The sequence below is a fragment of the Triturus cristatus genome, chromosome 1_1 (assembly GCF_964204655.1).
Source record: "Triturus cristatus chromosome 1_1, aTriCri1.1, whole genome shotgun sequence".
Classification (NCBI taxonomy): Eukaryota; Metazoa; Chordata; class Amphibia; order Caudata; family Salamandridae; genus Triturus; species Triturus cristatus.
The window spans coordinates 695543885-695615973 of NC_140579.1; the positions used below are offsets into that span (position 1 = coordinate 695543885).

General features: G+C 47.8%; 1 protein-coding gene across 1 annotated transcript; it reads left to right on the forward strand.

Moving 5' to 3' along the window:
- The first annotated feature begins 41604 nt into the window (after nucleotides 1-41604).
- On the forward strand, nucleotides 41605-53312 carry LOC146870891 (olfactory receptor 5AR1-like). Its single transcript, XM_085645147.1, has 2 exons — nucleotides 41605-41637; nucleotides 52368-53312. Exons 1-2 carry the CDS (start codon nucleotides 41605-41607, stop codon nucleotides 53310-53312), a joined length of 978 nt encoding a protein of 325 aa, XP_085501273.1.
- The last annotated feature ends 18777 nt before the right edge of the window (nucleotides 53313-72089 follow it).

Sequence of the window (72089 nt, forward strand, 5' to 3'; positions counted from 1 at the left end):
CCTAAACCCTGAAACACCAGCCTCAGCACGACCCCCTACACTGCCCGAAAACCACTGCTCTGCCCTAAACTCTGAAACACCAGCCCCAGCACAACCCACTACACTGCCTGAACACCACTGCACTGCCCTAAACCCTGAAACACCAGCCCCAGCATGACCCCCTTCACTGCCCTAACACCACTGCACTGCCCTAAACTCTGAAACTCCACCCCCCTGCACAACCCACTACACTGCCCGAACACCACTGCACAGACCTAAGCCCTGAAACACCAGCCCCACCACGACCCCCTACACTACCCGAACACCACTTCACTGCCCTAAACCCTGAAAAACCACCCCCAGCACAACCCCCTACACTACCCGAACACCACTGCACTGCCCTAAACCCTGAAACACCACCCCCGTGCTACCCCCTACACTGCCCGAACACCACTGCACTGCCCTAAACCCTGAAACACCACCCCCAGTACATCCTCTACACTGCCCGAACACCACTGCTCTGCCCTAAACCCTGAAACAACAGCCCCAGGATGACCTCCTACACTGCCCGAACACCACTGCACTGCTCTAAACCCTAAAACACCTGCCCCAAGACGACCCCCTACACTGCCCAAACACCACTGCACTGCCCTAATACCAGCACAACCCCCTACACTGCCCAAAAACCACTGCACTGTCCTAAACCCTGAAACACAAGCCCAGTACGATTCCCTACACTGCCTGAACACCACTGCACTGCCCTAAACCCTCAAAAACCAGCCCTAGCATGATCCCCTGCACTGCCCAAACACCACTGCACTGTCCTATACCCTAAAACACCAACCCCAGCACCACCCCTCACACTGCCCAAACACCAGTGCACTGCCCTAAACCCTGAATTACCAGCCCCAGCATGACCCCCTACACTGCCCAAACACCACTGCACTGCCCTAAACCCTGAAACTCCACCCCCCTGCACAACCCCCAACACTGCCTGACCACCACTGCACTGCCCTAAACCCTGAAACCCCACCCCAGCAAGAACCCCCACACTGCCCGAACACCACTGCACTGCCCTAAGCCCTGAAACACCACCCCCAGCATGACCCTATACACTGCCCAAACACAACTGCTCTGCCCTAAACCCTAAAACACCACCCCCACACATCCCCTACATTGCCTGAACACCACTGCTCTGGCCTTAATCCTATAACACCATCCCCAGCATGACCCCCAACACTGCCCGACCACCACTGCTCTGCCCTAAACCCTGAAACACCAGCCCCAGAATGACCCCCTACACTGCCCGAACACCACTGCACTGCCCTAATCTCTGAAACTCCACCCCCCTGCACGACCCACTACATTGCCAGAACACCACTGCACTGCCCTAAGCCCTGAAACACCACCCCCTGCACGACCCCCAACACTGCCCGAACACCACTGCACTGCCCTAACCCCTGAAAAACCACCCCAGCAAGAACTCCTACACTGCCCGAACAACACTGCACTGCCCTAAGCCCTGAAACACCACCCCCAGCAAGACCCCCTACACTGCCCGAACACCACTGCACTGCCCTAAACCCTGAAACACCACCCCCAGCAAGACCCCCTACACTGCCCGAACACCACTGCCTAAACCCTGAAACACCACCCCCAGCAAGATCCCCAACACTGCCCGAACATCACTGCACTGCCCTAAACCCTGAAACACCACCCCCTGCTCAACCCCCTACACTGCCCGAACACCACTGCACTGCCCTAAACCCTGAAACACCACCCCCAGCACAGTACCCTACACTGCCCAAACACCACTGCTCTGCCCTAAACCCTAAAACACCACCCCGCACATCCCCCTACATTGCCCGAACACCACTGCTTTGCCCTAAACCCTATAACACCATCCCCAGCATGACCCCCAACACTGCTCGAACACCACTGCTCTGCCCTAAACCCTGAAACACCACCCACAGCACAACCCACTACACTGCCTGAACACCACTGCACTGCCCTAAACCCTGAAACACCACCTCCTGCAAGATCCCCAACACTGCCCGAACAACACTGCACTGCCCTAAACCTTGAACCACTAGCCAGAACAACCTCCTACACTGTCCGAACACCACTGCACTGCCATATACCCTGAAACACCAGACCCAGCATGACCCCCTACACTGCCCGAACACCACTGCACTGCCCTAAACCGTGAAACACGAGCCCCAGTACGACCCCTACACTGCCCGAACACCACTGCACTGTCCTAAACCCTGAAACACCACCCCCTGCACAACCCCCTGCACTGCCCGAACACCACTGCACTGCCTTAAACCCTGAAACACCAGGCCCAGCACGACCCAATACACTGCCCGAACACAACTGCACTGCCCTAAATCCTGAAACACCAGCCCCAGCATGACCCCCTACACTGCCCGAACATCACTGCACTGCCCTTAGCCTTGAAACACTAGCCAGCACAACCCCCTACACTGCCCGAACACCACTGCACTGCCCTAAACCCTGAAACACCAGCCCCAGCACGACCCCCTACACTGACCGAACACCACTGCACTGTCCTAAACCCTGAAACACCAGCCTCAGCACGACCCCCTACATTGCCCGAAAACCACTGCTCTGCCCTAAACTCTGAAACACCAGCCCCAGCACAACCCACTACACTGCCTGAACACCACTGCACTGCCCTAAACCCTGAAACACCAGCCCCAGCATGACCCCCTTCACTGCCCTAACACCACTGCACTGCCCTAAACTCTGAAACTCCACCCCCCTGCACGACCCACTACACTGCCCGAACACCACTGCACAGACCTAAGCCCTGAAACACCAGCCCCACCACGACCCCTACACTACCCGAACACCACTTCACTGCCCTAAACCCTGAAAAACCACCCCCAGCACAACCCCCTACACTACCCGAACACCACTGCACTGCCCTAATCCCTGAAACACCACCCCCGTGCTACCCCCTACACTGCCCGAACACCACTGCACTGCCCTAAACCCTGAAACACCACCCCCAGTACATCCTCTACACTGCCCGAACACCACTGCTCTGCCCTAAACCCTGAAACAACAGCCCCAGGATGACCTCCTACACTGCCCTAACACCACTGCACTGCTCTAAACCCTAAAACACCTGCCCCAAGACGACCCCCTACACTGCCCAAACACCACTGCACTGCCCTAATACCAGCACAACCCCTACACTGCCCAAAAACCACTGCACTGTCCTAAACCCTGAAACACAAGCCCAGTACGATTCCCTACACTGCCTGAACACCACTGCACTGCCCTAAACCCTCAAAAACCAGCCCTAGCATGATCCCCTGCACTGCCCAAACACCACTGCACTGTCCTAAACCCTGAAACACCAGCCTCAGCACGACCTCCTACACTTTCCGAAAACCACTGCACTGCCCTAAACCCTGAAACACCAGCCTTAGCACGACCCCCTACACTGCCCGAACACCACTGCACTGCCCTAAACTCTGAAACACCACCCCCTGCACGACCCCCAACACTGCCCGAACACCGCTGCACTGCCCTAAATTCTGAAACACCACCCCAGCAAGAACCCCTACACTGCCCGAACAACACTGCACTGCCCTAAGCCCTGAAAGACCACCCCCAGTGAGACCCCCTACAATGCCCGAACGCCACTGCCCTAAACCCTGAAACACCACCCCCAGCAAGACCCCCTACACTGCAGGAACACCACTACACTGCCCTAAACCCTGAAACACCACCCCCAGCAAGAAACCCTACACTGCCAGAACACCACTGCCTAAACCCTGAAACACCACCCCCAGCAAGATCCCCAACACTGCCCGAACACCACTGCACTGCCCTAAACCCTGAAACACCACCCCCTGCACAACCTCCTACACTGCCCGAACACCACTGCACTGCCCTAAACCCTGAAACACCACCCCCAGCACGACCCCCTACACTGCCCAAACACCACTGCTCTGCCCTAAACCCTAAAACACCACCCCCGCACATCCCCCTACATTGCCCGAACACCACTGCTTTGCCCTAAACCCTATAACACCATCCCCAGCATGACCCCCAACACTGCCCGAACACCACTACTCTGCCCTAAACCCTGAAACACCATCCCCAGTACAACACCTACACTGCCCGAACACCACTGCACTGCCCTAAACCATGAAACACCACCCACAGCACGACCCACTACACTGCCTGAACACCACTGCACTGTCCTAAACCCTGAAACACCACCCCCTGCACAACCCCCTGCACTGCCCGAACAGCACTGCACTGCCCTAAACCCTGAAACACCAGGCCCAGCACGACCCAATACACTGCCCGAACACAACTGCACTGCCCTAAATCCTGAAACACCAGCCCCAGCATGACCCCCTACACTGCCCGAACATCACTGCACTGCCCTTAGCCTTGAAACACTAGCCAGCACAACCCCCTACACTGCCCGAACACCACTGCACTGCCCTAAACCCTGAAACACCAGCCCCAGCACGACCCCCTAAACTGACCGAACACCACTGCACTGTCCTAAACCCTGAAACACCAGCCTCAGCACGACCCCCTACACTGCCCGAAAACCACTGCTCTGCCCTAAACTCTGAAACACCAGCCCCAGCACAACCCACTACACTGCCTGAACACCACTGCACTGCCCTAAACCCTGAAACACCAGCCCCAGCATGACCACCTTCACTGCCCTAACACCACTGCACTGCCCTAAACTCTGAAACTCCACCCCCCTGCATGACCCACTACACTGCCCGAACACCACTGCACAGACCTAAGCCCTGAAACACCAGCCCCACCACGACCCCCTACACTACCCGAACACCACTTCACTGCCCTAAACCCTGAAAAACCACCCCCAGCACAACCCCCTACACTACCCGAACACCACTGCACTGCCCTAAACCCTGAAACACCACCCCCGTGCTACCCCCTACACTGCCCGAACACCACTGCACTGCCCTAAACCCTGAAACACCACCCCCAGTACATCCTCTACACTGCCCGAACACCACTGCTCTGCCCTAAACCCTGAAACAACAGCCCCAGGATGACCTCCTACACTGCCCGAACACCACTGCACTGCTCTAAACCCTAAAACACCTGCCCCAAGACGACCCCCTACACTGCCCAAACACCACTGCACTGCCCTAATACCAGCACAACCCCCTACACTGCCCAAAAACCACTGCACTGTCCTAAACCCTGAAACACAAGCCCAGTACGATTCCCTACACTGCCTGAACACCACTGCACTGCCCTAAACCCTCAAAAACCAGCCCTAGCATGATCCCCTGCACTGCCCAAACACCACTGCACTGTCCTATACCCTAAAACACCAACCCCAGCACCACCCCTCACACTGCCCAAACACCAGTGCACTGCCCTAAACCCTGAATTACCAGCCCCAGCATGACCCCCTACACTGCCCAAACACCACTGCACTGCCCTAAACCCTGAAACTCCACCCCCCTGCACAACCCCCAACACTGCCTGACCACCACTGCACTGCCCTAAACCCTGAAACCCCACCCCAGCAAGAACCCCCACACTGCCCGAACACCACTGCACTGCCCTAAGCCCTGAAACACCACCCCCAGCATGACCCTATACACTGCCCAAACACAACTGCTCTGCCCTAAACCCTAAAACACCACCCCCACACATCCCCTACATTGCCTGAACACCACTGCTCTGGCCTTAATCCTATAACACCATCCCCAGCATGACCCCCAACACTGCCCGACCACCACTGCTCTGCCCTAAACCCTGAAACACCAGCCCCAGAATGACCCCCTACACTGCCCGAACACCACTGCACTGCCCTAATCTCTGAAACTCCACCCCCCTGCACGACTCACTACATTGCCAGAACACCACTGCACTGCCCTAAGCCCTGAAACACCACCCCCTGCACGACCCCCAACACTGCCCGAACACCACTGCACTGCCCTAACCCCTGAAAAACCACCCCAGCAAGAACTCCTACACTGCCCGAACAACACTGCACTGCCCTAAGCCCTGAAACACCACCCCCAGCAAGACCCCCTACACTGCCCGAACACCACTGCACTGCCCTAAACCCTGAAACACCACCCCCAGCAAGACCCCCTACACTGCCCGAACACCACTGCCTAAACCCTGAAACACCACCCCCAGCAAGATCCCCAACACTGCCCGAACATCACTGCACTGCCCTAAACCCTGAAACACCACCCCCTGCTCAACCCCCTACACTGCCCGAACACCACTGCACTGCCCTAAACCCTGAAACACCACCCCCAGCACAGTACCCTACACTGCCCAAACACCACTGCTCTGCCCTAAACCCTAAAACACCACCCCGCACATCCCCCTACATTGCCCGAACACCACTGCTTTGCCCTAAACCCTATAACACCATCCCCAGCATGACCCCCAACACTGCTCGAACACCACTGCTCTGCCCTAAACCCTGAAACACCACCCCCAGCACAACATCTACACTGCCAGAACACCACTGCACTGCCCTAAACCCTGAAACACCACCCACAGCACAACCCACTACACTGCCTGAACACCACTGCACTGCCCTAAACCCTGAAACACCACCTCCTGCAAGATCCCCAACACTGCCCGAACAACACTGCACTGCCCTAAACCTTGAACCACTAGCCAGAACAACCCCCTACACTGTCCGAACACCACTGCACTGCCATATACCCTGAAACACCAGACCCAGCATGACCCCCTACACTGCCCGAACACCACTGCACTGCCCTAAACCGTGAAACACGAGCCCCAGTACGACCCCTACACTGCCCGAACACCACTGCACTGTCCTAAACCTTGAAACACCAGCCTCAGTACGACCCCCTACACTGTCTGAAAACCACTGCACTGCCCTAAACTCTGAAACACCAGCCCTAGCACAACCCCCTACACTGCCCGAACACCACTGCACTGCCCTAAACTCTGAAACACCACCCCCTGCACGACCCCCAACACTGCCCGAACACCACTGCATTGCCCTAAACCCTGAAACACCACCCCAGCAAGAACCCCTACACTGCCCGAACAACATTGCACTGCCCTAAGCCCTGAAACACCACCCCCAGCGAGACCGCCTACAATGCCCGAACGCCACTGCCCTAAACCCTGAAACACCACCCCCAGCAAGACCCCCTACACTGCAGGAACACCACTGCACTGCCCTAAACCCTGAAACACCACCCCCAGCAAGAAACCCTACACTGCCCGAACACCACTGCCTAAACCCTGAAACACCACCCCCAGCAAGATCCCCAACACTGCCCGAACACCACTGCACTGCCCTAAACCCTGAAACACCACCCCCTGCACAAATCCCTACACTGCCCGAACACCACTGCACTACCCTAAACCCTGAAACACCACCCCCAGCACGACCCCCTACACTGCCCAAACACCACTGCTCTGCCCTAAACCCTAAAACACCACCCCCGCTCATCCCCCTACACTGCCCGAACACCACTGCTTTGCCCTAAACCCTATAACACCATCCCCAGCATGACCCCCAACACTGCCCGAACACCACTACTCTGCCCTAAACCCTGAAACACCAACCCCAGCACAACACCTACACTGCCCGAACACCACTGCACTGCTCTAAACCCTAAAACACCACCCACAGCACGACCCACTACACTGCCTGAACACCACTGCATTGCCCTAAACCCTGAAACACCACCCCCCGCAAGATCCCCAACACTGCCCGAACACCACTGCACTGCCCTAAACCCTGAAACACCACCCCATGCACAACCCCCTGCACTGCCCGAACACCACTGCACTGCCCTAAACCCTGAATCACCACACCCTGCACAACCCCCTACACTGCCCAAACACTACTGCACTGCCCTAAACCCTGAAACACCACCCCCAGCATGACCCCCTACACTGCCCAAACACAACTGTTCTGCCCTAAACCCTAAAACACCACCCCCGCTCATCCCCCTACACTGCCCGAACACCACTGCTTTGCCCTAAACCCTATAACACCATCCCCAGCATGACCCCCAACACTGCCCGAACACCACTACTCTGCCCTAAACCCTGAAACACCAACCCCAGCACAACACCTACACTGCCCGAACACCACTGCACTGCTCTAAACCCTAAAACACCACCCACAGCACGACCCACTACACTGCCTGAACACCACTGCATTGCCCTAAACCCTGAAACACCACCCCCCGCAAGATCCCCAACACTGCCCGAACACCACTGCACTGCCCTAAACCCTGAAACACCACCCCATGCACAACCCCCTGCACTGCCCGAACACCACTGCACTGCCCTAAACCCTGAATCACCACACCCTGCACAACCCCCTACACTGCCCAAACACTACTGCACTGCCCTAAACCCTGAAACACCACCCCCAGCATGACCCCCTACACTGCCCAAACACCACTGCTCTGCCCTAAACCCTAAAACACCACCCCACACATCCCCCTACATTGCCCGAACACCACTGCTTTGCCCTAAACCCTACAACACCATCCCCAGCATGACCCCCAACACTGCCCGAACACCACTGCTCTGCCCTAAACCCTGAAAAACCACCCCAGCACGACACCTACTCTGCCCGAACACCACTGCACTGCGCTAAACCCTGAAACACCACCGACAGCATGACCCACTACACTGCCTGAACACCACTGCACTGCCCTAAACCCTGAAACACCACCCTCTGCATGACCCCCTACACTGCCCGAACACCACTGCACTGCCCTAGACCCTGAAACACCACCCCCAGTATGTCCTCTACGCTGCCCGAACACCACTGCTCTGCCCTAAACCCTGAAACAAGACCGGGTATTGACAGGTTGAGAACCTGTATGCAACTGAGCACTGTTCACAAAGTGTCCTTCCTGACACTGATTTGTATGAAACTTTTGTTTTTAATTTTCAGCGTTAAATCATAGTTTACTTTGCACTTTTATACGTGGTTATCAAGTGTGGTAGTTTTCAAACATATAACAGTTTGTCCCAATACAAATTAATGTCATTTGTACAAGAATAACGTTGTTACACTCAATTATAACTTTGATACAATCAATTATGCACATGTTACCAAATAATATATGTAAGACATATTGCATTAACATAAGAATTTATACACAGCAGAAAGATTTTGTAAATGCCCAATGCATTTCGGAACCAGCCGGTTCCTTCGTCAGGGGCCAATCTGAAAAATAAACCGAACCATATTTCTAATTAGGATCATGTGGTGGGGGCTCAGTCTCAATAACTCTGATACAAGACAGACGTGTTTAACAACAAGTTACCTGTTTGGCTGTGTGATTGGATGTTCACTGGGTGTGAAAAACGTATGTGTCTAAAAGAATAAAAGGGTAGACCGGATTGTATTAGTGCAAGTGATCAAAACTGAGGTCCTGATGCAATAGAGCGGAAATGGGTGTCAAGTTCCAAATGAAAAAGGTCTGTTCATACCTTGTGTAAGGTCATCAGCTGTGAAGCTGTAGAGAGAATGACAATACCATATGTAAACTGATAACGAGTCAAATGAACACAACTCTACGTGCATACTGTGTAGAGAAACACGCAAGGGAATTTGCCTTTATAAGGGTTTGTTCGTACCTTAATGGCGGTATTCGGCTGAGAAACTGTTGGAAAAATAATAATGCCGCATATGAGTTTACAATCAAAAATTAGCGTGCATAGTATTCGAGTGTGCACGCACAAAGACATTGCCGTTAGAGTTTAGAACTAATATCTTACCTTCGTAGATTCGATGGTAGACTGCATATAGGTAAGAGAGAGAAAAGAGAAGACCGAATATAGTAAGTACGTAAGCGGGGATGTTAACACGCTGCAACAACGGTCTAGAGGTTCTGAAAATGCATCGTGGAAGTCTCACCTGAGAATGTTTCGTGAAAAGAAAAACAGACGTCTCGGGAATGCCAGTGAACGCGTTGAAAACGCCTGGGTGGCATGCATTTATATAGGTGGAGCTTAATCAGAGACTAGCACCGGAAGTCACCGGTACTGACAACGGACTCGGTGTACTCAGGTAAAATCCAAGAAGCTGGTGTTCTAAAGGTTTGTACGGGGGCCATGTTGGAACGGAGGCATAACGTGGTGAAAAAAGCAACAATGTGGGGAAAATTGTGAGCAACGCAGACTGTCAAAACTAAAATCAGTCCCCAGATAATAAAAGATACGAATGGAAAATTCGGCCAAGATGGAAAAAGGCGCATGAAATGAAATATGCATAGATGTACTAGAATCCGAAGGGATAGATCTTACGGACTCATAGACTCATGACACAAATCTAAACAAGAGAATAGTGTGCGATGGAGATTGCACGCGGGTGATGAGGTGCGCATCAGACTGCGTTTGGAAAATGTAATCAATGTCTACAGCTGCTACGTGGTGTTTGAGATGTTCTGTGAGGTGATGTGACACAAAATTGAAGGAATGTGGTTGCAAAGTTTAAAAGCGAATCTAGCAAATGTAATGTTCAACCTTAAGGAATGTTAATTGGTTCAGGGAATGTTTTGCGATCAGAGAAAACATGACATATCCATCCGGTCATTGAGACCGGTCGGGGCCAGAGTGTGCAGATTTTTAATCCAGAAGACTTCCCTTTGGAGAAGTCTGAGGTGATTATTGGTGCCTTGTTGTAACTCCACATGTTCAATGATCTGGAATCTTAATTGAGATATGGAGTGGTTAGCTTCAAGCCAGTGGGTTGCCAGAGGAGAATTTTTGCTTTGAGTTCTAATACGGCTTTTGTGTTCTGTTAGACGTATTTTCATTTTGCGTTCAGTTTTTCCAATATATAATTTGCCACAGGGGCATTTGATCCCATAAATGATATTGGAAGTATTGCAATCACTTGTGTGTCGTAATACAATGTCCTTACCAGTGGTGGGATGTTTTAGAATGTTACCTACAATGATGTTATTGCAGTGTTGGCAGTTGTGGCATTTCATGGTGCCTTTCTGGATTCGAGCAGGTTGAGATTGTGGCTTAGTGGACGATAGTATTTCACGGAGGTTTTGACCTCTGGTGTATGCATGCATTGGTGGTTCACTGAAGATGTTGTTAAATTCAGCTTCATTTGTTAGTAGTTCCCAACGTTTATTAATGATCTTCTTGATAGTTGTGGAGCAGGTAGAGTATCTGGATATGAAGACCAACTTCTTTTTGTTGTCACGACTTGATGGTATCAGTAAGTCTTCCCGTGTTTTGGTCAATGCTCGTTGTGCACAAGAGTCAATGATGGTTGAAGGATACCCACGCTCATGGTATTTTTCTTTTTGTTCATCAATCTTCATCATGCTATCGCCCGTGTTAGAGCAGATCCTTTTAATACGGATGAACTGAGAGTAAGGTAAGTTGTGGATAAGGTTGCTGGGATGAAAACTTGAGAAATGTAGGGCATTGTTGCGGTCAGTAGGTTTAGTGTAGATCGTGGTCGAGAGCCCTGGACCATCAAGGTTTTTATTGATAGTGACATCAAGAAATTGGATGGTTTGTGTTTCAATCCTGTACGTGAATTGTATCCTAGGATTATGAGAATTCAAAGTCATTATCATTTCTTCCAAGAGTTGTTGGGAGTTAGTCCATACCAAAAAGATGTCATCAATGTATCGGTTGTAGGTGTAAATATTTGTCCACCATTGTGGTGTGTCCATGATGTGTTCTTGTTCAAACATTGCCATGAAAATATTGGCATAGGAAGGAGCTCCTGGAAAGCCCATAGAAGTTCCCGAAAGTTGGGAATAAAATTGTTCATTCCATTTGAAATAACTGTGGTGAAGACAAAAGTGTAACAGTTGCAAGATGAACACCTTCTCTGTGTTAATGTCTTCACGTTGGAGTAAGGCCCATTCTACTGCCTCCAAACCCAAGGAGTGAGGGATAGAGGTGTAGAGAGCCACCACATCAATGGTACACAGTAGCCAAGTAGGTTGAATGTTGAGTTGAATTTGCTGGAGTTTCTTGAGAAACTCAGTCGTATCCTTGGTGTATGACCACCAGTTTTGTACAAATCTCTGTAAATGATAATCCAAGTATTTACCTACGGCATCAAAAATTGAACCGCATCCAGAGACAATGGGTCTGAAGGGAGGTTGGTGAAGATTTTTGTGTATCTTTGGTAACATATAAAGATGTGGTCTGCGGGGATTTGGTGTGGTAAGGTACTGTTTGGTTTGTTCATCGATCCATCCAAGATCGTGGGCTTTTTGCAATATTCCTTGCAAGATGATTTCCAGTTGAGATGTAGGGTCAGTTTGTAGGAGTAAGTATGTGGATTCATCATTCACGTGGATGTTAACCTGTGTTGAGTAGAATTCAGTGTCCATAATGACTATTGCTCCCCCTTTGTCCGCGGGTTGAATGATGATGTCCGGATTTCTGGCAAGGGTTCTCAATGTGATCCTTTCATTGTTAGTTAAGTTCCAGTGTGTTTTGGGACGTAATCTTAGGTTATTGATGTCTTTCTTAATGAGAATCTCGAAAGTATCCAACATCTTGTGTGACACAGGCGCTTGAAACGTGCTTCGTGGTTTGAATTGCGTAACCTGGTTGGTAGGTGGAATTAAATCAGAGATTACTACATTCGAGAAGTAGTGGCGTAGACGTAGCGTCCGCATAAATTTGTATATTGCGACGTCAATGTCCAGTTGGTTAGCATGAGAGGTTGGAACAAAGGACAAGCCTTTGTTTAGGACAGCTTTTTGGTGAGGTGTGATGTCGACAGAAGAGATGTTTATAATCAGGGAATGTTCTTCCCGCTGCGTAGGGATTTGCCTCCCCTTTCCTCGATTGATCTTGTGGCTGCGTTTTGAGTTTCTGGTTGTAATACTGGAGGTATTCCCTGGTCCGGGACCTGGGATAAAAAAGACACCGTGTTGGTTCTAACTGCTTGTTCCGTGGTGTCCTTGGTTGGTGTTGCTAAGTTAGATGAGGTCGCGGACTGTACAGGTACTCTGGACGTAGAGATGTCTTTGTCAGAGACCAAGCTTTCCTCAGATGAATGGGTTGTTTGCTTGCGAGGTTCAAATCTCTTTCGTGCGTATATTTCGGCCCAGGTGTAAACCTCATTTAACTTGTAGTCAATGGTGTCTCTTTTATACTTCCTGAGTTTGCCTTCTTGTAGTTCTCGACTGTATTTGTCTAATTTGATGTTGAGCCCTTCAAGATTTATTTTCCAGGTGTCTTGTTCTAACCTGTTTTGGAGTTCATTTTTCAATGTGTAGATTTCTTGTTCCAGGTCTTTTATGGTTTTGGAAAGTTCCTCAATGATTAGCAAGATCAAATCCAAAGAGCACTTATTCAGGATTGAGAACCATTTGTCCATGAAAGTGGGATTTAGGTGAAAGCGGAATAACATTGGTCTGATGGAGAGCCTTAATCCTCTGGGAATCCGTTTGGCCTTATGATATTGTACGAGCGTGGAAGCGTGAAGTTGTTGGTTTAACTGACGTCTGGTTAGATATTCGAGTTGTTTGAGTTGTTGCGAGATCGAGCCACTGTGTGTGTCCATATTTCTTACTTCCTGTATTAAAGAATAAATTTCCGATGCTTGATCTGTAGTGTAGACCAACGTAGTGGCTCTGTTTTCTGTGATGTTCGTGATTGAATCGAATGACATTTTCAGATTAGATTGGGTGCTTTCTCCTCGGTGGACAAATAGGTCTGGTAAAACAGCTTTTGTGTGGGGAGAGCACTCCTTAGTTATGAAGAGATAGACAATGATTATCAATCTTAAGAAGACAGTGGTGCATCAGTTCTGTAGGAGTTTGTCCTCTCCTACTGTAAACAAGACCGGGTATTGACAGGTTGAGAACCTGTATGCAACTGAGCACTGTTCACAAAGTGTCCTTCCTGACACTGATTTGTATGAAACTTTTGTTTTTAATTTTCAGCGTTAAATCATAGTTTACTTTGCACTTTTATACGTGGTTATCAAGTGTGGTAGTTTTCAACCCCCTGCATGACCCCCTACACTGCCCAAACACCACTGCACTGCCCTAAACTCTGAAACAACAACCCCTACACTACCCCCTACACTGCCTGAACACCACTGCACTGCCCTAAACCCTGAAACACCACCCCCTGCATGACCCCCTACACTACCCGAACAGCACTGCACTGCCCTAAACCCTGAAAAACAACCCCCAGCACAACCCCCTACACTGCCCGAACACCACTGCACTGCCCTAAACCCTAAAACACTACCCCCAGCATGACCCCCTACACTGCCCAAACACCACTGATCTGCGCTAAAACACCACCCCCGCACCTCCCCCTACATTGCCCGAACACCACTGCTTTGCCCTAAACCCTATAACACCATCTCCACCATGACCCCAACACTGCCCAAACAGCACTGCTCTGCCCTAAACCCTGAAACACCACCCCCACCACGACACCTACACTGCCCGAACACCACTGCACTGCCCTAAACCCTGAAACACCACCCACAGCAAGACCCACTACACTGCCTGAACACCACTGCACTGCCCTATACCCTTATACACCAGACCCAGCACAGCACCCCATACTGCCCGAACACCACTGCACTGCCCTAAGCCCTGAAACACCAGTCCCAGCACGACCCCCTATACTGTCCGAACACCACTGCACTGCCCTAAACCATGAAATACCACTCCCAGCACGACCCCCTACACTGCCCGAATACCACTGCACTGCCCTAAACCCTGAAACACCACACCTTGCATGACCCCCTACACTGCCCGAATACCACTGCACTGCCCTAAACCCTGAAACACCACCCCCTGCGCTACACCCTTACTATGCCTGAACACTACTGCACTGCCCTAAACCCTGAAACAAGATTCCCAGTACGTCCTCTACGCTGCCCGAACACCACTGCCTTGCCCTAAACCCTGAAACAACAGCCCCAGAACGGCCTCCTACACTGCCCGAACACCATTGCAATGCCCTAAACCCTGAAACACCTGCCCCAGGACGACCCCCTACACTGCCCGTACACCACTGCACTGCCCTAAAACCTGAAACACAAGCCCAGCACGATCCCCTACACTGCCCGAACACCACTGCACTGCCTTAAACCCTCAAAAACCAGCCCTAGCATGACCCCCTGCACTGCCCGAACACCACTGCACTGCCCTACACCCTAAAACACCAACCCCAGCACCACCCCCCACTCTGCCCAAACACCAGTGCACTGCCCTAAACCCTGAAACACAAGCCCAGCACAACCCCCTACACTGCCCGAACACCACTGCACTGCCCTAAACCCTGAAACTCCTCCCCCCTGCATGACCCCCAACACTGCCTGAACACCACTGCACTGCCCTAAACCCTGAAACACCACCCCAGCAAGAACCCCCACACTGCCTGAACAACACTGCACTGCACTAATCCCTAAAACAACACCCCCAGCATGACCCCCTACAATGCCCGAACACCACTGCCCTAAAACCCGGAAACACCACCCCCAGCAAGACCCCCTTCACTGCCCGAACACCACTGCCTAAACCCTGAAACACCACCCCAGCAAGATCCCCAACACTGCCCCAACAGCACTGCACTAAACCCTGAAACACCACCCCCTGCATGACCCCCTACACTGCCCGAACACCACTGCACTGCCCTAAACCCTGAAACACCACACCCTGCACAACCCCCTACACTGCCTGCACACCACTGCACTGCCCTAAACCCTGAAACACCACCCCCAGCATGACCCCCTACACTGCCCAAACACCACTGCTCTGCCCTAAACCCTAAAACACCACCCCGCACATCCCCCTACATTGCCCGAACACCACTGCTCTGGCCTAAACCCTATAACACCATCCCCAGCGTGACCCCCAATACTGCCCGAGCACCACTGCTCTGCCCTAAACTCTGAAACACTACCCCCAGCATGACCCCCTACACTGCCCGAACACCACTGCACTGTCCTATACCCTGAAACACAATCCCCAGCATGACCCCTACACTGCCCGAACACCACTGCACTGCCCTATACCCTGAAACACCAGCCCCAGCACGACCCCCATACTGACCGAACACCACTGCACTAGCCTAAACCCTGAAAAACCAGCCCCAGCACGACCCCCTACACTGCCTGAACACCACTGCACTGCCCTAAACTCTGAAACTCCACCCCGCTGCACGACCCACTACACTGCCTGAACACCACTGCACTGCCCTAAGCCCTCAAACACCAGCCCCAGCACGACCCCCTACACTGCCCGAACACCACTGCACTGCCCTAAACCGTGAAACTCCACCCCCAGCACGACACCCTACACTGCCCGAACACCACTGCGCTGCCCTAAACCGTGAAACACCACCCCCTGCACGACCCCCTACACTGCCCGAACACCACTGCACTGCCCTAAACCCTGAAACACCACCCCCTGCATGACCCCCTACACTGCCCGAACAACACTGCACTGTCCTAAAACCTGAAAACCACCCCCAGCACAACCCCCTACACTGCCGGAACACCACTGCACTGCCCTAAACCCTAAAACACCACCCCCAGCACGACCTCTATACTGCCCAAACACCACTGCGCTGCCCTAAACCCTGAAACACCACCCCCTGCACAACCACCTTCACTGCCCAAACACCACTGCACTGCCCTAAATCCTGATACACCACCCCCAGCACGACCCCTACACTGCCCAAACACCACTGCTCTGCCTAAACCCTAAAACACCACTCCCGCACATCCCCCTACATTGCCCGAACACCACTGCTTTGCCCTAAACCCTATAACACCATCCCCAGCATGACCCCCAACACAGCCCGAACACCACTGCTCTACCCTAAACCCTGAAACACTACCCCCAGCACGACACCTACACTGCCCAAACACTACTGCACTGCCCTAAACCCTGAAACACCACCCACAGCACGACCCCCTACACTGCCTGAACACCACTGCTCTGCTCTGCCCTAAACCCTGAAACACCAGCCCCAGCATGAACCCCTACACTGCCCTAACACCACTGCACTGCCCTAAACTCTGAAACTCCACTGCCCTGCACGACCCACCACACTGCCCGAACACCACTGCAGTGCCCTAAGCCCTGAAACAGCCCTAGCACAACCCCATACACTGCCCGAACACCACTGCACTGCCCTAAACCCTGAAATACCACCCTGAGCACGACCCCCTACACTGCCCGAACACCACTGCACTGCCCTAACCCCTGAAACACCACCCCCTGCATGACCCCCTACACTGCCCGAACACAACTGCACTGCCCTAAACCCTGAAACACCACCCCCTGTGCTACCCCCTACACTGCCCGAACACCACTGCACTGCCCTAAACCCTGAAACACCACCCCCAGTACATCCTCTACGCTGCCCGAACACCACTGCTCTGCCCTAAACCGTGAAACAACAGCACCAGGACGACCTCCTACACTGCCCGAACACCACTGCACTACCCTAAACCCTGAAACACCTGCTCCAGGACGACCCCCTGCACTGCCCGAACACCACTGCACCGCCCTATATTCTAAAACACCAACCCCAGCACCCATCATTGTGTGAAAGTCTGTATTAGTCTCTCTTTTGGTGTGTAAGCAACTGCATGGGTTGCTGAATAGCTTCATGAGTATCTATATGGGTTATTGATTTGTTGTCTGAGTATCTGTATACGTCCCTGAGTGTCTGTATGGGTGGGTGGGGAGGTGTATGACTCTGTGGATAGATGTCTGAGTGGGTGATTCACTGGTTGTATGGATTCAAAAGCGTATCTGGGAAGGGCTCTATGGATGAGTTACTGTGTGTATGGGTATGTTGGTAAGTGAATGTCTCACTGGTATATGTGTGACTAACTACATATATTTTAAGGCACTATATGTGAGTGTTGGAGTATATAAATGACTATACATGATAGTAAGTTATTTGAAGAGTTCGTGTATAAATGAGTGTCTGCTTGTATCAGTAATTGTATAAGACAGTAAATATGTGTTAGTATCTCTATAAATATGTGATATGTTGTGTCTATAAATAACGGACTCGGTGTGTATAACTGTATACATGAGTAAATGGATATGTGATTGATTCTTTGCATTACTGACTAGGTGTGTGACTAACTCTATGGGTGAGCGGCGGAGTGTGACTGCATGTATAGATTTATGAGTGCATATTATACTACTGTATTGATGAGTAACTACATGTATAAGTGACTGAATGTGTGTGTAGTCCTAGGAAACAGTGAGTGGTATGTAGTATATGGCATTGTTGTGTGAATAGTTTCAAAAATTGTAGTCTGCATTTTAGAATGGGTGTATCAAAGTTTATATTAGGGCATCAGTATGTGCATTAGATTATCACGTGGATGATGTAATCAGTGATGTCATCAATGATGTAATTTGAGATGTCATCAGTGATGTCATCAGTGATATCACTGACCATGTCATGAGTGATGTAATATGTGACGTCATCAGCAGTGCATTGCGGGCGCGCGAGTTATAGTTAGCTCAACTAACTATAACAGGCGAATTTCTCTGGTTTTATATGAGTTAAATGTCCAATTAACTATAACGTCCCTGAAACCTATGTATTTTTTTGTGAATTTCAAAGGTTTTTTAAATGCTAATTCCTAACTATAACGTCTGTAAAACCTATGGTTTTTTCAGTGAATTTCAAAGGTTTTTTAAATGTTAATTTAATATTTTAATGTTTATAAAACCTATATTTTTCTTTTTTTTTTGTAATATTTTGGAACTCTATTATACTTCTTTTTTTACTTTAAAAATTAAGTAATGTTTTATATCTTCCCAAAAAACATATGTATATCTTTTTTTTTTTGTTGAGAAAACTGCACTCCCATACTGGTAGTGTACCAAGCTCCATCACCACGCAAATCCTATCCGCTATATTGCTAAACTCGTAAAGGAAGTGCATTTCGTATCCGACGGATTCGTGGCACCGCGTCCCGCATAACATCATATACGCATGAGTTCGTGCCAGCTGCTACACAGGTATCCGACGGGTACGCAGTACCAAGCCACGTGTTACGTCATGTATGTATGGGGTTGCGTCCACTGCGTGTTGCATATGCAACGAGTGCATGCTGCAAGGCCCTGCGTTACGTCATATACATATGGTGTCGCGCCGGGTATGCCATTCCCTCGTTTTTTTTTAATGTCTCAAAACTATATATAAATAACTTTAAACTGTATATGAGAGCAAGAGATAATCTAAAATATTTTAAGTATTTATATATTTCTAACTGTAATAAACTTATATTATGATAAATATATTTTCTCAAAATCTTGTCGGGTGCGGCCTCCTTGCGCCCTCGATGCGCGATTGCCATGTGACCTTAAAAAAAAGCATTTGATTAGTTCATAACATTTCCCTTTGTAACAGTTTGAGGACCCCACCCATTTTAGTCATTCTCTCTACAGCGTTTGATGAGACACACCCCTTCTGCTTAGAGAGCTTTTTTGAAAAGTTTTTTTGCTGTGTACACATATCTTCTACTACACACAACATGCAACGATCATCTTGATCAATATTCATGGTCTGTATATTAGCCTTCCACGTGTGATCGCCATGCATCTCAAACGTTACATCAAAAATCAAATGTGTGTTACATGATGCCCCTGGTGTGTGTGTGTGCACATTATTGTGCTGCCCTTCGGCCTGGGTATTGCTGGCCCGAAGGGGTATCATCAACCACGGGCAGAGTGCACCTCCTAGCTCACATGTGACAAACAGTAAACAGTAATGTGTACATTAGTATTGCTGCATTCTCTGTTGTCAGGCTTTACCAGTATAGTAGTGTGTCATATTTGAAACTTTCAGATTCACGTTTGGCATGCATTGCTTAACTATAATAAACGTTATCACTATTTATGACGTAGCCTCACTGCTGATCCTTCCTCCATCCGAGCACATTCACATGTGTGCGCTTCACGATAGCAACACTTTCAATAATACCGTACACCCTTGCCATGAGTGTCTGCGCATATCCACAACCTTGACAACGACATATGATGTTGGCCATTCAATGTTTTCGAACAGCATCTCATTAGCGATAGTTGCCACCCTCCCGGTACATGCTACATTAATGTAAATTGCGCATTCTGCGACATCAAAACTGCAACAGAAACACACATAAGTACACTTCCTGGCCAGGCAGGCACTGAACAACGCCCAGGTCCCCGGAACTGTTATTCACACCCCTACGCTCGCCTGGCGTACGCAAGCCCAGCCCACTTTGCGTACGTATAAATAGGGTAACGACGACACCACATGTCCCAGTTCTTCTACACTGCCTCAGGTGATATGGCCGCATCCACCTAGCATATCACAATGCGCAATAAAAAAAAGAGATCCATGAGGCGTACACCATCGTCGTAATCAACACTGCACCTGAATTGTGAACACTGCTGCCCGTCATGTTTGGACACACAACAATGACAGCAGGTGAGCAGTGGGGCCTGGGTGCACAGGGGTTGCAATTGAGCGTGATTCTGCGGGAGGGGTGGGGTGCATCAGCTAGGGGGCGCAGGTACAAACAAACGATATGGCCCTGCTTAATAATGTGTTTATTCAGTCACATGTCTGTCTCATTTTAAGGACCTGCTGGACGGTACTGTAGGCCTGAGCCAGCGGTCAGTGCTGCCCTACAGACACATGTTGAACGCAGTGCTGCGGGAGGGGTGGGGTGCACCAGCCTGTGTGCAAAGGTGCGATCAACCGATGTTACCCAGCGTACCGATGTGATCTCTGACTTCATTTAGTTACATCTCTGTCTCATTTTAAAGACCTGCTGGACCGTACTGTAGGTCTGAGCTTGCGGGCAGCGCTGCCTTACAGCCACGTGGCATTGGCTTTTGGGGCACTGTAGTGAGCTGATTAGAGTATGTGTACATGCACACAGGCTTGCGCCACTGCATTACACACGCACATTATACTTCTGGCATGCGCTCTGTTCCTTTGTATGTGAAAGCTGGCATAACATATTATTATTTACCCTTGTGTATTCTCGTGCACTCCAACTCCTCTTTGAACCACGATTACCACTAACAGTTTGAAGATCGTAATTCAAGAAGGAAGGATGCACTCAACTGGTGTTCTCTATTAACGTTGAAAGAAACCTTCATTTACCTCAAGACATTTCCAACATTATATTTTTTCTCCCTTTTCAGACACTGGGTTAGTGGAGCCAAAATGGGCGGTGCGGGTGCTCACCCCGTGATGATGCCCTGGGCATTCTGATGCCTTCCACCGTGGTATCAAGACACATTCCCCGACCGGAGACCTGCTGGGCTACCCCGATAGCGGCACCCCAGAGTTGGAGCTCGCACCGGCACGTCCTTGGACACACCAGTTGTGGCAGGTGAGCAGTCAAGCCTCGGCGTGCAGGAGCTGCAATTGAGCACAGAGCGGAGAAAGGGGCTGGGGTGCACAGGTGCCACAAGCGATGTTGCCATAGCTAATAATGTAATCTCTGGCCTCATTCATATCTCTGTTTCATTTTAAGGACATGTTGGACCGCACTCTTTCTTGTGGACCCCAGCGTCCCAGACACACGGGTGACGGGAGGTGAACAGTGACCCCGGGATGAGTAGAAACAGATTCACCAAGAAAACGGGTCTTCAGCACAACGCAAGCAAGCACAAAATCTTGGTGAGTGCTGCCTTCTTTTCACCTTCTCCCGCTCGTCGCCAAATTTATGTAGTGAACAGGAAGACAGCAGTGGATCAGATAAGTAGATTAATTGCAGGAAAAGAAGACAGCTTAAACAGCCACCAACAGGACCAGACACCAAGGCATCCGTCTTCTCCAACACCGTGTACAAACTCCCCAACATTCCCCTCATGACAGCCCTACATTCTAACATTACATACTTACATTATAGTATCATTACATACTAACATTGTACTATGACTTACATTGAAATAGTACACAGAGCACATCACTTTACAGCAATGAGCTCACGGTTTAATCCCCGAGTCTTCAGACCAGTAGGGGTGAGTAGTTCGCTTCCCACTCCCTATATAGTAAAAACGCATGCTAACACTACTTACAGTTATACTACCGCGGCCAGTATACTACAGTGCCCCCAGCCCATCACTTTACAACAATCAGCTCAGTTTTATCCCCGAGTCTTCACACCGGTAAGCGTAGTACTTCGCTTCCCACTCCCTATATAGTATAAACGCATACTAACACTACTTACAGTTATACTATAGCGGCCAGTAAGCTACAGTGCCCACAGCCCATCACTTTACAACAATCAGCTCGGTTTGCTCCCCGAGTCTTCATACCGGTAAGTGTAGTACTTTGCTTCCCACTTCCAGTATAGTATAAACGCACGATAGAGCTCAGTAGTTCGCTTCCCACTCCTTGTATGGTATAAACGCCTACTAACACTACTTCCACAGGAATTCTACAAACACCAGAGCACATCACTTTACAGCAATGACCTCCCGGTTTGGGCTCTAGGTTTCATACCCGACTGTAGCACCATCTCATCTCATGTCACTCTGAGCAATACCGCACTTTCAGACCGGTAGGTGTGACTACTTCGCCTCGCACTCCCCCACAGAGGTTGCAGTGCTCCTATCCTCCTGTTTCCTACTCTTTTCGCCCTTCGCCAGTAGATAGTTATAGTTAGGACCGTGTTTCCATAGGAAATCCGCAACATTCTATTTAGAATAACTTTGGCGCCGGTTGACGAAGCCTCGCGAAATTTTCAAAATAGGTGGGGCGCTCTGCTCCGCTCCTACCCTGAAAGTCTCGGGGGGATTCGCCAAGCGGGGGCTGAGAAAAAAGGGGGGTCCCAAAACGTGTTTTCCACATGCAATTTTCCATAGGGACCTTTAGTCCAAGGTACAGCCCGAACGGCTGAACAGAATTACTTGAAATTTGGCAAAGAGGTAATCCTCAGCTCAGGGATGTGCCTTTTGCATATATGGAGTCAATCTGTTCAGTAGTTCCTGAGAAAATCAAAAGTAAAATCATATATATATCTGGGCGGAGCCTAACCACACATCTCATCCTGAGATCTGATTGGCTGTCAGTACTTCATCCAAGAAGTGTTGGCAGCCATCTTGGGACCAATAGACATGATAGCACCTCATTAAAGCATTGCAGTTAATAGAAGGTTTTAAGACTTTATTTACATAATAAATCATTTGTTGATAGTACCATACTCATTTAAGGAATTGTGGTGTGTTCTAAGGTGATTTTACCATGTGAAAAAGCCTTCTGCTGTGATATCATGAACCATGTTTTAGAGAAAACTATTTTCTCATGCTTTTCCCACAGAGGTTTGGAAGGTGATCTATAAGCTAAACTGAGAGCATATTTTCTGTAAATTCACATTATCTTTCTCAGTCATGTGAGAATGAAGTCTGACATTCTCAGTAAAACATGTACATCCAACAAGGGCAGAGACTGTCAGTTGATTCCTTTGTGTTCTACTGCAGCTTCCCAGAGTGTTCTAAAGAACAACTAGAGCGCTAACAGTCTTACTTATGACAAAAGTATGGCACACCTGAAGCCATCTTGATTGCAATAAAGTGGTAACACTTAAAACATTTAATTTACAAAGGAACAAAATGAGGGGGTTCATTTTGCCATATAAATTATGATTAGTGCTACAGAAAGAAAAACACATTTTGACTTCTGAAATCCTCTTTTATTTCATAAAAAAATTCTGACATGCAGACTGAAACATGCACTTTCAATACCAGCAGCAGATTTGCCTGGTGAGCAGTAGCTTTACTACAGTGATCTAATGAGCAACTAGAGTGCTAACATTCAGAATTTATGGAAAATGTGTGACACATCTGAATGCCTTCTTGATGGAATCAAAGTAAAAAACTGAAAGTATTTCCTACTGAGGAGACTGCAGTAAATGAGGAAATTAGGAAACTTCATAACAAATAAATCTCCCAAGATGGCCACCAGAGACAAAAGAGCCCAAATGTAGCCCAAATGTAGCCCAAATATCACCCAGATGTAGCCCAAATGTAGCCCAATGACAGAACGTCCCAGAGTGTTCTTAAGATCAACTAGAGCGCTTACTGTCTTACTTATGACAAAAGTATGGCACACCTGAAGCCATCTTGATTGGAATAAACTGGTAACACTTAAAACATTTATTTGAAAAAGGAACACAATGAGGGGGTTCATTTTGCCATAGAAATTATGATTAGTGCTGAAGAAAGAAAAATTAGGGCATATTTTGAGTGACTTCTCAAATCCTCTTCTATTTCATTAAAAAATTCTGATATGCAGACTGAAACATGCACTTCTAATACTAGCAGCAGACTTCCGTGGTGAGCAGTAGCTTTACTACAGTGATCTAATGAGCAACTAGAGTGCTAACATTCAGAATTTATGGCAAATGTGTGACATATCTGAATACCTTCTTGATGGAATCAAAGTAAAAAACTGAAAGCATTTCCTACTGAGGAGACTGCAGTAAATGAGGAAATTAGGAAACTTCATAAGAAATAAATCTCCTAAAATGGCAACCAGAGACAAAAGAGCCCAAATGTAGCCCAAATGTAGCCCAAATATCACCCAAATGTAGCCCAAATGTAGCCCAATGACAGAAGTGTGCAAAACACTTATTTTTTGTGTATTTGCAGTTTTATATAGTGCAGACTTGTCAGGTATTGGAGTGCTTTACATGAGCATTGGTTACATCACACAAGATCAAATTCATTTTGGTTGTAGACATGGGGAGATTAAGTGATTTGACCAGAATCACAGAATGTTGTGCTGAAGCAGAAACTCCAACCTGGTTCCCCAGTTGCAAAGTCTGCAGCTCTGGAAGTAACACCACACCCTCTCCCCTTGGATGCAACATTTAATCAAGTGGTCAACTGGATAAAAAACTAAGATTACAAATAATTTAAAAGTTCTTTGTCGCTATTTGAAAACTCAGAAAATATGTCCTCATTTTAGTTTTTTAGAGCACTAACAATAATTTTGATGCAAATAAGACCATCTCATATATGTAATTTCTAAAGGAAATGCTCTAGGCATTACAGTTTTGATTACATCAAGATGACGTCAGGCGTTCCACACTTTTGTAATAAATATAGAATGTTAGCAATCTAGTTGTTCATTGGGATACTGTTGAGAGGCAGAGGCCAGGGGCACGGACTCTGAAAATTGAAGGCAGGTAGGAGAGTGCAAAGGCAACAATTTGACCACACTAGGCAGGCAGGAAGGGCAGTGGCAGCACAACAGACTATGGAGGGCAGTGGAAAGGGGGGCAGGGGCTATAAACCAACAATACAGGACTGGCAAGAGAGGCTGTGGTGATGTAATAGACCATTGTGGGCAGAAGGAAGAGGCAGTGGTCATACAACTATACATGCCAACAGACCCGTTTCAGCCAGGAAACGTCCAATGTTTTTAAGCTCAAATGGGCTTTACTTGATCTGGTTCCTGTCTACAATCTTCTCTTTTTCAATGTAACTCAAAGGGGAAAATCAATACCCCAGATTTATTTCAAAATCTCCCTCTTACCAAGTTCAAAATGTTCGCAAGTATGGTACATTGGATCATGGTTGGCAGGAGGAATTGGGGTAGGGACATGGACTCGGATAACAGAGGACAGGAGGGACATTGAGAGGTGCACCAAACTGACCCTACAGGGCAGGCATCAGGGTTTGCAGCAGCACACTACACCACACAGGGCATGCGGGACGGGAGTGCAGCACAACAATCCATAGAAAGCAATAGGGAGGGGACAGGACCATGCATATGGACAACAGACAACAGAGGGGAAAGAGGCAATGGTAGCTAGCTGACCATAATGGACAGACAGGAGAGAAAGCTGCAGCATAACAGACCATAAAGGGCAGGAGGGACGGATCAGGGGCATTACAATGGAACCGACAAGCCAGGAAGGAGGGAATAGAGGTCTGCACATGGAAATGGAGGGCTGGGGTCAAGGGGGCAGGGCAGGAGCAGCAAGATGACCATGGAGGTCAGGCAGGATGGGCACTAGAAACAAGACACACCATGGAGAGCAACAGTGAGACTGATGGCATACACACAGACCATGGAGGGAAGGTGGGAGGGGGTCAGGAGCAGCTAGCTGACCACACAGGGAAGGTGGGAGGGGCCATGGCAGCACAGAAAACCATGCATGGCAAGCGGGAGGGTTAGTGGCAGCACAATGGCTATGATGGGCAAGAAGGAGGGTGCAGGGGCATGCAGAAAGGACCATGGAGGATAGAAGGGAGGGTCAGGACCTGGCCACAGACAAGAGAGTTCAGGGGAAGGGGCCTCACAACAGACCGCGCGGGGCAGGCAGGAGGAGCAGTTGCAGCACAACAGACCAGGGAGGGCAGAAAGGTGTGGCAGTAAAATGGACCATGAAGAACAGGAGGAAGGGGATAGGGGCATGACATGTGGACAGGCAGGGTGGACGTGGCAGGGACAGGTTACAGTCATCTGACAATGCTAGGCAGGTGGGAGGGGAGTGGCAGCTCAACAGAACACTCAGAGTAGATAGGAGTGGCAGGTCCATGGAACATGGTGGTCAAAGAGGATGGAGCAGGGGCATGCACAAAGACATCGGAGGGCAGGGGGAAGGAGAATAGGGGCAGCAAGGTAAGCACAGAGGCTAAGCAGGAGGTCAATGATTGCCCATAGAATTGGGCAATGGAGGGCAGGAGGAGTGGACTGGTACATCATGCTAAATGGAGGGCAGTGGCGGCACATCAGACCATGCATGGCAGGAGGGAGGAGGCTAGTCCATGGATTCAGACAACAGAGGATAGGGAGGAGGTGGATGGGGCAGCAAGCTAACTGTTCATAGAAGGTGGGCATTAGGAACTTTATTGTTTTTAAAATGTGTGTCTGTGCGAAATACTTAAAATATGAACAAGTATGCAGCATAATCTCAATTTTATTCAGGAAGAAGAGGACGTTTGGGACTGTGACTCCGGGCTCACTTGGCAGAAACATCCCCTGACCTTCCACCCCCCATCGCAAAATGTAATGCCCGTGAAAAGGGTAGGTGGTCACAGTGTTATATAGAACATAGTCCTGAGAGCACGATTGAAAATGAAAACTAGATATAGTATATGGTATAAACTATGGACCAAAAAGTGTGATATAAGATGAACCGGGGAGTGAAATATAATATGCAATACATTGTGCGCAATGACAGTTCATTGGAGAGCGTGAGATAGCACAGGCACTAGCGCTTGCTATGTGATATGCGCCTTGGAGTGTAATATGCACAGGGCAGTGTTGTGTAACCTAAGTAGTCTCTAAAGTTGTAATATAAAATATGTGCTGGGTAGTGTAACATTGCATATGCACTGTGACAAAGATATGGATCCCAGATTGTAATAAGTATGGCATAGCGCTGTGCTTTATAACATAGGCATCGAGGAAGGCACGTTAGATGGGGCAATATAACCCATGCGAAGGCAAGTGTGGCATGACATATTCACGGGGTGGTGTTACAGTGCACATGGGCTAGAGAGTGTCATAGCATAAGCACTAGATGGTGGAATACAACACAGAGGTGTGTGGCACTCGGCAGGCAATGGTGGGTGTAACACAGCATTGGGCTCAGCCAGGAGCACGCTGTGACTCTCAAGTGAGGTTTGTCTCCTTTCCAGAGAGTAAAATACAAAGTATTACACATCCGGCGGTGGATGTGTGTTTTATTAACCGTGAGGGGGTTTCTTGCATAGTTTGATCGAATTTTTGTCGAATCCCCTTTGAATGGCTTGGTGTGCATGTGTATTAAATGTGCCCGTCAATAGCTACCCATGTTTGTATAAATAAACAACAAGGGTGTCTACTTGGAGAGTACCCACCAGCGGGGGCGCCGGGATTAGGCACGGTAGGGTGTCAGACATGTCAGAGCTTCACTAGCGGTGTGAATACATTCTACGTGGATTCATTGTAAGCATAGTCGCCTTTTAATGAATATCACGCAAATCGTCATGGTGATAGGTACATACGATTTGTCCAGCAACACAGCCCCCCTCCTAAAGAATAAAAAAAAAAAAAAAAGGCCATGACTCGGGGGTTGGGGTCCCCAGGGCCGATTAAGGCCTTGGGAGGGCCAAATTAATTTTTTTCAACAAAAAAAATTAGGGTGCAGGCCCTGGGGGATGGGGTCCCCAGGGCTAATAAATTAGAAAAAGAAAGGGGGCCACACAGCCCTCCTTCTTAAAAATAAATAAATAAAAGTCCGGCATCGCGCCGGAGGCCATGCCCCCTTCTTGCAGCACTCTGCAAACGCGCCCCCTGGCCAGTTGTAAGTTGAGGAATTAATTCCCCTTCAATACTGAGGGTCCCTGAGGGCCAACTAGCCCAACAGGTATCTCCAGTATGCGCCAGGGAGCTGCGTTGCAGACAGGTGTTCTGAGGCCACGCCACTTTTTACACCTCCATGCAATGCAGCTCTGTGGCGCTTACTGGAGGTACCTTGTGGGCTAGTTTGACCCTAGGGACCCTTAGGATTCAAGGGGACTTAATCTCTCAACTCAGAACGACCACAGGGCGCGTTTACACAGTGGTGAAGGGAGGGGACGGGGCCTGAGGTGACGTGTGCAAACACGCCCTGTGGCACTTTTTTAAGTTGGAGAAATAATTCCCTTTCAATCCTGAGGGACCCTGGGGTCCAACTAGCCCACCAGGTGCTTCCAGTAAGCACCACTGCTCTGTGTTGCAGAGAGGTGGTGCAGGCCGTGCCACTTTTTACACCTCTCTGCAACGCAGCTCTGTGGCGCTTACTGGAGGTACCTAGTGGTCTAGTTGGACCCTAGGGACCCTCAGGATTCAAGGGGACTTAATCTCCCAACTTAAAATGGCTACAGGGTGTGTTTACACAGTGGGGAAGGGAGGGGACGGGGCATGAGGTGACGTGTTCAAACACGCCCTGTGGTGCGTTTTAAGAGGTAGTTTTAATCCCCTGCCCTATTATATACTAGGGGCTTACAGAGGAGGTCATGCTAATCACAGGGGGACCCCAACGCATAGTGTGCCCTAGTGTATGTAGGTGTTTTCACTGTAGTCTGAGTGCCTTTTAACAGAGCACTGGCTCTAGGACTGCTTAGGCAGACTCAGTTACCACCAGTATCCGTCTGAAAAAGTTGAGGGTACAGGATGATTTTGCAACAAGGCTTCTTTCTGCTCTTCTGTTTGTTCTTTCTGCACGTTATATTTCTTTCTGCACTTTTCTTCGTCTTTGAGGACTTCTGTTGCTTCTTTCTGCATTTCTTTTTTTTCTTTCTGTGCGTTTTTCCTTCTTTCTTCACATGTCCTATCTCTGTAGGCATAGTTAGAAATTAGCATTTAAAAAACCTTTGAAATTCACTGAAAAAACCATAGGTTTCAGGCACGTTATAGCTAGGAATTAGCATTTAAAAAACCTTAGAAATTCACTGAAAAAACCATAGGTTTCAGGGGCGATATAGTTAGCTGGACTTTTCACTCGTACAAAACCATAGAAATTCCCCCGTTATAGTTAGTTCAGCTAACTATAACTTGCGCGCCCGCAATGCACTGCTGATGACGTCACATATTACATCACTCATGACATGGTCAGTGACATCACTCATGACATCACTGATGACATCATCCTTGTGAAAGAGTGGCAGACCTCCTCTCCCCCTAATATAAACTTTCATACACACATTCAAAAATAGAAATTAACATTTTTCAAAACAATGGACATACCAATACCAGTTACAACAACCTATTCAGTAATTGTAAGATCCACATACACATCCACTCATTCACCAACAGTCCTATACAGTCACTCATACATGCACTCACTCATCATATGTATTCATACACCTATACATTCTGTTACACAACGCCACTCATCCATAAAGTTACTCACACACGTAGTCACTCATGCTAATAAAGAATCAAACATCCGTTTACCTGCATATTCAGTTATAGACACACCACCACACTTACTTCTACAGAAACTTACACATACTTAGTCTTTTAAACAATCACTTATAGAAACACATACTTATTCATACAGGAACTCTTTCAATCTCGGAAAAGCCGTGTTGAGGGATGTTAATTGACCAGCTCGGCGTGATACACTGTTCCAGCCTGACCCACTGGGGAAATATTCTTTGAGCTTACTTGAATGCAAAAAGGCACCCACTTGGGATTACACAGTCAAAGGAACTACAAGGACCATCATGCCAATGGGCACGCCCACAAGGGCGGGACCTGTTATCATACAAAGGTGCCTTTGAAATTGCCGCTTTGCTCATTCTTTCACTCTCAGCCCGTGAACAAGAGCACAGGAGTGCTCGAAACGCGTTGGGCTTCATTCACACGAGGGGGACTTTGCCTCATTGCTGAACTGCTGTTCCTCGATTAAAGGTGTGTTAATTGCCGTTGTAGTGCATCTCCTTATTGGGCAAACTTTTGTTTGGATATATATATATATATATATATATATATATATATATATATATATATATATATATATATATATATATATATATATATATATTACCTACTGGCGGTCGCCAGTAGGTAGTTATAGTTAGGACCCTGTTACCATAGGAAAACCGCAACATTCTATTTTGAATAACTTTGGCGCCGGTCGACGAATCCTCGCGAAATTTTCAAAATAGGTGGGGCGCTACGCTCCGCTCCTACCCTGAAAGTCTCGGGGGGATTCGTCAAGCGGGGGCTGAGATAAAAGGGGGGTCCCAAAACGCGTTTTTCCCATGCATTTTTCCATAGGACCTTTAGACACAGCTACAGCCCGAACGGCTGAACAGAGTTAAATGAAATTTGGCAGAGAGGTAGTCCTCAGGTCAAGGAAGTGCCTTTTGTAGGTTTGGTGTAAATCTGTTCAGTAGATTCTGAGAAAATAGCCTTTAAATCAATATATATATCTGAGCCAGCTTACGGTGCGCTTACGGTGCGCTTACCGTACGCGTACGGTGACGTGCGCGAGCGCGATTCTGATTGGCTGTTAGATCTTAGTAAACATTCGAATCGGTCGATACCAGGAAGCGGCGGCCGCCATTTTGTGTGTTTCACTCAGAAAAAAAAGGGTGATAACTTGAAAAGGGGGCAAGGAATAGAGTTACAGACCCCATAACATTTGAAAGGGGGTCAAAGAAGGACAGAAAAGTACAAAAAAAACATTTTATTAATTTTTAAAAAAAATCGCGGGGTACGCGTACGGTAAGCTTACGGTAAGCTTACCGTACGCGTACGGTAGAAAAAAAAAAAAAAGAAGAAAAAAAAATCTGATTTAAGTGTTTAGATATTAGGGGGCTCTAAAAAGAGCCGTTGTGTTTATGAAGTGATTTGCTTTTTTAGTGGTACCTACAAGTAAGTACCGATGCAGAGTCTAAGGTTCAAGAGGAAGACTCTGTTCCCTTCATCATTGAAGTGTACACCATCTCCTCTATAAATGTCTTGCATGTCGTAACGCAAGTTGTTGTGGTAAATGGAACCCATACCATAGTCTCGGAGGAAAGCAGAAACAGATTTGTTGACGTGCTTTCTTGCTTTGTCAATCTGTGGACAGAAATGATTGGACCAGTTCCATTTTTGCCTTTGGCATATGTTAGAAAACACAAAGGCAGTTTTAGGGAAAAGTGAAAACAGTTGTGCAAAGGTCTCCTTCATAAGCATTTCCAGACCTACCCCAGTCAAAGTGCCTAGGTCATTGCCACCACAGTGCACTATTATGAGGTCAGGGTGTTGGATTTGCATGAAGGATTTCACCAATGGCATCAATTGGTGCCACTTTAACCCTCTCTGACCAATCCATTTAATGTCTACATTTGGCAAAGCAAGGTCTCTCACCATACCTGTTTTCTCTGCATACTTTTCACTCCAGAAGACATAGCTGTGCCCTACAATCCACACTGTGAACATCTTCAAAGGAGAACTGGATGCACTCAGGAGGTGTTATTCAGTAGAATGGTAAAAAGAAATGAAAGACAGTTTGGAAATGGAGGCATACATATATATATTTTTTTTTTTTAAACTGATTGGCTGTTTCATACCATTCTACAATAAAAACTAGGCTGTATGTGTAAATTTATAGAAGCATGTTTTGTATTGGTATAGAAAAATGTGTTACCAAAGAACATTACTATGGATTTGCTGTTAGGTTTGAAAAGTCAAGCACTCCTGCTCTTTGGAAATGAAACATTGTGTGGTGAACTTCTGACCTAACTCTACACAGCAGTGTTTCAAGAGCTGTTGCTATGGTAGCAGGCAGAAGTCAAGTTGGGGGAAGGGTACTAGGCTGAAGTCAAGTTGGGGGAAGGGTACTTTTGGAAAAGGGTTGGTTTTCAACCAATAGAAATGTGTGATTACATTTGAAAAAAAAGGGGGAAGCACTGAGATTTGAAATTAACATGTATATGTGTGGAAAAAGAGAGGAGAGAGGTGTACAGAACAGAGATCCTGGCTCTGATAATCTGCTGTTTGAGTGCCACATTTCTTTCACAACTAACTAATTTTAAAGGTGAGTTTAGAGTTTGAGAGGGGATGTATATGGTAAATTAAGAAATGAATAATAGAATTGGAATTCCTTTTGTTGAAGTTGTGTTTATCATTTTGTGTTTTGGGAGAAATTTAAATGTGAGGAACATGTAAAATAATATGGACTATGTTTTTACGATAAATTAAGGTGTACTGGTATAAATAAGGAATACTTTTAGGGATTGAGGTTGCACTCAGTAATGCAAATACATTCAGCATTACTAAGGCTGGTTGCCCTTGCTGGAGTGTAGTCAGTCACCCAGGTTACACATGTTGCTGATCTCAGAAAGCTGTTTGGTATTGCTCTGGTGATTTTACATTTGCATTAGATGGAAAGGGGGAGGTATTTTTTTGTGCAGAAGCAGACTCTTAGCACACAGCCAGTTGCTTATCCTGTGGAATCATGCACAGTATTCACAACCGAGTGGGGTTTGAGGTTTCAGTCAGTAATGCAAATACATTCAGCATCACTAAGGCTGGTTGCCCTTGCAGTCACCCAGGTTACACATGTTGCTGGTCTGAAAAAGCTGTTTGGACATGTGCTTTTTTAAGAATCTGAAAAGTGGATTCATAATGTGTCAGTCTGTAAAAGTACTTATCACTTGCCAAAAAAAAAGAGTAGTAAGTGTGCTTTCAAATTGGCAAAGAAATTTCGTTTTCTGACTAATATGAAAACATGACTCTGTGTGCAAAGAGGAATTACAGGCAGAGATTTATTGTGTATTGCTCTGGTAATTTTACAGTTGCATAAGTAGGAAAGGGGGAAATATTTTTTTTATGCAGAAGCAGACTCTTAGCACACACCCAGCTGCTGTTATTTTTTTTTTCCCGCTGTTAAGTGATGAATGCAATTGCTTTCACGATTTATAGTGAAATGCAATATATTCTGAAAACAGCAAAAAAAAAGGCAAAAAATTGTTTTTGGAAAATATGTAAATATGTGTACTGTATTATAAAATGTTTTATTAAATATTAATACTTTTTTCTTTTTTTTCAGATTGAGAAAGAAAATTTTCGAAAACTTGAACCATTTTTATAGCAATTAAAATTAAATTTTAATTAATAAATAATTTTTTGAGTGGGTATGGTAAGTCAGAAATTTCATGGTCCCTTTTTTCCACTTCTCCACAATCACATTTTCAGTTTTTCATTGTAGTCTCTCAAGGACCTTGTAATGTGATAATTGATTTTTAGTGTTTTTAAAAAAAAAAAAAAAAAATTACGCGTACGGTAAAAAAAAAATCAAAAAAAAGTTTAAAAAAATATTTAAAAAAAGTTGAAAGGTAAGGTTGGCTCTTAAAAGAGCCGTTGTGTTCGGTCAGGGACAGAGGAAAGAAAGAATGGGAATATTAGTCGGTAGGACAAATGTGCTGGTCTATTTTGTTGTTAACTAGGGCAACACTGGTCTCCCTATGAGCAATTAGACCATGACAAGTGGCGCACCGCATTGTAACCCTCGCAAACCGATGGTTAATTTCCAGAGGACCAGAAAAAGGAGATGCTCCCCCCACAGATGAAGGGCTCAGCTGACCTGCCGAAGATGGACTCGGCCCTGCAGATGATGGACCAGGCTGAGCTGCTGTGGATGTGCTTGGTTGACTTACTGAAGGGTTTCCTCCAGTATGTCGAGCATATGTCCTACCGTGTACATCATGAAGGTGTCTCAACATAGTGTGATTCCCGGAGGAATACTTCTTGTTAGGATTCCCTCTTGAAAGTACACGGTCACACAGTTTACAAGTCACTAAAGGTGCATTTACCTTTTTCTTGCCCTCTGGAAAAGAAAAATACTCCCATATGAAAGAGCTCTTTTGTTTCCTCCTTCTCTGCCTCAAGGTAGTGCTGCTAGCCTCAATCTCAGAAGAGGTCTGCTGTTCTGCCATCGTATCACAAAGACAAGTCAGCTCCTTCTCCTAAGGGATCACAAGCAGAAATGAGGGGAATGGGTGTGGTGTAGGAGAGTTCTAGAACTGAAAGTACTTTAAACCAATCAAAAGTTTTGTTTCTTGGTCACATGACCCAACGTGCGCGTACGTTACGCTTACGGTGCGCTTACGGTAAAAGTACGCATGCGCGTAAAAAAGACACGCGCTCGCGCGCATGCGCAAAACAGTCACTGCACAACACTTCCGCGTAACGTGCGCGTGTAGCGTACACGCCTACGCGCCCCACGCGCAGTACGTGCAGCTACGCAAATTGCGTAACTATACGCAAACAGAGTAGATAAATTACGGACATTGCGTAAACCGTACGCTTACCGTACGCGCACTAAAAAAAAAAAATATATTTTCTATGTTATACTAATATATCTTACCTGTTTGGTAAAAAAAAAAAGAGAAAACTTGATATATTGCAGATTTTTTTTTTTAAAAAACATAGTGTTTTAAGAGAATAAAAAGTTTTTAAAAAAACTTGTTTTTTTTAAAAAAAAAACACATTTAATATAAGAATTTATAATAAAAAAATCATACAAAATCAATAAAAAAAAATATGGGAATCACATATGTTATAGGTAAGAATTAGCATTTAAAAAACCATACAAATTCACTGAAAAAACCATGGGTTTCACACACGTTATAGTTAGAAATTAGCATTTAAAAAACCTTGCAAATTCACTGAAAAAACCATAGGTTTCACACATGTTATAGTTAGGAATTAGCATTAAAAAAACCTTGCAAATTCAGTGAAAAAACCATAGGTTTCACACACGTTATAGTTAGGAATTAGCATTTAAAAAACCTTGCAAATTCAGTGAAAAAACCATAGGTTTCACACACGTTATAGTTAGCTGGACATTTCACTCGTAAAAAACCAATGAAATTTCCCCGTTATAGTTAGTTAAGCTAACTATAACTCGCGCGCCCGCAATGCACTGCTGATGACGTCACATATTACATCACTCATGACATGGTCAGTGACATCACTCATGACATCACTGATGACATCTCAAATGACAGCCTTACTGCAACGTTGAACGTGAGATTTCGCTGGACGACAATTTGTTGTTACGAGCAGAGAAGCTTATTCCTCCTGTGGATTTCAGGAATGAGTTAATAAAAGGGGTCATAAAGGACACCTAGGAGCCTCCTTGACCAAACTCAGCATACATGGCACTTTCTGGTGGCCTGGGATTGACACAGAGATTGAGGAAGTTGTTTCGGCTTGTTCTGTGTGCTGTGCTGCAGATAAAAACCTTAATGTGTTCACACCCCTTCTCCTTCCCATAGAGTGCACAGACAGGCCTTGGATGAAACAAGACATAGACATCACAGGACCGTATGGAATTAGTAGTCTTTTACTACACCTTGCACTGCTGCGCTGGCTGCGGAGTACTTTTACTTTGTCCCCACCACTGGTTGGGCAGGGCCATCTGTATAGACTACACTATGGCAAGACTCAATGGGCAAAGTACTTAAAGTTGGAGCAACATGTGGTTCATGCTGGAGAAAGGCTTGTGTATGAAGAGTAGGATCATACTGAAACTTTACATCCACTGCAAATAAAGAAGAAGCTCACTGCAGCCATCTTAGGTGTGGGGAGCGAGCATTAGGAATGCTTCCTTTGGAGGTTGACTCTAGTGCCAGTACAGGAGAAACACCAATGATTTCTTTTCCCAGCACCAAAGGGTGCTCCTTAAAAACAGCAGTTTGCACAGCTGCAATAATTATTTATTTTAAAGCAAAACATTATTTGGCTAAAGAATAGAAGTGAGACTTGGAAGCAATATGAATGGTCTGTCCTTCATTGTAGGTCACATAGGTATAACCATAGTGACATGCTATGCCTCTGATAACTAGGTTGGTGTTATTGTCCCTAGGTTGTAAATGTTTAGTCTCAAGCATGTCTGCTTGTAGAGCAAGCAACATGTCAATGTGCACAGGTGTCCATTGTTTGTCTGAGAATGTGGGAGAAATCAGGCCATACAAGGTCTTTACTCTCCCAGCATAGTGAGGCAAGTAAGTACGTCCAAAGTTGAGAAATGTCAGCAGGGTTTGCAACTTTTACAGTGTATTAGGAAGCTGCAAGGCAGCATGCTTCTGAAGGAAGTCCAGAGTCCTACCCTTGCCCTTAATGGATAACTCATACCCTAAGAAGATCACCGTCAGGTAGGCAATTTTCTATTTATTTAAATAATGTTTAAAACCATGTGATGTTAATATGGTCACAACCCTATCCACCCTTGTTAGATATAGATCTAAACCATCATCAGCAAGATAGATATCATCAATGTATGACAATGCCCCGGGAACGGGTTATAAAATCACCATAATGCATGCTGAGAAAAAGCCAGGAATGTTCTTACAGCCCATAAACAAGTGTCAAAACAAGCACTGCACCCCGTGAACACTAAAGGCGGTTGAATGCTCACTTTCAGGTGCTATATGGGTTGTTTTGTACTTTGTTCGCACTATGTTGATCATTAAGCCTGCACTATGTGTGCTTTGCACAGCGTAAATTGGCATATTTGAATTTCAATTCCTATAGTCTAGAATATTCAATAGGAGCCTTTTGGAGTCATGAAAAAGGGGCGTGTTCACTGGTTGCAAACAAGGCACTATTATGCTCTGGTATTGCAACTGATCTAATATTGCTTTTATACCACATTTGGCTTCTGGCTTTAAAGGATATTGGGCTAATGCTTGGGAATAACATGTACATTTGAGTGCTTGTCCCACCCTGCGTGATTTCTTTATAAGGCCAGAGTCTGTCTTACAGCCCTTTCACTGGTGTTGATTTCTCTGATGTCTTCTGGTACTATGGGAGAGAAAGCTACCCTTATAATGTCCTCCCCCCTGGGGCACTTCCCTAATAAAGACTAGAGGCCATTCTACTTTAGCTAGAATGATGTCATAATCACCAGACAACTGTGACCAGAAGACCTTTAATAGTACGAGGTATACCCCTTCAATTTGCATGTTTAGAATATAACCCCTATTGGGAAGATTTAAATATTTATCTGGACTCTCGATTCATGTGAATTCATCATTTTGATTCACATCCAGAAACCTTTGAATCGCCTGATGCATTGCTGTGACTTCTACTGCGCTGTCTCGAAGCACTCTCACACAAGTCCTGTTTCGCAGGAGGGCTCGTAGCTGCATCGACATGTTTCTTAGAAAGTCAGCCTACTGTATTCTTCCTTAATGTAGTTTTAATGTCGAATCCTTTCTCCCCCTCTTTAAACTGACGTCAGTCTTGTGTACTGCATCACCTTATCAGTGTATTCCTCCTTTTTTCGGTACTCGGATCGATTCCCCATCTCTGTTGGTTTACCTTCAGTGTCCTAAAAAAAAAACACGAAGAGCAGCTATCAAAATACTGATACTATTCAGATTTATTTATTTTTTTGCAGTCTCTTAAGTTGTTACCGTTCCTGATTCCTGGATTCCTGAGAAGTGGGCGATCCAGTCTGTCTTTTCGCTTTGTCCCTGTTTCTTCTTCCCTTTTGTGGAAGATTTTTCTTTAGTAAAACCCTCAGGGTCCTTTTTAGGTTTCAAATGTGGTTTAACAGGTCATGTACCCAATGAATCATGGCCTACAGAGGTATTCACATCCGCGATTATTTTTGGGAGCTCCCATTCACAATCTTGAATAGGAATCACTTCTACTCTCTGGTGTAAAGCCAGAACCAAAGCTTCTACGTTAATGTTGCTTAGGATGATACAGGAAACCATGGAGAAGTTCCCCATTAACGTCATTCCTAAGTCCAGAGCTGGTACAGCTGTACCTTCCTCAGTACATCATGTGGAACTGCCATTGAAGGCGTGCCATGCGTGCTAGTAGAAATGAATGGAAAAATACTTCCCCAGGTGTTACACTCCTCTACCGTTGGCACCATCCCAAGAGAAGACATATAGTCAACATTTAGTGTTTGTCTTGGGGTGTGGTATGTAGATTCACTGCTTCTAAATGGTTGGTCTTGCAATCTATCCAGAAAGCCATTTCATCACGCTTTATGGGAGCTTTATCCCATGATAATGTTAATAGTCTGTGGACAAATTGTTTGCACTTGTGTAGTTAATGCTGGCCCCACTGCGAAGCCAGGTCTGGAGCTCAAACCATGTTGTATGAGCTCTGCTAGTCTCCTGCATAAGGCTAATGTACAGTTTAAAACCCCAATCACTTTGTCAAGTGTTAAATTTTTGGGGCAAGGAATGGGCGTGTAGCCAGGCAAGCCCGGCCACATAGCTCCTTCATAGCTTATAGGCCCCAAACACACATTTCTGTGCGTATATGGCAGTTGACCACCATGCCAATTCTGCTTTTCCTTATAAGTGAAAGGGATTTTCATCAGATCTACCCCAGTGTAGGCATGAAACTGCCTTGAGGTAACCGTAGAATCGATATACCCAAACTCCACCCATGAGTATAATATCTCAAAGGCATAGGCCGCATGTGAAGCTAATAGGAAAGTAACTGTCCCGGTCAGGGAAACCTCAAGTTTTGAGATGCTGAGGGACTGCTTCCCTGTAATTGGCTCTTATCGCAATAGGTGCTGCCATAGTAAACGGATTCAATTGGAATCAAAGAATTAGAAAACCCACAGAATAGGGAATAACCTTTTAGAAGTTAAGCTTGACAAACCTACTGAAATAGGTGCTCTCTTATCAGCAGTAAGAGGTAACCATGATTACTATGGATGTCTCCGTAATGACATAATAATGGTTTACATTTATGTGACTAGTGAAAAAACTACTCAAGGCATAACCATAGGATACTAATCACATATTGGGCATAAATACTTTCCCACCCAAAGGTCACACAAGTGAACTTGGTTCACTGCATCAACGCTGAATATGAAAGAAAGGTTATTGTAGCCCTGCAGAACCCCACCCAATACATCTTTGAAATAGACTTATTGCTTTTGGATTAATAACAATGCCTGAAAAGAGATTAGGGGCACAGTGGTAACCGAAACAAACATATTTTGTTTCCTACAGTATCACACAGGCACTGCACTAAGAAGAATATACACTTTAACTCAAAAGCCTGTATTACAACAGAACAGATATGTTTATCAGCACATCTAAAACAATTCTGCAGAATATCATAAAAACAGCACAATGTCATGCTATAAGTAACAAGAGTAAAATGAAAATCTCTAACATGGTTAAAATGTCATCTAAAACCCAACTCCCAAAATCCCACTTCTGTGCACTACCCCAGGAGAGCATGAAAAGCAGAACAACTTACAGTTTAAAGGTTCTTAGGGAGAAGGGGTGCACTGCATACCTTGTTGACAGCAAGAGCTGTCATTATCAGTGGAGGCAGTAGGTGAGATTGTCTCTGGGTGAATCTTTTATGACAATCTGAGCGAAGGATCTCTCCTGACCAGTAATTAAGTGGCAGCCCTTATATACTAAATCTTATCAGAAATTGAAATGTCTGACATAGATAATGTGCCTCAAAGTGTGCATCCCAGACCTCTCCCTATGAACACATAAGGCAAAAAGAAGTCAATTCAGACTATACTACTTAGGGTATATGTCTGTATTTGTTTTACTTTGACCTTGAAATGGTGATAAGTAGACACTTGTCCCAAACTGATGGTGCATCCGGTGTTATATCTATGTCATTAGCTAAATGACTTGACACTGTCACAGTTCTTAAAAAGATAAGGTCATACAACATCAGCTTCAAATGGCAGACACGACAGTGATTCTGCATAATTTGAGGAAGAATTGTGACATCCATTACCTAAGATGGCAACTCCTATTACCTAAAATAGCGACTTCCATCACCTTCCATTACTTTAGATGGTGATTTCTATTACGTAAGATGGATTCTGGGACTAATTAAAATGGAGTCAAACCTTCCATGGGGTCATTGAGAGATCTTATAGTCTACAGTCTAGTCTTGTGGGGCGAGTATCAAAGCAAGGGTCTACTGAATTGCAGTTCTTTGTGGACTACCAAGCCCTCAATGAAGTAACCTAGACAGATACCTATCCAATCCCAAGAGCAGATGAGCTTCTGGATCCATTATGTGCTGCAAAGTATTCAAGCATCTTGGATCTGACCAGTGTATATTGGCAGATTGCTTTGGCACCAGCTGCCAAGAGGAGACTGCATTTTTGACAACAGAATACTAAATATCACTTCAAGGTGATGCCTTTGGTTTGAAGAATGCTCCTGACAATTTTCAGCACCTGGTGAACCATATTGTTGCAGGGCTGAATGAATTTGGTGTGGCCTACCTAGATGGCATTGCAGTGTTCAGAAATGTATGGCAGAACCACCTGAGACACCTAGAACATGTGTTGGCTAGAATATAGAAGGCAGAAAGTGCCATCAAGGTGACCGAGTGTCAGGTGGGGTAGTCCACTATAGTCTACCTTGGGGAATGTCAAGATTTGCCCGTTGGATGCCAAAATTCAGTCTGTGGTGGAGTGGGAGGTGCCTACTACCCAGACTGAGGTGAGGACCTTTTTCAAAGTCACCAGATATTATAGGAAAATTGCAGAAAACTATGGAAATATAGTTGCCCGATTGACTGCTTTGACTTCCAAGAAGCAGCCTAGGAAACAGATATGGACTGTAAAGAGTCTATTTCTCAGCAAGAGTTAGACTTTGTAGTGGAGCACATAGCTGGAGTGAGCTGCAGAAATTAACCCTGGGTGAGCTCCGCATAGTTCCACATAGTTTAAAAAAAACTCAGTGGAACTACGCGGAGCTCCACTCCGCCCCAGGCCCACAGAAAGTATTTTTTTTTTTTTTTCTAAAAACACTTACCTTCTCTGCAGGCCGCCCTCCTCCTCGCTGCGGTGTCTTCTTCTTTCCGTTGTCCTCCTCCTCGCGCCCCAATACGTATTACATCTTTACAGTACAGAGACCCAGGGAGGGGGCTTTCTTCAGCCGGAAGGTCCTCCACTTATCTGGTGATGTTGGGACAAAAACACTATCTCTGTTTAATCTGGATTGAATTTTAATCGGTTGATAGACAACCAGTAATAAGATCTTATAGAGGCAATTTTTGATGACCTCACCAGTGAGCACTTCCTTCTTTTCACAGGAGAAGAGAAGCTGGGTATAATCAATGTAACAGATTACCTAAGCCCCTAAGGTCTCAGCTACCATGGCTATGGGTGTGAGATATACATTGAACAAGGTAAGGCTGAGTGTCGAGCCTTGAGGCACTCCAACCATTTACTCACAAGTCTTGGAAGAAAATGGGGGATACAAACCTCTTGGCTTCTTTTATCTAAAAAGGAGGTGAGTCACTTCATGGCTAGGCCCATGATCCTAATAGTTTGGAGGCGGTCAAGGAATCTGCGATGGGGGACAGTATTGAAGGCCATTGATAAGGTTAACATAACCAAGACAGCCTTCCCCCCATTGTCTAGGGGGCCCCTCATGTGCTCCGCTATCTTCAACAGAGCTGTCTCAGTGCCAAACTGAGGTCTGAAAGCTGACTAACTTGGGTGCAAAAGAATATTCTCCTCCAGATATTGTGAGAGTTGCAAATTAACATATTTTTCTAAAACCTGTTCCATAAGACCCATCAGAATGCAGATGAATGCAGGTGAGTACGCAGAATGCAGATGAGCCTCACCTTTCTGTGTTTGCGGCTGTTTCAAGGGAATGCACAAAGTGCAGCTGCTACCCACCCCAGACGTGTATTGGAGACAGGCTGTCAGGCACATAGAGCAGTAAATAAATCAATCAATCAATCAGGGTTGGTAAAGTTCAGCTACTCACCCACGGGGGTATCAAGGCACTGGGGAGGTGGGGGGCAGATCCGATGAGTGCTGGTGTCTTCCAAAGAGCTAGGTCTTGAGGTCCTTCCTGAAGTGGGGCAGTGTAGGGATTTGCCAGAGGGAGGTTGTTTCAGGCCTTTGCTGTGACGTAAGAGAAGGAATTTCCTCCCGTTCTGGTCTTGTAGATGCGTGGGATGGTGGCTAGAAAGAGGTCAGCTGATCTGAGGTGTCTCTTGGGTGTGTGGAAGGAGAAACAGTTGTTCAGGTATGCTGGTCCAATGTTGTGGAGGGACTTGCATGCATGATTGAGGAGCTTGAAGGTTATTCTTTTTTGATGGTGAACCAGTGGAGATCGCAGAGGTGTTAGGTGATGTGATTGTGACGGGGATGGCTAGGATCAGTCTGGCTGTGGCGTTCTGGACGGTCTGGAGTTTGCAAAGAAGTTTCTTGTTGATTCCAGTATAGAGAGCGTTGCTGTAGTCCAGTCTGCTGCTGATGAGGGTGTGCATGACGGTTTTTATGGATTGGGCTGGGATCCATCTGAACATTTCTCAGAGAATGCGGAGGATGTTGAAGCAGGCAGAGGATACGGCGTTGAACTGGTGGTTCATCGTGAGCGATGAGTCAAGTATGAAGCTGAGGTTTCGTGCTTGGTCCATTGGGGTGGGGGGTTTGCAGTAAGTGCAGAGGAATGTCCACTTTCTAAAACAGTAATGTTAAATACAACTTTTCTAGTAAGGAGGATTTATCATTACCATTTCAAAAATGTGAAACATGGAAAAGCTACTCTCTCTGGTCAGGAATGACTGCTTAAAAGTGTATTGAGGAATTCCCAAAGCTGGCCTATGAGAGGGATGAAACTCACAGTAGTGTAAAATGAAATAGGCTGTTTGTCACTACCAGGACCTGCATAAAAGTAAAGTACATGTTCTAACTTTTACTTACATGGCACATTGCCTTTAGGGTTCGTTGGACTTGGCCCTTCTGGCAAGTTCACCCCTAGAACTTTTTGCATTATCCTAGCCTTTTTCCTGTGTTGTACTAGTGGTTTTAGGCCTCTAGGCGCTTTCACACTGTGTCCCAGTGGAAAGCGCGTGCGCTCTGTGTGGTTGAATAAGACTGACCTGCCCTCCCATAGGAATACAGGGGGGATCTGAGTGACCGTGCTAGTTCCTGATGCGTGGGGAGGGCAGGGTCGAGTTTGATATGTGCAAACTCGTGAGAGTGAATGCTGCGCAATGATGTGTGCGGCGTTACTGTAGCTAGTATAGAAGCTCCACTTCTAGACACTGGCATAAATGTGCAGTGACTGTCTGGCGTGTGATTGGCTGGTGTGCCTGGCTCCAGGAGTCAGGATGGGTCTGCCCCAGTGGTGGGGGGAGAGCTCTGCAGGTTGATGAGTGGGAGGAGTACACCTAGGACCTGAATAGGGCTGGGCTTTCCCCACACAATGCTGGCTCCGCCCCCTGTGGTGCGGCTGAAGACCCTGGCCTGCTCTGTGAATAGGGAGAGGGGCTGAGCAAAACAAAGTGCTCAGGACTGTGCCGTGCTCAGAGCCGAGACGCCGCATCGCATCGATCCTCCCCGTACGCTGTACGGCGCCGAGAAGTGTCGCCGCCTGTCCGCCCCGAAGGTACGTCTCGAACGCCGAATGCCACGGACTCTGCAAGCCGATCCTGGCCATCCGCACGTATCCCTGAAGGTCCCGTACCAACGCCGCGTCCCGACACCGCGACCCGACCAGCATCTGAATACGCTGCCGAGCTACGACCCGGACCCATCGACTTGTCCCGCACTGTCCGTCGCGGACCCTACAAAACCAAGGTACTTTGTTCTGTTCGCACCGCAGCGTGCACGCTACAGACCCCGGAGTCCGCAACGATTGTTTGACTCGTACTTTCCTTGTTTTTAATGCCAACGAGTCGCACATCCAGGTACGAACCGTACAAAGCCTGAAAAGAAGCGTAATTGACTAAGAGAAGCCTATTTTTGTATTTTAAGCCTTTTTACAAGAACATTGAACTTTAAAATAATACTGTGGTCATTTTATTCGTTATTCTGGTCTTGTGCTAAGCCTTATATAAAGAAAACTATTTTTGATACAACCTTGACTGGTGTCCATTTGTGGTGTGTCATTGTATTACTGTATGTGTTCACAAATGCTTAACCTATGACGCCCTGAGAATAGTCTTGACTGCTTGCGCCACACTACCTAAAGGGTGAGCAGGGGTTATTTGAAAGGGTGATCCCCTTACTCTGACTTAGAAGTAAGAGTCCCTGCTTGTCACTAATGCATACCGGTGCCAACCAGAGATTCCCAATTCTAACATTGGTGGTCAGCGGTGAGGATTTGAATTTGCATTTGTGATTTATGTACAGTAATTGAGTGAACACCACGTAGTGAGTTCAGACCGATAACGTAGCCACACAGTATTGATTTTTGTTTTTGCTGAAGAATCTCCACTTTAAGAAACCATGCCTAGCTCAGTCAATGGAGGCAGGGCGTCCTCTATATTTTCTGGGGTTGATGACATAGATTGGGAGGAGAGGGCACTGCTGAGGTGCACAAGTGAAATCTTGAAAGGATACCTCTCCAAGTACAGAATTAACCAAACTGGATTGAAAAACAAGGAGCAGTATACCAAGGCGCTGAGGGCCTGGTACGAATCCAAGTTCCCAGAGAGTGTGCTGGAGGTGATACCCGCAGAAGGGGCTTCTGAGCCTGGCAGAGGCCTGTCGCCAGAGGAGATGGCTGACAGGATTGCTGCAAGAACACATGAAGTGGAGATGGCAAAGCTTCAAATGGAAATGGAAAGGGATTATTGTTCTAAATTTGTTTTTAAGTGTCATTTCTGTGGAAATGTGTTTCTGGATTCACCAGTAAGGGTGGGATCAGTGGTGGCAGCAGATGTGTGTCTAGTGCAGGTATTCCCATTCCCAGTTCCCGGGGTAGTGGTACCTGTGTCACGTGGTGGTCAGGTTGAGAAATCAGGGGCGGTAGAAACTGTCTTACCAGTCTTGGGAGGGGTGGGGATGAATGTGTAATGCGCTGGATGAATGTGAATGTCCCATTCCCAGTTCCCGGAGTAATGGTACCTGTGTCACGGGGTGGTCAGGTTGAGAAATCAGGGGCGGTAGAAACTGTCTTACCAGTCTGGGGGGTGTGTGTGTGGATGAATGGTGTGAGTTCTCTGAAATAAGGAGCTTGCTGGTTGATTGGGTGTGAGTTCTCTGGGATAGGGAGCTTGCTGGCTGATTGGGTGTGAGTTCTCTGGGATAGGGAGCTTGCATTGGGGAGTGATTCCAAAAGGAGTGGCTGAGGTGTCTTCCAGCTCAGCGTGGTAGGAAGAGGTTCAGAGTAGCCCAGCTAGGTCTCGGTGTAGGGGCTCACGTCCTGTCTCTGCAGAGAAGGAGTGGGTGGGACTGCATGTCTCCAGGTGCCCGAAACCCAGTCTCAGGGCCTGGATGGTTTCTTTAGGGAACATCAGGTCGGGGGCCTAGGCTGTACCAATAGGTCATTTGAGGAGGATCTCCCAGTGTCTAGAGGACGTGGAGTGTCTGTAATCAGAGCTCCAGTAGTCCTGGTGTCTGGCGGTACCGCTCCAGTTGGGAGGGTGCGGAAGTCCAGAGGGAGGGGTGAAAGGGGGAGGGATTCCCCAGTGGGAACCAGTAGGTCAGGGACCAGCCGGGAGGGCTGAGTCGCCACTGAGTGACCGTGGTGTCCCCACTTCTGTCCTGGGGGGTCTGCACGCCCTGTCAGATGGACAGGAGGTCGTGAAATCAGCGCCAGGCAGACTGTCACACGACCCATTAGTTATGTGTCACCCTCGTTAAGTCCTGGTTCGCCAGGCATCTGACCAAAGGGTACGTCCCTCGGTTGGGGAGCCAGTAGTCGGTGTTTCCAGATCTGGACGTAAGGACAGCTGTAGTCCTGAGGGCAGGTGGGGCTCATCGTACGTGAAGAGACCCTGCTCTACAGTGGAAGGGGGTGCAGAGGGAGGGAGTCCTCGCCTCTGACCCCGTGGATCCCAGGTGGTAGACCAGTTGGTGGAGAGAGGTCCTGAACTGGTGGGAGAGTTGTGTTCTGGTGGGTGCTTCCCTGGGAGGGTGCGGAACCCCAGAAGTAGAGGTAGGGTGGGGCATTCTTGCCCGTGACCTCTGGTCAGCCTGAGTGTGCGGACCCTAGGTTGAAGGATCAGTGGTAGTTGGGAACTACACTGAGAGGGAGAGTAGAGAATGGCTTGTATGCCAGGGGTTACTACCCCCCACTCTGGGTTTGGCAAGGACCAGTGGTATCTGGGTGGCCTAGGGCCTGGTCCTGGCCGTGGACAACTAGGTAGTACCAGTGGGGTAGCCTAGTTGGGCCTGAGTTTTTTTCCAGTTGTTTTTTTTCAAATGGAACCATGTTGATTCAGAATGGCATAGAACCGGAGGGTATCCCTGCAGTGCGGGCCTGCGTCCGTGTTCTATCGCCCCAAGCAGGGAAGACCATCACGGTGGTGATTGGTCTGCCCTGCGTTTTGGCTGGAAGGGGGTTGTGTTGGACTTGGCCCTTCTGGCAAGTTCACCCCTAGAACTATTTGCATTATCCTAGCCTTTTTCCTGTGTTGTACTAGTGGTTTTAGGCCTCTAGGCGCTTTCACACTGTGTCCCAGTGGAAAGCGCGTGCGCTCTGTGTGGTTGAATGAGACTGACCTGCCCTCCCATAGGAATACATGGGGGATCTGAGTGACAGTGCTAGTTCCTGATGCGTGGGGAGTGCAGGGTCTAGTTTGATATGTGCAAACTCGTGAGAGTGAATGCTGCGCAATGATGTGTGCGGCGTTACTGTAGCTAGTATAGAAGCGCCACTTCTAGACACTGGCATAAATGTGCAGTGACTGTCTGGCGTGTGATTGGCTGGTGTGCCTGGCTCCAGGAGTCAGGGTGGGTCTGCCCCAGTGGTGGGGGGAGAGCTCTGCAGGTTGATGAGTGGGAGGAGTACACCTAGGACGTGAATAGGGCTGGGCTTTCCCCACACAATGCTGGCTCCGCCCCCTGTGGTGCGGCTGAAGACCCTGGCCTGCTCTGTGAATAGGGAGAGGGGCTGAGCAAAACAAAGTGCTCAGGAACCAGTTGCATCTGGTTTGCCCCTTCCTTGCACCTTTTGAGAACAAAGGATTTAGTGTATAAAAGAGGGGCTGTGACCCCATGAAAATGTTCTTGTTCTTGTGCTTAACTTGAAACAACCAGGGGCGTGCTGCTGCTGGGGCCCAGGGGAAGGCTTGCCTCCCTGGGCCCTGCCCAGCCCCTGGATGCCTGATGGACTTTGTGGGACCTTTTGTTTCTGTTCCTGGATCTATCAATGACTTTGTGCTGGTCCTCCACATAGCGCCTGGAGAGCGCTTTATTCTAATTTTCCCCAGAGAGAGGAGATCCTGATTGAACCACAAAGAAACTCTGCCTGACCAGAAGGACCTGGAAGAAGCTGAAGGAGAAGTAACTTTCCCTAACCTGGGGGACTGGCCTGCAGTTGGTGCCTTGCTGAGAAATGTGAGGAAAAGACTAAGAGAGACTTTGCACTTTGTTTTCAACAAATCTCCAAGGGCTTGGAAGAAGAGCTGGCCCCCTGAACTGAGTCCCAGGACCATTGGACTCATCTGCCTTCCAAAACTGAGTTGCCTGGACAATTCTTGCTTGTTTCCCGCTGGATTTGGCCCCTGTACGACTCGTACTCCATCCGCCGCGAAGCCGTGTCTTTGCCGCCCGGCACCGTGTGTCTACGCTGATCCAAAAGCGTTAGTATGCACCGTATCCCTCCCGGCCGCATCGCACCTAACCTTCCCCGCTGATTCGAGTCGTACAGCCCTGGCTGCCGAACCCTGTACGCCGGACCCAAGCTTCATTGTCCCGCAGGTACGGTCCGTACGCTGCTAAACGTACTGTACTGTGCCGTGCTCAGAGCCGAGACGCCGCATCGCACCGATCCTCCCCGTACGCTGTACGGCGCCGAGAAGTGTCGCCGCCTATCCGCCCCGAAAGTACGGCTCGAACGCCGAACGCCACGGACTCTGCAAGCCGATCCGGGCCATCCGCACGTATCCCTGAAGGTCCCGTACCAACGCTGCGTCCCGACGCCGCGACCCGACCAGCATCTGAATACGCTGCCGAGCTACGACCCGGACCCATCGACTTGTCCCGCACTGTCCGTCGCGGACCCTACAAAACCAAGGTACTTTGTTCTGTTCACACCGCAGCGTGCACGCTACGGACCCCGGGGTCCGCAACGATTATTTGACTCGTACTTTCCTTGTTTTTAATGCCAACGAGTCGCACATCCAGGTACGAACCGTACAAAGCCTGAAAAGAAGCGTAATTGACTAAGAGAAGCCTATTTTTGTATTTTAAGCCTTTTTACAAGAACATTGAACTTTAAAATAATACTGTGGTCATTTTATTTGTTATTCTGGTCTTGTGCTAAGCCTTATATAAAGAAAACTATTTGTGATACAACCTTGACTGGTGTCCATTTGTGGTGTGTCATTGTATTACTGTATGTGTTCACAAATGCTTAACCTATGACGCCCTGAGAATAGTCTTGACTGCTTGCGCCACACTACCTAAAGGGTGAGCAGGGGTTATTTGAAAGGGTGATCCCCTTACTCTGACTTAGAAGTAAGAGTCCCTGCTTGCCACAAGTGCATACCGGTGCCAACCAGAGATTCCCAATTCTAACAGGGTTACTTAGGGCATACCTTAGAGGTGACTTATACGTAATAAAAGGTGATATAAGGCCTGACAATTCATTTTTAATGGCAAGTCGGCATGGCAGTACACTGCACACTCAGACAATGCAGTGGCAGGACTGAGAGAGGTTTGAAAGGGTACTTGTGTGGGTGGCCCAATCAGTGCTTCAGCCACTAGTAGCATTTGAAGTAGAGGCCCTGGGTATGTGGTATACCACTTTATAAGGGACTTATCAGTACAACAAATAAGCCAAACAGGTATACACCAATGTCCTCATATTTTTCGGGGGAAGCACATGTACTTTAGCACTGGTCAACAATGGTAAAGTGCTCAGAGTCCTAAGGCCAACAAAAAGAATCAGCAAAAATGGGAAGCAAAAGACCAAAGGCCAGTGGGAATACCACCTTTAGGATGACAGGTCTAACAGTGTGGGAATCGTGAGGTTTGGATTGCTAGTGGGGCTTAACCTAAATATTGCCTATAGTGAATAGGGAATAACCACCACAGCTATCGAGAGGGGATTGGGACTCATGGACAACCCTATAAAACACCAGAGCACTGACCTCAGGTAACTGTGTGTATTGTTTGTGAATGTCGTACTTTACTTTGTGTTCGTATATAAATATTCCTTTTTTCATAATAACAAGTATTTTGCTGGACAATCATTTATTGCTGCTGTTGAATATATTTGGAGTTATGTGCCTGTGTTCACCCCCTTGTTCCTACCTTCACCCCGCAAAGCCTTGGAATTCATGGCCAGCACTACCACTGAGAGTCTGGGGAATGGGACATGTGGAATAGAAGGCCTCAGTCCCCATGGTTGGGATGAGTAGCTCATGCTTGCCCTGTGGCCCTCTAAATGGTATTTAACCAGAGTGGCTTTCTGGTCATACCACTGCTTCGTCCTTTAGTGGCTGGCCCCTATATTTTTGTTGGGGCTCTGAGGGATAGAATGTAATCAATAACGTCTTGTGGGGTTTTCCTGGGAGATTTTGCCCACCCCTCCATCACAAGATTAAGAGGTCTTCTTACAGGGTGCCCAAACAGTAACTCAAAGCCCACTCCTTTCTTGAGTACCTCACTGTAAGCAATCAACAAGCATCATAACAAGAGAACCCACTTACGTCTTAAAGGGTCAAACAGGTCTACAACCATTCTCTTCAGGGTATTGCTGAATCTCTCAACATGCCCATTGGTCTGGGGATCGTGTGGTTTGGAGAACATATAGGTTACGTCAACACTCATCCCACATGGCTTTCATGTATGTTGACATCAAGATGGTGCTTCTATCAGATATTACCTCTATCAATGCTCTGGCCACCACAAGCACAGTCACTCTCCTTAGGGGCATGGCTATTGGGTTCCAAGAATGACATTTCTAAATTTTTCCCAGTTGAAGATTGCAGTTTTAAATGTAGTATTGCATCCCAATGTTTCTCCATGGAACAGCCAGCATTGCTACAGTTAAAATAGCTTTTAGGCATTAGTCACTATAAGGACATGTTTAACATTAACTTTCTACATAAACTATATTTCTAAAACCATGTATCCTGCTTTATAGGTTATAGGCCTACTTAGAAGTGACATTAATATTCAGAAGGTAAATTTAGACTTGCCAAAGGGTTTATTTTGACATGACAAATTGTAGTTTAACAATTGCTTCAGTCAGGCTAGATTGATAGTTCTGAAGCTAGGTTTGCATGACACCGTAGTGGAAGGCACATTAGGTACTGCAATCCGCTAGTGGCATTTAACTCCCAGGCCCTGGGAACACTATGTATCATGTACTAGGGACTTATAGGTAAATTAAAATGCAATTCTGGCATTGGTAAACAGGGGTCAAGTGCAGAGAGTTCTATGGCCAGCAAAAACAGATAGGGCAAAAATCTTAGAGTGCATCATGCAAAAGATGGCAATTTTCTACAACAATGTTATTTTAAAATCACCAAAAGATCTTATGAATCTTATGATGCTGTTGTTTATATTCCTTCACCTACAGAAAAAAATTCCCTAAAAATTTCTATGTTAATGCAAAATAGAAATGGTGAAGTCTCAGCCAGGTAACGGCACTGTGGGCAGAGAAATGACCTTATCTAAATCACTCAATCCTGAGCACACTTTAGGAGAGACCTGAATAGCTAACATACATTTGGCCAGAAAGGTGCATATGTGCTATGAACTCACAATGGGAGGTTGAGTAGAAAATGTGTGAGACTCACTGAGACACTAGCATAAAAGCATAAAAATAAGCCAGAGGAGAACCGGTTATTAAGAATGCAGAGACACCTGTCTCAAGACATCTAATAGAGAGCTGATGAAAAGTGGACCTTAGGCATCAGAGACACTAGCATTCATAGGCCTAGATACTTTGAAGAATATACGGAGAGTCTTGGCAACTGTATTACAGAACAGAAAGAGGACTTAATTTGAGATTTGTGTAATCAAAAAAGGGACTAAGGTTTAGGAAACAACACAAGAAGTTTCAGATGTGAGTTGCCTGTAGGAAGGCTCCACCCCTGGTAAGTGAGCCAAAGCAGGCCTAGAAGAAGATTATCAAGAATTATAAACCATATTTTAAAATAAAGCTTGCCTTTCTAAACATTGAACTATATAAAAAAGTAGGGGGTAAGTTCTTTTGAATGACATTTTTTAAAATACTTCTGCACTAAGGCCCAGACTTATCATTATTTGGTGCAGCACAATGCAGCGAGACAACTTGCTGAGCTGCTTCAAATGAAGAGGGCAGGAATGCACCACATATGTCAAGACATGGCACATTCATGCACTTTCCCTGTGCTGGTACACTGGTGTACTGTGACCAGCCTAGCACTAATGAAGGCACCTTTGCACCATGGTGCAAGGGTGCCTGCGTTGCAGCCAGCATTGTTTTTGTGCCGGACAATCTTCAGAGTTGTTTCCTCTTCCTAAGTGTCCTGCAGAGTGCAGCGCACTTAAAAAGGTGAAACAAAGAGGAGAAATAAAGTCGCACCTCCATCAGGAAGGCATACAATTTTGACGCATTTCTAGGTTTATAAGTCTTGGTAAATCTGAGATGCACCAAAATGCATAGGTTGATGTGTAGGAACACCGTGCTGCAGCCCTGTAAACCCTTCCTAGCGCAGAGTAATGCAAAGCAGCAACTTGGGCAGCGGCGGCTGGCACAGATAAGGGCGGCGAGGAGGGGCAGGGCGGGGTGGGGGGGAGTTGACAGACGTCGGGATAGGTAAATTTAAATGAAAAAATAAATAAAACCTTGCGCTCACCCCATCGCCCATGACCTTTGCTAATTTAGAACCATTATCAGTGATTTTTTTAGATATATTCCGGGCCTATATTTGTGATGTTATGTTTGGATTTTAACTGTCTCATTGAGTTCATCATCCCTGACTTACTTGGGCTGCTCTTTTCCTTGTAGACCAAATTGACAGAAAGCAGAGATATCCAGAACTACACCGTAGTGAAAGACTTCATCCTAGTTGGACTCAGCAGTGACCCTCAGCACCAGATCCCACTCTTCGTGTTGTTTCTCTTTCTTTATGCTGTAAACCTCCTTGCAAACATGCTGATGATAGTGACAATAACAGCAAACGCCCGCTTACACTCGCCCATGTACTATTTCCTCCGTAATCTGTCTGTTGTCGATATCTGCATCACATCAACTACAGTTCCCAAAATGCTTGCTGACTTTTTGTCGCAGGTTAAGGCAATTTCCTTCATTGCTTGCATGGCACAGTTTTACTCCTTCATTTCCTTTGCTGGGATAGAATGCCTTCTACTGGCAGTGATGTCTCTGGACCGCTATGTGGCAGTTTGCAAACCCTTGCAGTACACCATGATTATGAATAAAAGAGTTATGTTCTCGCTTGTAGCTACCTGCTGGACTGTGGCTCTCTCTAACGCTTTGCTACACACTCTTCTTATTTCCCGGTTGCCCTTCTGCCCACCTGTCGTCATCAATCATTTTTTTTGTGACTTTCCACCTCTTTTAACACTGTCTTGCCGCGAAACACATATAAACGAGTTGATGATGTATATATCTGGTGGATCTATCATCATCGGATCCTGCCTGTTAATTCTGCTTTCCTACGTGTTCATCATAAGGGCCATACTAAATATTAAGACATCTCATGGGCGCCAGAAATCCTTTTCCACCTGCCTTACGCATCTGACCGTGGTTAGTCTGTATTTCGGACCAGGTGGCTTCAACTACATTCGGCCTACGTCAGTATATCTTTTAAACAAGGACAGAGTGATTGCTGTGATTTATGCAATAGTGACACCAACAATAAATCCCATTATATATAGCTTAAGGAGCAAAGAGGTGCAAGGTTTACTGAGGCAACATTTATTCAGAAAGTAGTATCCAGGTATGTGCAAAATTGTGAGTTTTTTAAAAGTTAGTCTAGGTTTTATTTGTGCATAATTAAGGCTATTTGCCCTTGCTGTTCACCACAAAGCAGTGACTAAGACCATGAATTCCATTTTCATGCTGTTTCTTTGACAAAATGACCCAATACAGTCCTAGCGATTCCTGCATTTTAAACCTGCATTCAGGAACTCATCTTAATTTTACCAGAAGTTAAATACATCTGCACCTTCACCAAGAATGGTAGCAGTGGGTGAAACGTTGTAACTAACATTAGTCTGATAATACTTAAAACACTTCTAAAGGCGCAACAACCAGTATAGGGTGGACATACCACTGTTGTTGGAAATTTGAACATGGCTCAGAAACCAGCATTACATTAAAGAATACATGATTCTTGCTCCATCATTACATAAGATTTCACAACACCCATGTACAGCCGATGCAGCGATAAGCTATATCCTGTAAGTGCATCATTGCAGCCCTACACAATAGAGAGGCAACATATACCAGACTGCCAGAGAATCCAGGTTACACAACACTATAGAAGAGGTCATGCCATTCAAGATGGAACCATTATTATTTAGGGCAAAGTTGCAGATCACCTGCCTGAATCAGATGACGGCAACATGGACTGTAATTGTTGGTGAAATGAAATCTATAATTACTGCTACCCAAAAAATAATTTACATCCAGAAATGATGGACTGACCTGTGGGACAAACAAGATCATTTAGTCCCTGCTGGGTGACCTGCAAAACCGCCAAATTCGAGAATCCATTGCCTCTCCTCTGTCCCTCTGGCAGAGAATCGCCCATACAATTAATGTTTCTGACATGTAAGGAGTTTTCACTCTGTGCATCAGCACCAATCATTGTTTTCCTGCCTGGGATTGCCGTGCCTTGCATACTACTCCCTGGCATGGAATTCATGTAATATTGACCCACTCTAAATTAAGGTTGTATCATTAAGCATTCGCCATTGAAACCACAGTTAGTGATAAGCAATACTGTGGTGGACAGACCTCCTTATCAAGGGTTTCTGACAACAAAGGTGGCTGAGGGTTCACAACCAGAAACCATACAGTTCCCTCACCTCTAAATAGTGTCCAAAGTCTATACACTTGGGCCTTCATTAATTGGAATTTGGCGTGAAGCAGCACAGCAAGTCACCTTGCTGCAGTGCCCTATGCCAAGGTGAAAGGGCAGGAATGCACCATATTTATGCAATAGGGCGCATTACTATCCTTTCCCCCCGTGTTGGCACAGTTATGCCATTGGTCTCCGTGTGGTGAAGACTTCCCCTACTGACTCTGGTCGGTTGCAACATTGTGCAATTATTATTGCACACCTCTTATTTCCCTCACCCGGGATTAAGATTGGGAGTTATACATTCCCGCTTGTCCTATGCTTCCATTCCAAGGAACTAAATACCATTTTTAATATAATATTTTGAAAAAACTGAAGTATCTTTTTCTTGATTGATGGTTTACTTATCTAGAGAGACATCATAGTGAAGATTCGTTTGAATTAACATCCCTGAAGAAGTCCTTATGATAAGGGCGAAACGTGTCGGCTGTATTTCACTTATCCTGACTTGTTTTAAAGACTCCATTGAATAAAGGAAGACAATTTTGGAAGAATAGTTTGCGGACAAGTATTTTATACAATCCGTTGTCCAACGTGTTATGTGGTGCACCTGTGCTAATGAAAAAATTACCAAATTCCTGTATGGGGATTACATTGTGACAATGGGTGTGTTTCAGTGTGCACACTATGGGGTCGATTCCGATCCGGGTTGGACAGCTCTCGGAGAGCTGTTCATAGCCTTACCATGCGACCGACACGTACCCGTAGCCGGTCCGTCCTGTAGGTGAAGTACGATGCGCATAACTGCCAAAAACCCGAACGACACGTAGGCTGTAATTCAAGCTTCATTCTCCGTCTGAGCCGTACCTCAGAACGCCGAACCGAGTCGCCCGGAAGCAGTATCCATAGCAGTTTCTGCCCTGACAAGTACGATGCGTACTTCCTACGCCCCGGAGGGGTGGCACGTACGCCACGTCACAGCATCCGGAAAAAAAGCATATCAGCTACGATTCGCGCCACAACTTAATCCACGGCTACGAGATGGACCAGCTTGCAACTGGTACAAGACGGAGTAACAAGCAGCGTGTATGAGACGAACACATCATGAATCCCATCGCGCCGGTCATACCAGTACTCTACATCTATGACCGGATCACGAACAGACGCTGACGGCACAGACGGTAAGTCAGACACCTACCACACAAACAAACGACACATACCCGTAAAATGGCACACACACACAGGGGATCCACATCCTGGCTACTAACAACAGGCCACCATAGGGGTTGTATCGCCAGCACCACTACCACCCCCACCCCTAGGGCTCATGGTGACCATCACTAATGCTACCCACACTCATAGGGGACCTATTGCCTATCACCCCTGCCACCCCCACTCATAGGGCTTATGTTGCCCAGCACCCCTGCCACCCCCACTCATAGGGGACCTGTTGCCCATCACCCCTGCCACCCCCACTCATAGGGGACCTGGTGCCCATCACCCCTGCCACACCCCACTCATAGGGGACCTGTTGCCCATCACCCCTGCCACCCCACTCATAGGGGACCTGTTGCCCATCACCCCTGCCACCCCCAATCATAGGGCTTATGTTGCCCATCACCCCTGCCACCCCCACTCATAGGGGACCTGTTGCCCATCACCCCTGCCACCCCCGCCCATAGGGCTTATGTTGGCCAGCACTACTGCCACCCCCACTCATAGGGGACCTGTTGCCCATCACCCCTGCCATCCCCACTCATAGGGCTTATGTTGCCCAGCACCCCTGCCACCCCCACTCATAGGGGACCTATTGCCCATCACCCCTGCCACCCCCACTCATAGGGGACCTGTTGCCCATCACTACTGCCACCCCCACCCATAGGGGACCTGTTGCCCATCACTACTGCCACCCCCACTCATAGGGCTTATGTTGCCCATCACCCCTGCCACCCCCACTCATAGGGGACCTGTTGCCCATCACCCCTGCCACCCCCACTCATAGGGGACCTGCTGCCCATCACCCCTGCCACCCCCACTCATAGGACTTATGTTGCCCATCACCCCTGCCACCCCCACTCATAGGGGACCTGTTGCCCATCACCCCTGCCACCCCCACACATAGGGGACCTGTTGCCCTTCACCCCTGCCACCCCCACTCATAGGGGACCTGTTGCCCATCATCCCTGCCACCCCCACTCATAGGGCTTATGTTGCCCATCACCCCTGCCACCCCCACCCATAGGACGGGTGATGCGCCACACATCCATCATACTCCAACATTAGGTATGTCAGCAAAATACATTCCCCCTAACATCATGACAACAGTGTGTAGTCTGTGACAAATGCCCACAACAGTGATTATGACTTTGAACATACAATGTAACTAACAGCACATGTGTGACCAACAAATGAGTGTGGCCTACACAAGGCAAGCATCACTATAGCACTGTGTCAATGTAAAAATAACATCCCCTCACTGTGCAGAAAAAAAGTTAAGTGTGGGGTTCCAAACTGCAGCAAATGTCGAGCATTGTGGCCAAAACGTAAGTATCATCATGGTCAAAGCTGCAAATGCCAAACAGCATGTATGATTCCTGGTCCCAACACATGAAACACTTTTGGGGCAAACTAGTGGGTGTATCCCATACCCACAGAGATGTGGTGAGGCTAACAGTGCTGTAAAAACAAAACATACTCTCGGCCATGTGCAGACAAGCACCACACATGGGGGCTGACAAAGCATACAGTGTACAATGACACAAGAGCAGAAGTGACCATCACAAAGCATACACACATCTCGAAAATAGACACACTTATCAAAACAACCTGTGTAGACTGTAGGTGTCAGCTTACAAACTCACATTCCATGCCAGCAATGGCACCAAACAACCAGGATGAATCCGCAGAATGATGTGATATGACTCACAGGGACAGCAGGGAAAATCACAAAAACAGCATCCAGACGATGGCCCACAACAGCAATACCAATGCACTGATGCAGATGCACAAACACAAACAGGCAACCTCACGCTGCACATCTGACACAACATGTGTGTGTGTGTGTCTCAGTATCCCTAGGCAACGACACAACACATGAGGGGGGCTGAACCACAGTTACACACATATGTGGACACAGTGCCATACAAAAGTAAACCATAATTGGGACTCCCTTAGTGGGCAATCAGGCATTGTGAGATGAGAGGGAGCACAACAGACACATGTGACACAAGCTGGAATGAACCCAAACTAACAGAGCAAGAGACTGACACACAACAGCACTACCCCCAGGGACCAGACATTGGGGTGACACACGCATGCATGACACCTCCACTGTGATGACAAAGGTAGATGTCTTACAAACTGTGAAAACCAGACATGTGTCCTGTACGACAAACGTACATCACATCTACACAAGGACAAATCACTCAGCATGGCCCGTCGTCCATGGACAAACGGGAGCTAGGGGCCCATCCATGCAAACATTTACATCAGCCCACCCTCAACACCACACACCATGAACTGCAACAATATGCATCTGTGAAGCCCACATGAACAGGTGACATGGCACATGCACCCATGACAAACACAGGAATGTTGGGAGGAACTAAGGTGCACAGATTCATCACACAAGGACAGTTCACAACCCTGGTGAATGACAGACATACTGCACAGCATGCGGTACCTGGCCATGATGTCAAAGCTAACGTAACCTTCAGAATACCACCCACAGTCCCAGGACAATGCAGAAGCCAAGGAGAACCACAAGGCACACATGCTGACACCTGCAAACATTGCAGCCCTGAACCGGACAAGTAGGAGCAGTCACACACATGCACATGTTTCAATCACTGAAAGGTATCACCTAGGGACAACTACATGATATTGCGAAATAACAAGTGCCTTGGGGACCCCTGACTGTGTCCCATCTGTGTCTGACAACATCACCACAACTCAGAACTGAAAAATCCCAATGATGAAACACCAATTAACAGTAGTGTGTCATGCACCCACACATCTGGTAGCCCATGGCAAAGTTGTGGGATGAACACAGTACCACTCAGCAAGCATAAACAACAGGAACATATCAAGGGAACACTGCCTGTGTATGAAAAGGGATGTGGACACACACACACATGCTCACACAACACACACCATGGACCCAGGCTATGTCATGGAACAACACATCCGTGACATAGCCTGAGGGGACCCAACTCCTGTGAAATCCAGCTGTGCCAAACATAGTCACAGCACGTCTCACTCATGTCAGCAGAACACTTGGTCAGTCAGCCATCAGTTACCACACAATGAAGGCTCCAGTCACAACAGCCTGTGTACGTGAGTCTCCCCTAAGTCATCTGCACATACTCAACACATATGTACAGCAAGTTGCACAGAGGACCCAGTTGCTCCCATACCAATGATGCCCACACCTGTAGGTCCAGTAGAGATGCGCCCAAAGTCAGGGAAATAGACAAATTGGACAATGGGAAGCACATCATGGTGCCGATTACGATCCTGCAAAAAAATTCCCCGTACGACTCGTATCCGGTCTTTTTACCGTACGAATCGTACAAGTGCCGTACAAACTGCCAAGTACGATTCGCATGGGAAAAAGTCCATACGAATCGCATTGGGAATAATTCCCCACACGTCCTCGGGTCGGAAAATGTGCCCGACACGTCTCCGGAAGAATTACCGTACAAATGTGAAAAGTGAAGTCCGACCGCGGAAGTACGATCCATCCCGTGCGTCCGATGTTACAACCGGATGGGAAAAGCACCGTCCGCACCGAACTCCCATAGCAACCATGGAGACATGTGCCCGCATACGCGCCCAACACTCCCCCCAGCCCCCGTATGTACGCGCCCAACCACCCCCCCAGCCCTCCTATGTACGAGTCGAACCCCCACCCGTGTATGTACACCCATGTACGTACGAGTCGATCCCCCACGCGTGTATGTACACCCGTGTACGTACGAGTCGAACCCCAACCTGTGTATGTACACCCGTGTATGTACGAGACGTACCCCCACCCGTGAATGTACACCCGTGTATGTACACCCGTGTATGTACGAGACATACCCCCACCCGTGAATGTACACCTGTGTATGTACACCCGTGTATGTACACCCGTGTATGTACGAGACGTACCCCCACCTGTGTATGTACACCCCCGTACATACGGCCCATACCCCCACCCGCGTATGTATGGAGCGTACCCCCCCAACCATGTACGTACGGACCGTACCCCCACCCGCATATGCATGGAGTGTACCCCCACCCCAACAGTGTACGTACGGACCGTACCCCCACCCGCGTATGCATGGAGCGTACCCCTACCCCAACAGTGTACGTACAGACCGTACCCCCACCCGCGTATGCATGGAGCGTACCCCCACCCCAACAGTGTACGTACGGACCGTACCCCCACCCGCGTATTCATGGAGCGTACCCCCACCCCAACAGTGTACATACGGACCATACCCCCACCCGCGTATGCATGGAGCATACCCCCACCCCAACCGTGTATGTATGCCCCGTACCCTCACCCGCGTATGTATGGAGCGTACCCCCACCCCAACAGTGTACGTACGGACCGTACCCCCACCCGCGTATGCATGGAGCATACCCCCACCCCAACCGTGTATGTACGGCCCGTACCCTCACCTGCGTATGTATGGAGCGTACCCCCACCCCAACTGTGTATGTACGGACCGTACCCTCACCCGCGAATGTATGGAGCGTACCCCCACCCCAACCGTGTATGTATGGCCCGTACCCTCACCCACGTATGTATGGAGCGTACCCTCACCCCAACCGTGTATGTATGGCTCGTACCCTCACCCGCGTATGTATGGAGCGTACCCCCACCCCAACCGTGTATGTACGGCCGGTACCCTCACCCGTGTATGTATGGAGCATACCCCCACCCCAACCGTGCATGTACGGCCTGTACCCCCACCCGCGTATGTATTGAGCGTACCCCCACCCCAACAGTCTAAGTACGGAGCGCACCCCAGGCCCCAACACCAGCACCGTCACCCAACATCGCGCATGTATGAGTCGTACCAAGCCAGAGACAAGGACAGCACTGTACAACAAAATGGCCAATGTACACACTGTACACACGCTAAACACACACGTACACAACCAGGACAAAGCAAAACAACACAAGAATACTCTATTCGAATCGCACAAAGCCACAACACATGTCCAACAAGCACAAATATAACACATTCACTGACCTGCAACTGCCAAACTCCCAAACAGAGGCCCAAAACACAACCACTCCTTATAACACACCCACCCAAACTTCAAACACAGCCACACCCACCAATGGACCAATAAAAAGGGCCCACAGACACAAACCATGAGCCTTTGCAACAGACTCACTGCTGCTAGACCCCACAGACAACCCACAGCACCATACTTGAACCTTTACTACACCTTACACTTGCACACCTTCACACAACCACCTTCACAAACACCCCCTCATCACATTCACACACACACCTGCACAACCACACCCACACCCCCACAACCATCCACACCCACACCCCCACAACCATCCACACCCACACCCCTCACCATGCCCACTAACAAGAATCCAAAGTTCACTAGCCAAGAGTTGGAGGTCCTTGTCGACGAAATCCTCAGAGTCGAGCCACACCTCTTTGGAACATTGGTCAGACAGACCAGCATTTCCGAAAAAACAGCCATGTGGCAGACGATTGTCGATGCTGTGAATGCTGTTGCATCCACCAGAAGGACCAGGCATGAATGCCAAGCCAGGTGGTACGATCTGCGGAGGAGGGTCCGAGCCAAAATGACCGATGACCACAACCAGGCCAACATCACTGGAGGAGGGCCGCCCCGCAGACGCGTACAATACCATCCCTGGAAGGAGAGGGTGATGGCCATACTGCCGGTGGTGGCAGTGGACGGAGTAGAAGAACTCCGAGAGCCGGGTGAGTACACAACCAACTCACCTCACATGGGGGGAACATCATCCACAACCAAACTCACAATCATGCACGCAACCACCCCAAGCTATCGCATGACTCAACCACACTCCATAAACACGCACATGCCACTAGTGCCACCATGCACCCAGCTGGACAATGCCAAGTCACAGGCCACAGAAAACACCAACACAAGACACGGTAACCCGGATGGCGGGAGTGTGGGCCCCAAAAATCACATAGTGCAACTCAGAAGCAGACAACAATGCCCTCTGCCCATATGGCCTAGGTCACAGCCAGACAAACAGTGTGTCCCCACACAGGAAAGACTTGCCAGCAAATGGCGGACGCCTTGCATTAAGACATGGGGGTGAAGGCACGTTTTTGCACATGACAGCAGCTAATGAACAGCCAACACTGTGAAAGAGTGGCAGCACACACCACCACAGCAGCAGCGCAGACACAGACACTACACCCAATGGGTGCCTGGAGATCAGAAACAAACTCACATGAACAAGCCAAGGGCCATTCAAAGATCGGCAAAAAGTGTGTGCCTAGGAAGCTGGGCTGAGGTGCCAGAGGGTGACACACAGAGGGAGGGAGAGGGGGGGAGAGAGAGGGAGGGAGACACAGGGAGACGGACAGAGGGAGGAGGCTGACACAGGGAGGGAGGGAGAGGGGGACAGAGAGGGAGTGAGAAAGGGAGACACAGGGAGACCAATTCAGCCTTGGGTGGTGTGGGAATGTCTGCTCGTCAGCAGGTGGACTGCGTGCATGTAGACAAGGGTGGCCAGTGACTGAATCCCCCTCTCTTCTCCCTGACAAAACACTGGGCCATGTCTCAACCTGTGCATGAGCACAACGAAAGCTACCTGCAATATATAAGTGTGTGGAACAACTCCATTTGCGCACGTACAGTGCAACAAGGAAGGCGCCAATGCATGGCTCGCCACACCTGCTCACTCCACTGCTGACTGCAGTCACAATTGACGCAGCAAGTAAGACTGTGTCACACATAGGTAAAGTCTCAAAAGCTGTGGCCAAGGGACATACCCATGCACAAGTGCACTGTGAGTGGAATGCAAGACATATCCAAATACCCAGAGGAAATGTGCCAACTTTGAAACTAATGAAACATGGATGTTGCATGGAACAAAAATAACATTGTCTCTCTCACACACAGGTCAACGTCGTGGATCACCCCCAACACTGGGGGGGAAGACTCACAGGACCCGGCTCTGCGGGATGACGATCCCACCGGCAGCGACGACTCTCACCACTCTGTGGACGAGCCCGACCAACCTGGCCCCTCTGGTGTCCAACCACCTGCAGCACCTGCGTCAGGTACAACTGGGCCAACCACCACCCCTACTCCTGCCACATCCCAGGAGACACCCAGGATCCCTGCCCCACCACCACAATGCAGCCAGACTGACCAGGAGGGACACGGTGTACCGGGCACCCAGGAAGAGGCAGGCGACAACGCTAATGCCACCCCTCAGGGGTCCCGGAGACCCGATGTGCCCACAAGGGCAGGCCAGGTGCAAGTGGGCAGGGTTGGTGGGAGTGGAGGACGGCGGAGGCGCAAGCCTGACCAGTTGGCTGCGGAACCGGTATATTCCCATGTCAGAAACATCCTGGACACATACCGGCAGGACACCATGGGCATGGGCCAGGTTGTGTCCACCCTCAACGAGATGAAGGGGACCCTCGAGGAGATCAAGACCCAGCAGGCCCAGCAACATGCGGAGCAACATGCCTGTCTACTGCGACACCAAGGGCGGATGGAGGACAGACAGGCTGAGCTCGTGACGCTGTTCACGGGAATTCACCGTACACTCCGTCGGATAGCCGACAACATGGGCAACCCTCCCTGTGCCACCAGGCCAAGAACATCACCACCCACAGGTAGGGATCAGGAGGAGGAGGAGACATCCGACGGAGCATCCCAAACATCGTCACGGCCTGCTTCTGAGGGTTCCCGCAGGAGGGCGGGTCATCCACGGAAAAGACCGTGAGGGTCGGCGCAACAGCACCATCTCACAGGACACCTGGGCTGGCATCTGGCCCACTGGACCAACAGCAGCACATCAGCAAAAGACATTCTCTGCCACATGGACTTGCTGGTCACTGTCTGACCAATGTTGACAAAGACTGTGGCATGGACTCTGATGATTTCCAATGGCAAGGACACCAACTCCCCCAGTGAACTTTGGATTCCACACAACTGGAAAGCCCCTCTTGTCATACCCCCCCAACACGTACCCCGACACAAATTAAAAGTTACACGATAAAGAGATGATGCCTACATTTTGCATTATTACCTTACATGTGTCTTGTAAAGTCTAACCATGCCTGAGTTCTCATATGACTTCAACCATCCATACCCTGGGGCCTGAGTCTGGCACAGGACACACATGGGTCACAATGTATTAGGCAAGACAGACATGGAGCACCATACACACCCGTGATGGGCCCAACCAGCTGAGGGGGTGGCCGCACAACCGTGCCGACAGACATATTGAGTACAGCGACAGTCATGCGCAGAGGTCAGGGATCATGTGGAGTGTCCTGGGGGGCACCCAGGTATGTGTAGACAGGTGGCAGAACCATGTCCTGCAAGCTTGAGTCAGGTGGATGCAGAGAATGGTGGCCTGGCCAACGTTGGATGCATGGGGATGGCACATGTCACAATACCCACACAGTCATGGACATCATGCACAATACAGAGTCTAATCAAACACAAACACCTTGCATCTTGCTACTCTACACATAGACACATAGCCGCTATCACGGAAAACCATGCCAGACATGCCGTATGCACCGTGGCAACACACCAGCATTGACTGAGAAGAGGCACCTTGGAGGCATAGGGACACCATTATTAGTCATGTATTCGGGAATGCAGAGGCAACTCGGAGTACACATACACAGGTCATGTGGAGTAACATGTGGGTCCAACACTGGAACCCCCCTTCTGCAGCACAAATGCGTGATAGCCATGGAACTGGCACATAAGTGTCGGGTAACAGCTAAACACCCCCTGCTGCTCACGGAGAGGCTGCCATACACCATTGATCCTCTGATGTGGAAGTCCCACACCATGTCAAGCCAATGCAAACCGTATGTGTCCGAGGGCAGTGTTACACACATTGATGCCATCATCACAATCCACTATCCCATCACAGATGACTGTCAACAAGTCTGACCATCTATTCAGGTGTATCCAGCTACATGTAATGTGTCCCATGGTGATGCGACATGTCTGCAGAGGAACCAAACATTGACAGGGGCAGTGTGCACACATCGTAAACAACTGCCACACCCAATACACCCCTGATGCATCCCTTACCCTAAGGAGACTTCCAAACTTGTCCGTGCGTGTAACGCTGAGTCAGCACACGATGACGTGTCCAAGAGGAATAGCAGTGCCACAACAATGCAACCAGCAGACGGCATGCGCAAGTACCTGGGGATGAGAGACACACAAGAAGTCAGCCACAAAAAGCACAGCCACTTGCATGTGCATGTACTCGACACATGTAAGGATGACAACATGCTAGGTCACAATTATGACTGGGGAAATACACTCATCACTGGCACCATCACTCCAGTGACACATCCACACACACCTCTGACTCACGTGGCATACATGCAGATGGACACACACATCGCAACACATGCCACACGGGGACCAATGCGTGCACACTCAGACACTGGTACTCACCACTAAGCAAAGAAGTCGCGTATGAGCCGACTCCGAATGTCCTCTTGTGGAACCACATCCTCCACATCACTAGCCCCATTGCCAAGCCCTTCGTCCTCCACGGGTGGATGGTCCTGATCATCTTGATCCAGGATGAGTGGCACAGCTTTCTCAACTGCCATGTTGTGCAGCATGCAGCAGACCATGAAGATTTTGCAGACCTTCGCCGGGGCATATGGGAGGGCGCCGCCGGTCTTGTGGAGGCATCAGAATCGGCTCTTCAGGAGGCCAAATGTCCTCTCTATCACTCGCCTTGTCCGGCCATGGGCGGTGTTGTAGCGGAGCTGGGCCGGCGTGCTGGGGTTGCGGAGAGGTGTGATCAGCCATGGCATGTTGGGATAGCCAGCGTCCCCTACATGGAAACCACATGGACATGAGTAGGACAGGAGAAGCGGTCGTGCTGGAAGTCTACGCAAAATACAGGACATACAGAGTGTACCCACCAACAACACATGCTCGTTCGTTGCGCAGCTGCGTCATCATTACAGGCACCCTGCTACGCCTCATGATGTATGCATCATGTGCTGATCCTGGAAAACGAGCACAGACATGTGAAATCACCATGTTGGACAGACACACCACAAGGGCATTGATGGAGTGGTAGTGTTTGCGATTCCTGTACGCTACCTCCTGTGCCTGTGGTGGTACCAAAGCCACATGTGTCCCATCAGGGGCGGCCTTAGGCATGTGCAAGCTGTGCACCTGCACAGGGCCGCCAAACCCCAGGGGCCGCCACAAAGAATCGGATACTATGTACATATTCGTGGCGGCCCCTCGGAGGTGCAAGGGAATGAGCCCGACGACCGTCTGCAGCCTTAAACGACCTGTCCCCGGGGCCTGATGGAGCATTCTTAATAATGCTGCGGGTGATAATGAACGTGGCTGCTCGTCTCGCCTGCTGGGAGCAGACAAAGCCTTTGTTGCACCAACAGGCGAGCTTCCGGCTCCGAGCAGCGCATCCACGTCCCGTCTGTAATTGAGCGGAAGCGCCTAAATAAACTCAGAACAGCTTCGAACGGCAAAGCAGCTGGTTGTGTTTTTTTTTCATTTCAGAAGCGAGTCAATGGGAGGTGTGAGATTGGGAGCTCGTTTGTAGGGGATGGTAAATGAGGCCGGAAACATTAAGCTTTGGAAAGCAGTTTGTAGCATCCGGGGGAGAGATAGGTAGCTATTACAGAGGGAGGGGGGAGAGAGAGCGGAGAATGGGGGAAGAGGGGTATGAGATACAAAACGGAGAGGTGAGGAGAGAATGGAGCGAGAGAGACAAGAAAGAGAAACAGAGAAAGGGGGTGACATACAGAGTGGGTGGGGAGGGGAGAGGGGAAGAGGAGAAAGTGAGAAGCAGAGGGAGAGGGGGGGTGAATGAGAGAAGGGAGGGGGGAGGAGGAGTGAGAGGAAGAAGGGGAATTGAGAAGAAAAAGAGAGAGGGTAAGAGATACAGAACTAGGGAGGAGGGAAGAGAAAGAGGAAAGAGAATAAGACAGAGAGAGGGAGGAAAAAGAAACAGAGAGAGATTGGGTGCGACATACGGAGGGCGGGGAGAGGAGAAAGAGGGGTGGAGAGAGGAAAAAGAATCAGAGAGCGAGAGAGTGATGTGAGAAAGAGAAGGGGGTTAGAGGTGAATGGGGAGAAAGCCAGGAGAGAGAGAGCAACCGAGAGAAAGGGCAGTGAGAAAGAGAGCGGTGAGAGTGAGAAGGAGAGAGGTCAGTGAGGGACAGAGTAAGGCGAAAGGGAAAAGAGAAAAAAGCTGTGGGAGAGAAAGAGAGAGAGAATTGGGAAAAAGAGGGAGAGGTGGGGGAGCAGCGAGAGAGAATCAAGAGAGAAGCACTTCCTTGGCGGAGGGAAGGCATCGGAAGGAAAGAGCATAATGAGGAGAGAGGAGTTGGAAAAGTGGGCGAGAGAAGAAGCAAAGGGAGGGGTTGGGTGATAGAGAGGGGACATGAAGGACAGAGAGGTGGTCGAGAGAGGGGGAGAGTGTGGAGAGAGTGGAGAAAGGGGGTGATAAGAAAGAGATAGAGGAAAGCGAAAGAGGGAGACAGAGAAAGAGGTATGGGAGAGAGAATGGAGAGAGAGGAAAGGGAGAAACAGGAAGAGAGCCGTCGGAGATGAGGGAGTGAGGAAACAGAAGGGGAAGAGAGAAGAGGGCACGAAAGAGGGAAGAAAGGAGAGAGATGGTAGAAGGTGTATGTGTGTGTGCGTGTGTGCATGCGCGCCAACGTGCATGTGTGTGTGTGTGTGTGTGTGTGTGTGCGCGCGCTGTTTGGATGGTGTAACAGAAATTTCCATGGAGAAGTCATAAGCATTGACAATTACTCTGAGTGTACTGGGCTCCTTCTCTTTTTGCTTTTCATTTATTTACATTTTTGTCTAATGCCATTGAAATGCTAGAATGATTTGTATATGTATTGGATTGCAATTGTATTAATATAGTGCCTACTCCCCCTGACGAGACGCTGAAGTGCTTTGCAGTGTGTTCCAGTGGTTATTGGGCTCGTAATGCACTTTCGAGACAACAGCCCTTCCGTGCGTTCACTCCGGAGGGCTGTAAAATAAAATCCACTTGTCCCTTTTGGTTCCAGTAATGTGACAAATTGCTCCAGCTTTATTAGTATGTAGATTTTAAATATGTCATCTCTGATTTTATCAGGGCTTTGATCAGGGTTTGAAAGATAAGCTCTGATTTTGCTATCACAAATTTACATACAAGGATTGAAGCAGGATGGTGTAGTTCCAGGGTTGGAATACCTTTATAAGTGTGTACATCCACAAACGTACATATTTAAGGGTATTCTCCAACACTCTCCAATCTCTCTCCATACTGGAAAAGGTTGGAAATGACTCCTGTCAAGGGCAGGAATAAAACATTTTCCATGATGGAAAAAAGGGAGTGTAGGGAAATTGAATGAGCAATCACTCAGCAGATGTTTACATAAGCAAATAAATGTTTGCATATTCGCTTATTCAAAAATGAAATTCACAAAAGTTTGTTGAGAGTACTGTTTCCAGGCTTGGCTCTGTAGACTCTTGTGATTTCCTAAAAGTTGTAAAGCTGCACCAATGCAAGGACGTGTACCTTTGTGTGCACATAGTTTCTTTTTTCCATAAGGTACCTACGTGAGTTTTACACCGAATCTCTATTATTCATCTTTTTTTTTTTTAATTGGCATGCGTCAAACATGTTTTAGTAAATGGTCTCTCAGACAAGTTATATTTAAAGTTGTACAATATTTACACAATATAATTTTATCATGGTGCATATTTTTTTGGTACGTTTTAGGTTGACAACAACCAATCTTGCTTTTATGCTCCCGAATGTATTTTGCATAGAGTTAGGGATCATTCTAGCAGCATTATAATTTATAAATCTTCTCAATTTTTACATCGTGCACACAAGTGTTCAGATTTTTATACCGGAACCACTGTCCTTAAGGCAATCTGAGCTCACAGCATTTTCTTATAGTGCTTGTGCTTATAGCAAAGGTTTAATATTCATGAATCATTTCTACAAGTTTGACCAACTTGCACATATAGATTAAAATCTCGTTTTTAGTGTCTGGCAGACAGTCATGTTACACCAATCCATACTGTGCTACTGTACACTTGCAGCTAAAGTGCTTATGCTGCAAGGGGTTAGGCATATTATCCAGAGGAAAACTTCAAGATAAAAACTTGTTGTCGTTGACCCAAAACAATATGTTATGGGCATCGGGCTACAGGAATTCCACATGCCTACACACTGTCTTTTTTTTGCTGAGATAGGTGAGAGAAACTTTTCTCAGATGCTGATTATCCACCACACTTTTGATTGACCCTATCAGCAAGTTGTGTGTGAGAGCTCTGCAGTAGAATTAAAAAAAAAAAGTGAACGTGTTTCGCTTGTTATCCCATTTTGGTTATGCTTTTGTTGGTACTTGAGGATTAAAAGGGACATTTATGTGACTTCTCGGAATGTTGCGCATTTTTTGCTAATTTTGATATGGTGTGACTAGCGTCAGGGCTATACTAGCATCAATGTGAAATAGCAAAGTCTCTGCTCAGTTCAGTGTAATCCTCTTTGTAAGCAACACAAAAAGATGATGGGTGGAATGCTGAGGATTGTCAAACATTCACTCCCAGTCACAGATCTGGGTTAAATCCATCATTTTTTTGCTCACCGAGTCACCCCAGTTTGGGCCCAGCCATTTGCAAATCAGTCTTGACCCTGCTCCCCATGGGAACAGTCCAGCCCGAACTTCCAGGCCAGGCCCTCCCAAGAACGGACAACAAGCATTCTGGGACTGGTTACTGGGTATCCCCCCTCAGCAGCCAGGCTAACTTGAATCCAGTGGCACAGTGAGCATTGGACCCTCGTCTGGGCATACCTTTCCCTCTTAGGGTGACTATAGCAACACAAAAAGATGATGGACGGAATGAGGAACATTATCAAACATTCACCCCTCAGCCACAGATGTGGGTTACACCCATTGTTTTTTTGCTCACCATGATACCCCAGTTTGGATCCAGCCATGTGCAAATCAGTCTTGATCCCACCCTTCATGGGAACCCCGCTCTTCATGGGAACAGTCCAGCCCAAACTGCTAGGCAAGGTCCTCTGTGGACCAGGCAAGAAGCATCCTGGCACTGGTTTAGGGGTATCACCCTTCATCAGTCAGGCTAACTTAAATCCAGTGGCATAGCAAGCACAGGACCCATGTCTGGTCATACCCGTCCCACTTAGGACACCGAATGCGAAAAGAGCAAACAATGGACGAAATGCTGAACGATGTCAAACACTCTGATACTCCGAAACAGGTTTCCATGGTTGATTCATTATTCCAAAGAGCTCAAAGGAAAGAACCCTTATTATATATACTATTACTGTGAGCACAGCTGTAGTTTCTGCTCCTTATAAATGGTAATCTATTTCATATACTTTTTTTTCTTCTAGCTTTTCACTGATCTTGTGGAAAGAGAAGACTTGGCTTTCGAGGGATCGAAAACTCATTTTTTTGTTCTTATATCTGTACCGTTGATCCAAAAATATATTTCAGATTTCTCAATTATAGGGATTCATTTGTAATTTTACATTTTAAGTAGTCAAATTAGTCAATGAGAAAGCCATTTAAGTGTCAGCTTTTAGAGCACCACAAGGTTGTTCCCTTTCGCACCAATCCAATGCTTTTCCTCTGTGTTGATAGTTGTATACCTTTCCTGACTTTTACTTGTCATTCTTATGGTACAAAATGCAGGCACATCCAGCATGCATACATCTGGTGCCCTATTTAAATTCTCAAACGTCTCCTTCCTTGCATTAGCCTGTATAATGGAACTAACATTGCAGTAGTTGAATTCTTGTAGCCTCTCATGCTTTTTCTATTTCCATAGACCTCTTTCCAAGCTTGTTCTTGCCACCCTTCAATGGCCTCTAGTTTCAGCTTGGTATTTCAGATCCGCTCCATCTTCTGTTGCAACCTGTGCTCTTGGTCCGTGGTTTCCAGTTTACTCGAAAGGGTGAAACAGCGAAAGCTGGCAAAACGCAGCGGCAAATTTTGGCAAAAGTTAAACGCTTGTGTCACAAGGCGGCTATGCAGTGTCTGCAACGGACATGGCCATGCGTAAGACACCATATTCGATATGGTATCGATATTACTGTTTCCAGGCAAAGAGCCACAGATTCTTTCTCTGTGGGGGGCTGTGGGTCCGGGGCCCCCCTGTCATGGCCCTGCAGCTGTCTGTGCCAGTCCCTCACGTCGTGTGTCACAATGCCCTCCTCCTCCTAAATGTTATCGTTCTGAGACGAATTCGGAAGGGTAGGAGCAGCCGCAGGTACTGGTCATCTAACGCCTTTTCTGGACGTTTTATTAAAACACATTCCTGAGCTCCGCCTCGCCTGGACCCCCTCTTCTGGGGCCCCCTACCTACGCTCCCTGCACAGGGCCACCATGAGCCTAGAGCCGCCCCTGGTCCCATCTATGGACCCAATGACATGGGGCATCCCTCCCAGGGCATAGAATCCACGCTTGACCCCAGTCAACTGTTCAGGAGTTGGGAAATGGATGAACTCATCCAGATGAAGCAACATGGCCTCTAAGAAATCATGCAGCACACGGCTGAACATGCTCTGGGACATGCCACCAACATGAGCTATGGTATATTGAAAGGTACCCGTGGCAAGAAAATGTAGGGCTGCCATTACCTTCAGCTTGGGTGTCAGTGCCGTAGGATACCTGTGCAGCGGTTGCAGGTGTGGTGCCAGCCTTGCCGTCAACTCCTCAATCAACGGTTGGGGGAAGCGGTAGCAGCGTATACAGTCATTCTCCCGCATGTCAGCCAAGTCCGGAATTGGTCGGGGAAGAGGCGGCGCTCTGCAGTAATTTGGAAGTGACAAGGAAGAGTGAGTGCACTACAACAACAATTTATATGTACTGAGCACATGTTAATCTGTCATTACACATATGCTACATAGGGAGTCAGGTATGTGCTACATGCCCTGGACACGTATGGCTGCCAGGTGACACTCCTACCAAGACCCAGCTACACACGGAGATTGTGAACCTCCACATGCCATGGCATGGGACTAGCTGTGTCCCAGTGTAAGTGAACAGCCAGACGCAACACAGATGTGACATACATCAACACATCAGCAGAAGTAGGATGTCGATTGCAGAGACAGGTAGCGGAACACTAGAGCCACAGGTCACATGACATTACACTAGGACAGCCCACACACCTTGCCATTAAGGTGTACATGTCATGACTCACCACACATACATTGAGAGGATGCAGACAGGTCCTTGTTACGCTACTCCGTGTCCCATGCATACATACACACCTCACATCCGATACCATATGTGGCCTGGTGTGCGTCACAGTGTGCCATGGCCATCTACACACAGACACATGTTGGTTGCTGCAACAGCAGATGCTTTTGTGGGAACACCAACATCAAGCTAATGGGAACACACCACACATACATG

Coding starts and splice junctions, on each gene's coding strand:
- LOC146870891 (XM_085645147.1), top strand. CDS start 41,605: ATGGCTATGGGTGTGAGATATACATTGAACAAG. Junction 41,638..52,367: donor TGAGATATACATTGAACAAG/GTAAGGCTGAGT, acceptor TTTTCCTTGTAG/ACCAAATTGACAGAAAGCAG.